At 42.9% G+C, this 71297-nt stretch overlaps 3 protein-coding genes across 5 annotated transcripts; all 3 read left to right on the forward strand.

Moving 5' to 3' along the window:
• Window positions 1-19712: 19712 nt before the first annotated feature.
• Window positions 19713-23142, forward strand: sfrp2 (secreted frizzled-related protein 2). Its single transcript, XM_076295845.1, has 3 exons — window positions 19713-20317; window positions 20644-20724; window positions 21421-23142. Exons 1-3 carry the CDS (start codon window positions 19816-19818, stop codon window positions 21723-21725), a joined length of 888 nt encoding a protein of 295 aa, XP_076151960.1. The 5' UTR covers window positions 19713-19815; the 3' UTR covers window positions 21726-23142.
• A 6676-nt stretch (window positions 23143-29818) lies between these two features.
• On the forward strand, window positions 29819-42380 carry ncapd3 (non-SMC condensin II complex, subunit D3). The gene is made up of 35 exons (XM_076294170.1): window positions 29819-29889; window positions 30137-30291; window positions 30440-30602; window positions 30819-30997; window positions 31283-31456; window positions 31555-31616; window positions 31784-31868; window positions 31981-32117; window positions 32515-32587; window positions 32825-32950; window positions 33214-33481; window positions 33675-33719; window positions 34449-34526; window positions 34900-34988; window positions 35080-35214; window positions 35517-35731; window positions 35906-36097; window positions 36435-36532; window positions 36701-36801; window positions 37236-37358; window positions 37502-37616; window positions 37822-37917; window positions 38082-38320; window positions 38456-38535; window positions 38665-38802; window positions 38917-39050; window positions 39139-39323; window positions 39921-40031; window positions 40280-40453; window positions 40879-40988; window positions 41128-41189; window positions 41307-41348; window positions 41816-41872; window positions 41997-42054; window positions 42206-42380. The coding sequence occupies exons 1-35, from the start codon at window positions 29841-29843 to the stop codon at window positions 42258-42260; spliced, it is 4203 nt and encodes a 1400-aa protein (XP_076150285.1). The 5' UTR covers window positions 29819-29840; the 3' UTR covers window positions 42261-42380.
• A 933-nt stretch (window positions 42381-43313) lies between these two features.
• On the forward strand, window positions 43314-60470 carry arfip1 (ADP-ribosylation factor interacting protein 1 (arfaptin 1)). 3 transcript variants are annotated; one of them, XM_076294171.1, is made up of 10 exons: window positions 43315-43770; window positions 46147-46478; window positions 51238-51336; window positions 52483-52594; window positions 53338-53439; window positions 54350-54462; window positions 55044-55265; window positions 57198-57355; window positions 57562-57736; window positions 58038-60470. In XM_076294171.1, exons 2-10 carry the CDS (start codon window positions 46149-46151, stop codon window positions 58191-58193), a joined length of 1467 nt encoding a protein of 488 aa, XP_076150286.1. In that variant the 5' UTR covers window positions 43315-43770; window positions 46147-46148; the 3' UTR covers window positions 58194-60470. The 3 variants fall into 3 exon arrangements, with proteins under 3 accessions (XP_076150288.1, XP_076150286.1, XP_076150287.1); XM_076294173.1 differs by lacking the exon at window positions 46147-46478 and having other exon boundaries at window positions 43314-43770; XM_076294172.1 differs by lacking the exon at window positions 53338-53439 and having other exon boundaries at window positions 43318-43770.
• Window positions 60471-71297: the final 10827 nt, after the last annotated feature.

A 71297-nucleotide genomic window follows, 5' to 3' on the forward strand; every position in this document is an offset into this window, starting at 1 on the left:
TAGCCACATGGATCTCAATACAAATGTCAAGTTTTTGCCTGAAATTGCACTGTGCCTATTTACAAGGGCATTGTTCCCACCTCTTTTGGGGTCTACCATCAAATGTTGGACCTCTATAGAAAGCTGAGAACCTGTAGGAAACAGTCAAAATAACTGTGTGATGTACTCGCACAGAAGTTACAGAGGCTAGAATATAGTTTTTTCTTTCTGCCGGATTTACAAGCATCTCTGAACTGACCACATTTCAGCCCTCTAGGTCACTTGATATCCCTTAGAAACACAACTAAGCCCTAGCACCAGGTCTTGTGAAGCTGTGTGCAAAAGCAGATCAATATAGAATGAAAATATATGTGCTTAGACCATTATTTGCCAAGGTATGCTCATGTGTTTTGTAAAACTCCCCATAGGACTTTTTGTTATCCAAAATGCATACTGACAATCAAATGCTTACTGCACATGAACCCCTTTGTGTAGAAGCATAATCCTGGTCTCAAATGAAAGGTAAAGATGGCCATAAAAAGTGGAGTTGTTCAGTTCAGGACAGGTCAGAAGGTTTCATGATAAGCGCTTTTGTTCAAGTGACATGCACATTAAGTAAGGCTCCATTCCGTCTGGTGTTAATCCAGGAGAGGAGGTGCTCTTGTCTCTTATTAGATCTCCTTATTTAGGATGCTAACGTTTGGCTATTCATTATCATGCTCAACCAGATAGAGATGTCCTTTTGCTAAACCAGCCAATACATCTCAACAGGCTTGTGTGTGCTGTGTGTAGTATATATGCACATAGATAGTGTAGATGGGCTTGGCCAGCTCCCACTGTTCAGAGATTATTGGTTTTGGTCTGAGGAGAGGGATGAAAGGATGATTCAAATCTCACAAGTCTCACAGGATAAAACATAATTTACCCACCTCAACTCTTCTGGGATATTCAGACATCTATTTCAGTTTGGGAACGTGTGCACATCCAAATTAAGGTGCAGAAGCCAAAAGTCCAAGATCCAACGTAACAGAGAGGTCAAGTCACACTTGCTCTCCGTTGTTTTTTTTATTTTTTTATTTTTTAATGTATACATTTATACGTCATGTGTGTTGGGGACTGAAATCAAATATTCAGACATCTAAACATCTGCATTGTTACCTGTTAAAAAGACATTTTTAAAAAATCTATTAGGACAGGAATATATCAGGCCAATACCTAATGCATAAGAAGAGAGACAGTTCTGAAGAAAGAGCATGAATGGAGATGATCGATGTTTGATGAAAGGAGAATGATATTTATTTGTCCAAACCTTTTTCCAAATTCATAGGCAGACACATCTCTTTTCATCCCAAAAAGGGCTTCCCCTGCCGCACTACTGCTCTCATTACCGCTCATCTCTGGCTCATTCTCTTCATTACCACTCATCTCTGGCTCAATCTCTTCATTACCACTCATCTCTGGCTCAATCTCTTCATTACCGCTCATCTCTGGCTCATTCTCTTCATTACCGCTCATCTCTGGCTCATTCTCTTCATTGCCCTCCCAGTGTGCCCATTCTCAGGCACAGTGACGCTGTATACAGTGTTAGCCTTCTCTTTCACAGCCTCCCTCCATTCCTCCTAGCAGCGTCTTCCTCCTCCTCTCCTCCTAGCAGCGTCTTCCTCCTCCTCTCCTCCTAGCAGTGTCTTCCTCCTCCTCTCCAACTAGCAGCGTCTTCCTCCTCCTCTCCTCCTAGCTGCTCTTTCTCTGGTGGGGTTAGTCCCTACAGTCTCAGCTGAGACACAGACCTTGGCATGGGGGAGCCTCTAAGAGTGTCCCGGTCCGCCTAGTTTCCTCACAGTTTGTGCTGATTAATGTTTTGTGCATGTGGGGAGTTTTGTGTGTAACATGCCAATTTGTGCTGATTAATGTTTTGTGCATGTGGGGAGTTTTGTGTGTAACATGCCTTATGAGCACAATCTTTCTCATTTCAGAAATGGTGTCATCTTACATTGTGTATTTTCAGTGCAGAGCTAGAAAGAAAAGTAAATGTTGCCTTTTGTGGGAATGTTATTAAAAAAAACATCATCCTTTATTTTGGGAAAGATATGTCACCATATCCAGAAACTGTAATTTAATTTAAATCAATTTACATTCTATATTTTACCAGATAAGGCCACGAGTGATTAAAAGTGCCTTATCTCACTATACTAGACTGGCAAGGAACCATTGTCATGGCAGTCACAAGGGAGGATACAGAGAAACACTTTAATGAGAAAATATGACTTCCACTGGGCTAACACATGGACTGTCTGGAGTGTTGCCTTAAACAAAATGGCATTTCATTCCCATGGGACATATTTCTGTCATATTTCTATTTTGTCTACAGTAGTATTACTTTTAGCCAGGCCTGTCTGTTTTCTGTCTTGGAGGTCTTGGACTATTATGTGTGTGTGTTAGAGATGCGCGGTTCGCGGTTACAACCGCGGATCGGGCGGATGACGTGAAGAAATATAATATTTTAATTAAATTCGGGCGGGTGGCGGTTGAACCAATCAACTGAAAAAAATATAGCCTATACATTGTTAAATTGTGTTACCTACATCCGAAAAAAACGAGCACACTTTGAAATAGTCAAATTTTCATCAGGCAGTTTGGCCTAGTTGCTTCTATGCATGCTATGTTTATCTATCAGAGACGGTGTTGCGGAATTGGTGTATTCCGATGTTTCACTGAGCAACCCCTCACGCACGCACACACACACACACTCACACACACACTCACACACACACTAAAGGTAACAAAGTTTAAATTAAGTAGCCTATCGTAGCCTACCAGCATGTTTTCCTCTCCAGTGTGCAATAAGAAAGTAGAATAGGCTACAGTGCAAGATGACCGATGATTCATCTCCCATGTCGCGTCTCGTTGTAGAGCCTTGGTAGGCCACTAAGCAAAACTGCAACCTATGAGCCCAGCTGCCAGTATTGGAGGAGGCCTAAACATCTCGTAGATGAGACTGACTGGGTTATTTTGTTTCGATATTATATATAAAACACATAGTCATTGTAAGATTATGGAGTGATATGACTCAGAACTGACATCGGGCAATGGCAGTGCGAGATGTTCAGAACGTAAGAGCTAAAACTTCTACAAGCTCAGTAACATCCACAGCGGAAAAAAGAAGGTAAGAAAAATAGTCGGAAAACTTAGATGTGTAAGGCAAGCAAGCAAGTTTGGCGGTTGTTACTAAAAATGTGAACATGCACGTTGCACTGCTGTGCGGTGGGTTAGCCTACAGTGCGTAAAGTAGCATATAATGTGAATGACTTGTTATTTTATTAAGGTTTTGAAAATTGGTCAAAAAACGTTGGTGCGGATGGATGATAAGTTTTGCTATGCGGTTACGGTTGAAATAATAGCCCATCCGCGCATCTCTAGTGTGTGTGTATGTGGGTGTGTGTGAGAGAGAGAGATAGAGAGAGAGAGAGAGAGAGAGAGAGAGAGAGAGAGATGACTCAAGGTTAAAGGGTGAGTCAGTCACTGTAAAAATGTCCTTGAAAAGCCAGCAGGACAAGGGGAGAAATGTTATATGTATCTGGGGAGACACCCACCCTCACAGCTGCACACAAACATCCATCCAGATGGACATTTAGATTAAAACATTAAATCCTTGTATTGTAGAAAATCGAGACGACTGAATGGAATAGATGTTACCATCCATTACAAAGTATTAGAAGGAAGTATAAAAACAACAGATGTGTCTGAAATACTTCAGGTTTCCAAAAGCATTATACAGTATATACCCTACAGTACTGTACAGTATGTAGTGTAGTATTTATTCTGTCCAGGGATGAAAGCTGTTTTAGACCCCTCTAGTATGTAGTGTAGTATTTATTCTGTCCAGGGATGAAAGCTGTTTTAGACCCCTCTTGTCAGTGTCAGCCAAGCGTTCAGTTGGATATCTTCAATGGCAGAGAACCTGTAATGTAAAGATGTTTTTGCTGGGTGCTGGACGTTCCTAAGAGGTGTCTTGCAGAACTGGAGAGCTCTAGAGCTGCATATGCGTATTATTTATTCTCAGATCCTCACAATTGTCTATCCATTATCTACTTACACATCTTTCATTTTGTAAAGCAAAGCATCCTTTTTACCAAACTATGCACAGAATGACCAAGAAACCAAAAATTGAATTTGGTCTAATTGTATAAGCCCGTGCTCAGGTTGGTTTTGGTTTAGAGTATCATTTAAATCGAAACTGTTCGAAGGTTACCTGGAGTTTAAGAGCAAATAAACAAGTACAAACAAAACAACTTGGAAGTAAAAAACAAACTGTATTTCAAGGCATATATTGTAGCAACTCACCTCCCAGTAAGGCATGTTTATTACCCTTTCACTCTAAGCGAATGTTGTAAAATAATTCCCAAAGTGTGAGTTCATCCACTAGCTCGTTAAAGAGATTGGCCCAATTAATTTTTTGGGCGGCACATAGGGGTTGGCCTGTCTTCAGTGAGAGATCTATGGGTGGCATGAGTGTCAGTCTTATGTCATGATTTGAAAAATAAATATGCCCAAACATGAACATTACAGACCACATAAAATAAACAGTAACAGCACAGGCTTCTTGCAAAGGGTTTTGTTTTGTTTTGTTTTGTGAATACTGTAGACTAGTCTGAGTGCTCCATGAGAGCCTGCCAGAACATGAGAAAATGTTTAAGAAAGCTCTGCTCAGCCATCCTTCCACGATATGCATTACCCTCTCGCATTTGGGATAAGACTAAAATTATCCAAATTTCATTACACACTAGAAACCATGCACAATGAGAAGAAATACAGTCTAACCACGCCAGTGTAGCGGATGATGAGTGCTGGGAGGTCCACAGACCTGAACCCAGTGTTTTTAAAGAGCAGAGAGCTTAGCTTGGGAGAAGGTAGAACAATGGACCACGGAAGGAAGGCCCTCGCTCTCAACAAATGTCACATCTGTGTTCCATTTCAAAGTGGTCAAAGGCATTAAAGGCAGATAAATGACAGAGCTTCTCTAGATTTCACTGCTTGGGCAGTAATCTGTCCTCTGTCTCTCAGCGCTACTGGACAAAGCTAAATAAATGTTGGCAACCCTTCCATAAATCACCTCTCTTGAAGCCTCACTCAGGGGCCTTTAACATATGGGCGGTGAGTCGGGATGTTTTCCTCAAGGCTTTGTGTGTTCTCTTGGAGTTTCGTCCAGGCCTTGCGTTTGGCAGGTCCAGTGTGCTTGAAAGCAGACCTAGAAGACTTTCATATGTGGCATGAGTAGCAATCATGGGCTGACTGTGGAATAAAATCGGACGGAAACTCTAACCTGCTTTCTATGGTGATGCTGTAGTTTTAGGGGGAAATTAATTTTGAAATGAAGATGAGATTTTGCCCAAAATATTTAACACATTAAATGCAACCTTTTGTAGACTTAACTTGGACAGTCAATCCAGTGGGCTGCTCTCTAAATCTCCCAAATCTAATTAGTCACTTAGAGTGGTGCTAGTATGCAGGCCATTTTTTGACAAAGGAACAGTTTATCCGTGTTCGTAACCAACTATACCCTTGGCGCAGCTTTACAAAGTATTTTTCTGTAAAAGTAATGATGGAAAATCATGCTGCTTGCCGCATGGTGAATGTATTGAATCTCAACACATTTCCATTGTAAGCATTAAATTGGTGTACAGTACATGAGGCCGTAAACGTTGTGTGTGTGGGTGTGTGTGGGGTGCGCACTCTGTAAATCTGTGTTAGTGGTTACATGGAACGCTACTTCAAACAGCACAGGCAGTGCACTTCCCTCCAAGACTGCAGTTGGAATCAGGGACCTTATCAAAACCATGTGGAACATCCTTTCTATGATTTTCAGATGTTGAGCAAGCGTTCTCGGAAACTTGGGTCGAGCACGCCGTGAATGCCTGGGCCTTATCACAGAAAATAGACTCTGCTGAGCCCCAACTGCTTTAAGTTTGAAACCGCTTAAACAGTTTGATCATTAAATACAATGGAAAATGAGTACGGCTCTCTTCTTCAGTACATCTGCTGGTCTGTTTCCACTATTTACAGATGATGCCACAATCTGTGAAACCTTGAAATATCAGTTTGTGGCTAGTCAAAATAGCCGTGATAACACAGTGCCCAGCTTAATAAGGCAGTATAGTGTTTCTTTGTTGTGATGAGGCATCAGGTGTTGAGCACAACATAGACATTGATGATGGATTTCTTTTTGGTTTTCATCTGCACACTGACATAGAATGGTGGTTATTTTATTCTAACTGCTGGACTACGTTCTGCGATGAACTCAGTGTATCCCAATACCAGCTGCTCCACGCAAGGGTAAAATTGTTATTTCTTGTGGGTTTTCAATATAGCATGTAAGAGTCTTCTTGTTGGACTTACATCCATCTCCAAGACCACAAAACAGATTTTGCCCAAAACCAGCAGGACAGTGGGGAGCATATCTGGACAGGGGGGGCAGTGAGGCAACGGGCCTGTATGGATGTTTGGAAAAGCCTGAAGCATCATTTTTAGTGCTAACATACCACTTACAGTATGTGTTTGTTGGCCGTGTATGTAAAACAAAAGCACAAACAGACAAAGAAGTCTTACAAAGTATGGAACAATGGAGCATCTCTACTACAATTCCAAATAGTGAAATAAAGACATTCTGCTCTCATGCTGTTTCAGATGAACTGTATGTTTTCCTTTTCATTTTTGTTGTATCATTCAGTGTACAGTATGTGCATACGTTCCTTTAGATCAAGCTGTCAAGGAGTCAAGGAGTACTGTGGTGTGCCTGGGGTTGTAGCGTTTCTGTGTGCTGATGTAAGTGCCCAGGCTGTTAATAATGGCCCCAGAATGTTTGGGTCACAGCACTCGGTAGTGCTATTGTTCTGGATGAATGACATTCTGCCTTTCCAGCCTTATTCTGTGTCTGTTCAGAGGTCCCTGCCATTTAACTAGAGATAATTGTACCTAGTTGACTGTATGTTTGTGCCTTTAAAGTGTTATTAGCAGCATGAACAGATAGCTCACCCTGTGTTACTTGAGATACTCTTCTACATACAGTGGTTTTTCCTCCTCCTTAGGACCTCAGACCTCCTGGTACAGGCTGGGCTAATGGATTGACTGTGGCCCCTCTCAAACACCCTTCTTTAAGAAGACATGTTGTGGTAGGAGTTCTCATACTAACCTCTGCACTATCATCCTCTTGGAATTTGGATACCCCAGAGGTGAGGGGTATGGGGTAGTTGTCATCTGGAAGGCCTCCAGGCTCAGTGCTGGTTGTTTCCTATGACTGATGGGCCTAGGCAGGATTGTTAGGCCAACGCATGTGATGGATCTCCCAGCAGGACACGTGTCATCCTGTGGAGATACATGTCAAGACCAAGTGATTTACACTCAACCAGGTTAAATGGCTTCCCTTGACGTCCATGTGTGTGGGGAGGGGGGTGTTGCCCTGGCAGAAGAGGGTGCACAGGTCCTTAGGTCCACTCCCTGAAAAAGACCAAAGTATTTGTCCATCCATTCTGCTAGCAGTGACTCCTGAAGGTCATTGATATCATGTGACTCAGGTCAAGTTGTTCCGTCTACTCTCTTTTTCCCTCCGAAAATAGGTAGCCTCCAGCCATGAACATGACAGCTGTTACATATAATTTGATTGGTTGAAAGAAATATCCTTCATACACATGTTTTTGTTTGGGGGAGGGGGGTTATGTTTGAATTTGAGTGGTTAGTAGTTATAGAGAGCTGTTTTTTGTACAGTAGATGTTACATTACACTCAGACAGTGGTATTCATTGTGTAACTTCACACTCTATAGTGTTTTAAAAGGAAGACTGTAGCTCAAGCTAGCAGTAGGATGGAGTCCAGTGAGCCCAGGTGCTACCTTTGAGCTGAGACCAAGCACAGCGAAGCAGAGAGACCCTTCGCATAGCAACCGCTAATAGGCTCCACAAGCCCTCCAGGGCCCTTTGATGGCCCTATTAGACCCCAGCTTCACTGAGGGGGGGGGGGGGGGTTCTTTCAAGCCTGGGGGGGAGGGGTAGGAAAGCACAGAGGGCCTTGGTCATCCAGGCACAGAGGGTGGGCATGTGCCACCACTCTTCCTGAGCACTAATGTGGCCCAAGAGCAGGTTTTATCCTCCCGGGCATCTGGAAGCACAGCGGCACATCTGGCCTGGATTCATTACTGATGCGAGTGTGCCACGGCCCTCCACGGAGGCCTCAAGTGCCCACTGCTCTGGGTGGCACGGGGAGAGAGCTGCTGCTGCTGCTGCTGCTGCTGCTGCTGCTGCTGGGTGGGGCGCTACTGTTAGCATGCCTGTTTCCCTGAAGCGCCCGCCCGGGACGTTTGCATTTGGACAAGGCTCAGTATGGCCATTTAGAGAGCTCAACATTTAGCTCAGGGTTTAGCAGTGAAAACGGGGATTGATTGCAACCATGCAACCAACTCGATTCGTAGATATTGTACAGATGCGTCATAACTGTCTGACCTCCTTGTTCACACTCTGCCCTGTTACTCAGGAAACTGCTGATGCTTTTTTGTTTTTGAAGGCATTGAGCGTCTTGTATCTATGACATTACTGTCCTTTTATGGTCATAGACATACAGACATTTTACAATGCACATCAGAAGATGCATTTTTTTAAAATGTGTAAATGACACTTGAATAAATACCAAGTGTATTGCATGAACTTCAGGTCAAATTGGACAACTTAGGAAAGCCACTTTATGAGGCAGACTATTGAGAGCAGATGCTAGCTTTAGTAATTGCCATACTAATAACTTTGGACAGTAAACAAAGGTAACTAAATATACTTCATTTTCCATTTACAAAAGGAAAGAATCCCAGATTGGAATAAGTTGAAATCATATAATTTGACACTACAGCCTTGTTAAAAATATAGTGATTTATTGATACAGAGACGTATGCCCTTTAAATGACCTTTTGCACATGTTCATGATATTTCTTTCAATTTCTGTCAACCATGAATTGTTGAAATCTTGTCATGTAAAGCAGGTTGTGTCTGGAATCAATAAAGCCAACAAGTTCTGGCTTTTTCTCCCTTCTTATGCTTGGGCAAGGTCCCTGAACGGAACTGTTAAGATTTTCTTTTTGCCATACCTATCTAGAGCTTTAACTTCTAAAAAATACTGAGCCGTCTCCAACCTCAGTCTCAGGTTTCTTGTGCACTGTGCTCAAGCACTTTAATACTTTGTTTATGAACTGAGGCACCGCTTCCCTTTAAGTGGCAAGAAAGACCTGGTTTGTTTAACAGATTGTCGCATTCTCTCAGGAATATGAAATCCAATGCATTACCTTGATGCTTACTGAGTTTGTCAATTATATTTGAGTTCCATACAGAAATCCCTGTGAGCTTGTTGCAGAATCATGACCTACAGTATCTGAGTCACATTCTGGAGTGTTGCGAGTGTGGTGATGCCTGGTGTACGGAGAAAGACTTTCCTTCATTTAACCTCCTTACAACTTCACTCATTTGTATTTGTGTGGTGAAGACTAAACAGCCCACTAAGAAGACTCACTGCCTGCCAAGTGCACTATTTATTGTGCCCCCCCCCCCTCTCTGTCTCCTTTCAGATGTCATTCTGAGAGGCGAGTGACCCCAGATTCTGTAGGACTGAGGGGTTACTAATTGAGCATTAAATGAAATTAATTGATTTGACTCACCATTTCCTAAACAATATGTACATTACACAAGCGTCTGCACGGAGAGAATGAGAGAAAGTGTGTGTGTGTGTGTGTGTGGGGGGGGGGGGGGTACATGCCCAAGACAAACATGCCCTGCATGCTTCATACAGTAATGAAAGCAATGAGTGATGTTCCACATGCTGCCAAACTGTGAGTCCCGCTCCTCCCTTGCAGCCAGGCGTCAGAGGGAAAACTAATTTGGAGCAATTCTCTGTTGAAAATGAGGGGGTCCTGTTTATTCAGAGTGCGGTTTCTGAAGAGAGACAGACAGGTACCGTACATAATACTCAGTGTGCCAGAGTTCCCCCTTGTAAAACATAATTGTCTAATGATTAATGGAATGGATATGGCTACTTGCACTATGATGATAGACATGCTTATATAAGCTATTTTGCAATTGTAACAATAAATATATTTTGTTGTTAATACTTTGCTGACATTTTTTCTCAATATGCCTTTAATATCCATTTAATTATGCCCTCAATTTCTCTGACTATGTAATTGCAATCATGTAACCATAGTCAGTAAATTAAAGCCAACAATATAACCCCCCTTCAGTAAAATGGTCACATTACAACATAAACGATGCAAAGGGAGAACATATTTTCTAAATATATTTTAAAATAGTTTGGAAGCTTACAAAGATGCTAAATAAACAGTTGCCAAACAAGTAGAGACAGAGTGGTTTTGTTACTTGTGTGTTGTGTACCTGGAGACAAACAGTATATAATTAAACCTAATTTCACCTTGTCACATCATGATGCATGGTGTGCTATGCCTCTTCATAAACCTTTAATCCTGTTCTGTTTTTTCTTCAGTTTTAAAGGCTGAATTCATTTATCACCTGTCTCCCTGGGAAGCTCAGATGTATGCAAGTGTTGCTGTTGCTGTTGCTGTTGTAGACGTGTACATGTTAGGTGTTTGGCTCTTTAACGGTACTAGTGTTCTTCTGCGCTACCCTTTGGCATGCCCCATAGCTGTCGTGTAGGCCAGCTCTCTGTGTGAAAGTGTGGCTTGGTGGGAGTTGTCTCCTGTAGAATTAAAGAAGTTCATGTTGGACCCAGCCTGTCCTCCAGCTTGGCACACGACTCAGCAGGCATAATGGGCTCTGCCTAGGGCAAGTTCCATCCAGCCTATGTGGTGTGCCATTACATACACACACACATAGTAACCTGCACATGATAACCCCACATGTGTAACCATATTTATCACTACAATAATGAACTTTGCTGCCACTATCTTGAGTGAACTTGTCCTCGATGAGCACAATTAGGCTTCTGGAATATGCATTTATGCATTCACTTTAGCCGGAGGGCCGCTCTCTCTATAATAACTTACCCACTGACTCAGTCCAATGTGTTAAAACCCTGATTCATTTTCACAGACAGCATTAAAAAGGGTGTTTGGCAGACTCGCAGAGGCTTTTAAAACTCTCCCTCCTTTTCAAGCCCAATCCACCATCCTGTCTTTTGGCTGCAGGTATGCCACTCTGTCTGGATCTATTGAAAAGAAAAAGTGTTAACTTGGATGAAGCAATGTAATAAACATTCTAGTCCCTCCGTGGCTTTGACCAAAGGAATGTTACACTGTATGTTGTGAGCTGCATGTGGAAAGCTGTTTGCAGGTCGTGGTTTCTTATAGACATGCTAGAGCAGATAAATACCCCTCTCCCGCTGAGGAACATCTTTCACTGTGGAGACAGTGCTGTTTCTGGTAAGGAAAGCGCAAGTAATTCTCAGTGAACCTTTTCATTTTTTCCTTTTTTGTAATGCAGAGGGGTACATAAAACACCTTGGCATCAAACTGTGCAAAGGCAACCCTCCAAGTCTGAGGCCAGACAGTGAGCTCATGAGCAGCCTATACACGGTTTGCACACAGACGGAGAGAGAGAGAGAGATTCTGTACACTATAAATGTACACGTTAGCTATTGCTGCTGTGTTTTCCCAGTCTGGCCCGATCAGGTGCAGCGCATGGGCCTGTTGGCCACATCGGGTCAATGCCTCTCCTGAGGAGCCGCAGCAAAGGGCAGTAACTGCAGCACATGCAGCTGCTGTGGCGTGCCGAGGGAATTACCCCCCTGCCTGTCTACGTGTACACGCTGGCGTGCCCACTCCCAGCAGCCAATGAATCATCCATCAAACATTGTCAAAGCAATCAGACAGGCTGTTTCACTGAAACACTTCAACATGCTGCAGCTTGGGCACAGGCTCAGGGAGTCTCAGAGCGCAGTGAAACATGCCATACACACAGATGTCCACTGCACCAGGCTGTGAGCCCTTTATTGTTAACGCTACTCAGAGGTCCTCAGATTGGACAGGGAGATTTTGAGTTCAAGATAGACATTCTAAATCTGAGATGGTCCCTGACCTCGGGCCAGTTGTGGGCAGCCACTGCTCTGCCCTGACAGGGGGACCTGGATCTCCTGGGTCACACTTGGGACGTGCTTGCCACATGCTCCTGCCAGTCCGGCTAACTCTGGGGTAAGAGCCCAACCTTTCCTATGCTGTGGGAGAGAGAGAGAGAGAGTGAGAATGGGAGAGTTTAGCAGTATTCCTGCTGCCAGGAAGTGCAGAAAATGGTTATTTCCATCAGAAACAGCCATAATCAGAATTGTTTCTATAGCAGGCTTTTAAACAAATGCCAAGTTCCCTGCCCACAAGCCATTCTACATTTTTTTTTCCTTTTGCTTTGTTTTCTTTTTGTCCAGAGGAATGGAAATATCTCAGCCTGCCCAGAAAAATAGTTTCTCTCCCACCCCTCAAATCAATACCTAAATAATATACCATAACGTGAGATATTACAGAAAGGGCAAATTCTAAATAATTTGCCGTAGTGTTTTTGGCACTCGTTTGTCAGAGGCTTGAATTAGGTCCTATTTACATTGTGTAGTCAGAGGTGGTTCCATGTGTGCTGTTTAGATAACCATCTCACCTCCTGCCTCTGCATGCATACAATTAAAGCCAGTGCTATTTAGACTAAATTATCTCACATTAAATCATCAACGTCAACGCACTGATTGATACCCAGTTTCTGAACAATTATGTCTCTGCTCACCTCAGATAAACATAATTTACAAAACTCAACTATAACACAAATCAATGTCAGGGATCATGAGTAATTGGCTATTAAAAAATGATTGGGTTTTACAAGCCTGTATTTGTAATCATATTTTCATAGTAATTGTATGGTCATTTTTAGAGTGCATCTGTATTGTGGTATCAACCCACATGTGTGACAGTGTTTTTGAAATATGGTTCAGGAAGGACAAGGCAATCTGTGTAATCTCAAGTTACATAGAGTTCTCTCTGTTGATGACTGAGACCCATACCCCCCAAACCACCCCCGCACCCTATCCCCGAGAGAATCCCTGTAGATGCCTGGCTTTATATACCCACAACCCCCATGTCAGACACTCCCAAGGTCACCTTGGGTTCCCCCCTTGTTTATGCCATTTCTACTCTTGTTCTGTTATAGGCAGGTTCCATGCGGTAGGGACTGGCCGTCACACAGGACTGTGACACTGGCGTTCTGTGCTGCCGTTTTGTCTCCCACCTCTCTGCCATTTTACTGACAAGGTCCATGTCACAGCTCTCTAAACTTAGATAGGGAAAAATTAGATGGTGGAATGGGACCACAGGGCTCGGGATCAGACACATGCACAAATCCCCCATTTACACACACACACACACACACACACACACACACACACACCCATCCCCCATTTACACACACACACACACACACACACACATCCCCTATTTACACACACACACACACCCATCCCCCATTTACACACACACACACACACACACACACACACACACACACATCCCCCATTTACACACACACACACACACACACACACACATCCCCCATTTACACACACACACACACACACACACACACATCCCCAATTTACACACCCACACACACACGCACACAAACACACACACGCACACGCACACGCACACGCACACACACACACACACACACACACACACAAGCCATTCTCCATACGAGCAGGGGTCAGGCCAACACAGCGACACATACGCACACGTGCACAGACGTCTGTAACAGCATGGTACCCACACTTTGGTCTGGGTCATAAAGGTCTAAAGCTTCCTCAGCATGGAGCCTTCACCCCTGTCTGGCCTCAGACGCTGCGAGACGCAAGGGGTGAAAGGTCACGGTCATTGGGAAACACCCACAGGCTGCAGACAGGCGGCTGCTCTGCATTTTGGCCCGAGTTCTTAGCACCATGACTTCACGCCTGTGAGACACGTTTGGGTCTTTAACTGCACTCCAGCTGAACGTTGTACACTCACCCCACAGCCAAACTTTGAAGAGGACAGAGGAAGTTGGCAGAGCATTAAGGTCTCCAAGTCTAACAGCACTTACTAGGGAGAATAGATTGGGCTTGTGTGGACATTGGTTGATACCAACAACAGCTATATTGAGTCGGTTGATCATATAGTACTAAAAAAATGAAAATTTCAGAGCATTCATTCTAGCTCTCATCTTTGCATACAAATATTATACTCCTGGTGTCATATTCTATACTTTAGAGTCCTGCCCCTAGGACTACAATTGCAAAATCGCAAAAACTGCAAAATGTTTATTATAAGAAGCTGTTTTGGTTATTTGCTTTTATCATTTGAATTATAGGGTAATCTTTCAACTCAGATATTTCTATTTGTTTGTTTGTTTATATTCTGAAAGTTTAGATATGCCTCGGTCACTGGTGGGACTGATTAAAGATCCCTACAATGGCAGGACAGCACATCTAATAAGGGTGTGTGTGTGTGTGTGTGTGTGTGTGTGTGTGTGTGTGTGTGTGTGTGTGTGTGTGTGTGTGTGTGTGTGTGTGTGTGTGTGTGTGTGTTCGTTCGTGTGTCCACATGTGGTCAATGCCCTAATCCACTAATGTTTGACTAATTTGACTTTGCACTATTGCCATGCACTAACTGGCCTAGCCACACCAGATGCTGCTATTAGTCCATTATACAAGAGACAGTTCATATTTTACACAACATATGTCTAATCTATGCGGCTCTTAAGCTTTAATCACCTTGATAAAGTTTGCAGTACAACTACATTTCTCAGGCAAAATGTCAAAGAGCTGAGGCAGGAATTGAGTCTAACAAGCTCATTAGCGGAAGTAGTTCTTGCGCTGTTCGCTGTGCTCTCTGAAGGGAACACTTTGGTTCTCTGTGGGAGGGCAGAGGCCCTACCATGGTGACTGCAGCCCTGAATAGACGTGGGCTTTACTGATCTCAGTAAACATCAGCTTAATTGAAACAAATCAATTTGTCTCCACAGTGAGGCATCAATCAACTGGGCCGTTTTAATGACTCCAAATGAATCATCTCACAGCACCTGCAGCACAGTTTTGTAAGTCACCATACACTCGCTCTGTGTCTTCTTGCTTTCTGTGCATAACACCACATAAAACACATGAATTAGAAAACAAAGGGCCAGTCACACTGCCTCTGTGGTCAGGCCTCTGTTAAAGTCTCAAATCACTTGATCCCTCCTCTGTCATCACTGCGTTCACAGTCGTGTGGAGGCCACACTGACGAGAGGTGTTATCTGCCCACACGTCTACACCAGTGGCATTCATAATCTTCTGTAAAAACCAGTTTTTTTCCATGACGGCATTTGCTGTTCCCCACACTTCCCACACACCCCCATGTTTTGCATATGTTCCAGGAGAAATTATTTGAATGTGTTCTCTCTGATGAGCTGCAGGGCCTAATCTATCATTTCAAAGCACTGCGCTGTAAACAGCAACATAGCTAATGACGGAGTGACATTGTAATCGCTCACACAGCTCACAAGCCTACCCTCATTTAGCTCTAAAGAAAAAGAATAGCACTTTGATGTAAGGAGCATAAAATCCTGGCCCTGCTTTTTCCTTACCAGCTCAGCGAGCAGAACGAGAGAGCCCTTGCCCACAGCACGGGCAGCTTTACTGACGCTCGAGGAGCTGGACTTCTCAAAGGCTTCCCGTGGGGTTTGCGTTTCACCCCCAGCCGAAGGAAATATGCCTCCTCTAACCGACTGTGACAGCGCTCTGACCTGTGATTCTCAATAAAAAATGTGAAAGTGGAGGGGAGCGCGGGACTCAGGCGAGTGGGAGAGGACGAGAGGGAGATGCAGGGGCAGAGGCTGCAAGCTGTGCCTCATTCTCTAGCAGGGGGAGTAATGAGAACCTGGTGTACTGCCGTTCTGCTATTCAGCAACATAGATGTGCTGCGGAGCAGACTGTGCAGCCATGCAAGATAACCTTCTTCTTACTTGATGTGCAGTCTGTTGCTGGACACTTCGTGCCTTTGACCATTATGTAGACACACATCAGGAGAACTCAGGGATTGTCAAGTTGAGGTGTTTGTGTTGCAACAAAAGAAAAACTGGCTTCACAATGAGCGATGCCCGTTTCTGGTTTGAATTTGCGGAGCCATTCCATGACATCAGATGTTTTGATTTCCTCTTCTGAGTCTCTGCTCTCTTGCACAGCTCTGCAAGCAACTTTAAGCTCCACCTGCCAAGCGCTCTGTATAGTGGATCTCCAAACATCCACTGAAGCCCTAGAGTGCGGAGAAAGTGATGAGTAACAGTAGTCATAACTTTACACTGTCTGAGGCCAACAAAGTCATTGTGTTGATTTGAGAAAAATTATGCCACTGTCTGTGTATAGTTTGCTATTACTAAATGTGATAACCATCACTGTGTAAGTAAAGTAATGGGACAAATCAACATCTATCACCAGAAAGGATTCCTCTTTCTAATCTTACAGACTCACAGAAATTCACTGATTGAAATTGGATACATTGTTTTTATTTTTTCAGCAGTGTAATTTCCTGCTGCAGGTATGATTCAGATCTGACACAGCAGTCATTTCTCGTGCTTGAGAGGAACAAGATGATGGATGGCCTGTACACAGACCACCACTGACCTAAAAAAAAAAAATGCACTGGTCTGACCGAGCAAGCAGCCAGCAGTCCTGGGAAGCCTCGGTAGACACCTAGGTAATGTGAGCTAGGCTGGGAGGGGGGGGGGGGGCAGACCACGAGGTTAGAGAGTGCACGGGACCAAACCGGCTCAGGAGTCATTCACCTCCTGTATGCATCTGCAGAAATGCATAGCAACTGTGGCATTTATTTACTGCAGGAAAGCCCATAAGAGCCTGCACGGGGGGGTGTGCAGCGGCTGACCTGAGGTTAATGAGGGCCTAGCACTCGCTGGGGTTTCCTAAGTTAGCAGCCTCAATAGAATGCTGTATGGGTACTAGAATTTGGTCTTTCTTCTTGAAACTTTACTTTGTTGCACTGTCAATTGTAGTAAAAAAGAAAACATCATTTGACTACATGGTCCTGGATCAGATGATTAGACATTAACTAAACAAATCAATTTCTACATGATAGCATACAATTGAAATACCAAATTAGAGATTAGCCGTATACTTTATTTGAATGGACTCATCACATCACATCACTCATAATGTGAAACAGTCTAAGCATGCACATTACAAGTATAGTTTTTGTAAACATTTAAGAACCACATTCCAAACTCTTCTGAACATGATGTCCCAAAAAGCCTTCTTCTTAGATATTATTGACTGCAATGAACGATTTCATTTGATATGTGGACAGGCGATTATTCCTTCATATCTCCAATGCCTTGGGCATAAGGAAGCAGAGTTAGAGAAGCAAATTGTACAATCGAATAAATGAATAAATAGTCAACCAAACAAATGAATGAATACGTAGAATTGTCTTAGGGTGGCGGGGGTCAGGGTCTGATCTCACCATGTTAGAAAAACAGAATCACGCAATAAAGCTCAATGGCAAGTTTAATTATTTTGGTAATAAAATCCTCCTTTCTTCAACTGAATTACTCTCCCATCTCCTGATTTATTTGAACAACGCAGCTGAGCCAGGTGGCCTGTGCGCTCAGCAGGATGGAGGTTAGAGGAGAGGAAGAGAGAGCGGAATATGAGATGGCATCGCCACAGGAAGACACTGCCAGCACTTCCTCCGCAGGACAGCAGCGCCGGAGAGCAATGGGATCACGTTTGTCTTTTTTTTTTTTTGTCATGAGAAAGCAGGGCATGTTTCACCCTGAGTTTGTTTTTGTTGGCTGGTTGATGGCTAAAACTTTATGGACTCTGTAAAATTCTTGATATTCTGTGAATAAGGGAGTGGGGGTGGGCCTTGGAAGAGATGGGTTTCTCAGAGAGGTGTTGAAGTAAGTCTTTATCATGACCATGATTTGTCTACCTTGTTACTGTGTGTGGTGGTTTTCTACTATGTTCTTGTTTTTTGTGAAATACCAAAAGAACCATTCTCCTGTGCCTACGGCACATACTTAACAACAGTGACTATGCACTAATGTAAACGTGTGTCTTACAATACAGGTTTTTGCCATTTTAAGTGTGAGACTTCAGTTTCAAACTTTTTCATGTAAACAACATTGCTATTTGAAAAGCAACAGTAAGTCGACCATAATGAATGACAGATGTCACCTCATCTCTGTCTTTCAAAAGAAAAGGCAATGGCTTCACTGGACTTTTAGAGACACTTCTATTGTGATCCTGTAAGCCAGTGCTGCCACAATAGCCTAATAGCTTCAGCTTATGAGCCATGTTGCACACACAAGCCACCAGCATCTCCCCACAACACAGGTCAGATTTAGTTTGCTGACCCAGAATTAAGCAGACATTGTGAGCATGAGTGATGTCAACTAAACTAATTCTACAGAATACTCTCTGTGACCTCCATTCCTTGTTGGAAAAAAGAGGCTGATTGTCAGTCCTGACAAGAACCACTCTGCAGATGGTAGGCCTGAACGGGAACCTACACAAGGTGATGAATAGGACAGGAACCAGCCCCGCAGCACAAGGAGAGGATTGAGTTTCACTATGCGCTGCCCTTAGTCTCTCTCTCTTATACACGTGAATACACACACACACACACACACACACACTGACCTGCACACAAAAACTTCAACATGCAGGACAAACTGCTTGAGAAACATTGAAATGTACCCTAATGATGACAAATGAGATCTTTCAAAGTTGGGAGTGAGTGACATTTATTAAAATGACAAAACATATATATGACTGTGGCATTTGCAGATTGGGTCTAGGTGGAGATTTGCAGATTTTGGCTGAGAAATACAGTTTTTTGATCAAGAAGGTGTAAGACATAGAGCAGATATGACTAAATGTGGAAAAGTTTAAATAACTCCCTCTCTGTGTTTATTTTTAACAGAATTGTGTGCAATACAACATTATAATCAGCCTAGTGTTTTTCCAACACATTTAAAGCTGTCAACATAAAGTTATAAATTGGTATGTGTTTGTTAATATGGTATGGCTCCAAGCAATTTTATATAAATAATTGTAATGGTAAAGTATGGTGTTAAGGTTATAGCATTTGAAGTCCCCAACAAGGTTCCTTTAAAAATGTTTTATTTTTAGCATTTATAGACTGTCCTCTATTGTCTGCAAAGTCACACTGAAACATAAAAGTCAAATCAATGTTTGCCCATCAAAACTTAACAACTATAGACTCCCTTAAAATATATTGCAAAACTGTAGTTATGGGATGATTATATTGCAGTTTTTTTTTTTTTCTGGGTGCAGTAGAGTAATAGTTTCATGTCCAAAATATTGCAGTTGCAAATTTTATTGCAGTAAAGTTAAAGTACGATGAAATAGGCTGTGCAATGCCGTTTTTCATGTCCAAAACATTGCATTTCCAGCACATGAACTGCAATAATACTCAGAAAACAGTCTTTTGTAAGGGCTGAGTTTGAGGTAGGCTACTTGACCTTATTTGCAATTAAACAAAGTAGGCTGGAACTGGCAATTATTCTAGTATTATTAGATATTTAACTAAATAGTTCTGAAGTTGGGTTTACCTGATACCTCGGGATGAAACCAGACCCAACTTGACCAATGATGTGGTTCTCTCTCGACTCCGCCCTGATTCTCCTTAGAGAAAACCACAGGTTAAGAACTCAAACAATCCATTCTCAATGAGTCGGACTGTTCATCTAACAATAAAACAAGGACAACTTGGGGTTTTAAATTCGAGGGCTTGTATAATTGATAATAACCTTTAACAATGAAGAACATAATGCTGCCATTGATCTGGGCTTTGACATTACCCGCCTATATGGAAGCAATTCACGGGATATATGCTTTCGGTCAGCCCGAGCTGTTTCAAAAGAAGAGCAACTGCAAACCCATACCTGCGAACCTGCTACTGTGCCATGACATTGAGTACACGGAGATGCGGCTCCCGAATCTTCTGGGACACGAAACCATGAATGAGGTCCTGCAACAAGCAGGCTCTTGGATTCCCCTAGTACAAAAGCAGTGCCATCCGGATACGAGGAAGTTTCTTTGCTCTCTGTTCGCTCCAGTGTGTTTGGATGATTTGGACGAGCCCATTCAACCATGCAAGTCATTGTGCGAGAGCGTGAAACAGGGCTGCGCTCCGGTAATGGCTGCTTTCGGGTTCCCATGGCCAGACATGCTAGACTGCGAGCGCTTCCCTCTCGATAACGATCTGTGCATACCTCCAGCAAGTGCAGATAATTTGATGACGGCAGTCACTCAAGAAGGTAGACTACATACTCTCTTAATGTTAATTATAGCATTGGCCTCATGAAAAGCAGTAATTCACAGGCCACATAACCAATGTGAAGTAGGCTGCAATGTTATCCAAATCTTATCCAAACGACCAGGTAGGCTACTTATTTCTTTTAGCACGAGATCAGATGTAAGGTCCATCTATACTATGATCTCATCAGAGGTGCTCTATTCTTTGAAGTTGGAAACATGAGTTTACCATAGAATGTGAAATGATGCCAAAACATCTAACAATATGTTGTCCACCTGTTCAACTAAACTATGGTGTAATGTATTTAACACTGTTCTGCTGTTTCAGTGCCTAGAGTCTGTGATGCCTGCAAAGAGAAATCAGAGAATGATAACGAAATCGTTGACAACCTTTGCAAGAATGACTTTGGTAAGTTTTGAGTTTTGACATAGGCTAATATAGATAGATAAATGCCATAAAGCAATGTGTCAACAGCATTCAAGCAAGGCTTTGGCCTTTGAAGAAGAGCTTCAAATCAAGCTGTCTGAAATGTTTTTCCAGTAAATTATATTGATATTTCCTTAACAATGGAAAGGTACATGAGGGATGGAAGGGTGTCACTCAAGGAGATAAAACATATTTGTCAGGTAAAATTAAGGGCCCAGATCAACTGGGGGTCCTTGTCATTAGGTTGAATATTTGCCCCTAGAGTCCCCTGCTTCAGTAAGATGAAGGCTGCAGGATTAGCATTTAAGGCCCAAAGATTTGAAACAAATCAACACATTGTGGCCATAATAAGAGTGGTTTTCAGGGCTTTGCTTAGGTATTATGAAGATGAGAGCTTGAAAATACTTAAAACATTTCTCTCAAACACCATGATTCAGGACAGGCTGTTTTTTTATTATTCTGTGCTATGAAGTGCTTCAGCTTGTCAACCCCTGCAAAAGTTCTGACACAGGTAGATGATGAAAAGACAATCATTCTGATCATTCCGAAATAGTAAGACCTATCTTTGCCTGCTCAATTGTTCCTTGCGCTGTGTAGCATGTGATTGTGCCCCATTCAGTTATTTTCACCGTTTGCCACAACAATAACATGAATTCTCACCTGTTTTCCTCATTGTAGCCTTGAAGATCAAGGTCAAAGAGATCTCATACATGAATGGTGACACCAAAATTGTGCCAGAGACCAAAAGCAAGACCATCTACAAGATGAATGGTGTGACGGAGCGCGATCTGAAGAAGACGGTCTTGTGGCTGAAGGATGGCCTGCAATGTATCTGCAACGAGATGAGCGACATCAACGCTGCATACCTGGTCATGGGGCAGAAGCTGGACGGCAACCTGGTCATCACCTCGCTCAAGCGCTGGCAGCGCGGTCAGCGTGAGTTCAAGAGGATCTCGCGCAGCATTCGCAAGCTGCAGTGTTAGGGGTCAGTCACCCTCCCACACCCCCCCTCAACCCCACACCATCCCCAGTGACCTCTGGGCTGCTGTAAAACAGCCACCGCTCCCAGTTCAGCTCTCCAGTAGACACCCTAGAGTAAGGCTCTAATCTTTCAGGGAAATAACACAATTCTTGCTGGTCATTCTCTGTGACCACTGTCAGCATTCAGTGCTGTTATATATACATGTCTTTTATAGAGGAAGCAGCATGTCCTCTCTGTGGTAACTCCCTCCCAGTGTGACCAAGTATTGCATAAATGCCACATTTCCTAAATGGTGATTAGAATTGTGCTCTGCGACTCTCTGGTACAACTTTATCTGTACTGCTCTCAGACCTCTAAAGCTTAGCTAGGTAGCCTATTCACAAAGCACAACTAAAGTAGCACTCAACTTATCTCCAACACATTCTGTTAAGGGTTGGTATCCAGCACATCAATATTTCCATTGACAAGGCCCTCACATTACTTGATAGGGAAATTGATATTAACATAAATGCACATGGTTTAAAATGTATTCATCGGACATTCTTGTCCATGGTAAAGAAAATAGTAAAGAACATTTTTACAAATAATTTTTACAACACAATGAGAGATAGCTGGCTATATTCTCAGTCTTCTAAAATATCTGTAATTTTCCCCAAGTTCATAGAACTTTGATCTAAGTGCTGTGTGATGTTTTAGCCCCTGCCCTGACTAGGCCTAGTGTCCTGTGTGATTTGGGTGTAAATGCATGAATCAGTTGCGTTTTTGTATGTCCTGTTTTTGCCTGTTTTCTGTGATTGTTTTGCCTTCTGTATACTTGAGCCTCAGAACTGCACTGCAACAGTATTATTTCTTTAAACTGTAATCTGATGTTTGTCTGTCATCTTGACCATTAAGGTTCCCTACACAACTGATGCAGTTTGGTGTTGGGATGTTGGAAGTATGTTGTTATGGCTATTTTATGGGTCCATTACTTCCCATCAATTCGGCATCACAGAATTTATGTCCAAGTTACTCATTCATCCATTCATCCAGAAAAATGTTGTCTGTGTCATGCAAACAGTGGTAAAGGTTAAGTTTCGTGACTGTGCATTTGGCTCATTGTAATGTTGGTCACTGCCAAACTGCTGCATATTTGTGGTATGCTATTTTCTAATAATATGTCCTACTCTGTAAATATTTAGATAAAGCAGTTTATTCTTGTACATAGTTTTCAGAGACAGCAAATCGAAAGTCCAAAAATATTTGCGTGCCACCATAATGCCTAGAACTTGTTGTTCAAGCTGGTGAGTCATTGCTTTGTATGTGGTATATTACTTTTTTATTATTATTAAAATAATGTTAAAGCAATACATTTATTTTCTTGCATTAGTGACATATTTAAAACCATTTAAGTTTAAAATGAAACTATCAACACATCATATAAGCATTAAAGATGCAATAGAAATAATATGTTTGAATATGTTTGAAAATATTTTCATAACAATACAAAATAATTAAAACTTTCTAAATACCTTGTCAACAGGAGTTACTTGATGTGTAGAATATCCTGTATGTGTGATATATTGAGTCTAATGGAGTGTGTTAAAGTTGCATTAGTCATGAAAAGCAGCTACAGCAGCTATATTTCCACTATATTTGCTTATCTGCCCACTTCCAATGCCTTCATAAGCATTTAGCTTTTTTGGGATGGACCTCATAGCAAAGTATGCCGTCAGCCACCCTAAAGCCCAAGACCTGTAGCATGAATCTCCATGTTATATCATGTGTGTGCATGTAACACCTCACTCTCACTGGTCATACAGTTGGCACACTGCTATGTGCTGTTAGTTCCACAGTGTTGCCTTGTGCTATGCTGAGTTAACAACACAGAGGGGATACCAAACCCACTGCTCCATTCATATGCTTGCCCTGATTTGTTTCCTCAGGTCCATATTGGGCTAACGATATGTGCGTGTCCTTAAGAACAAAACATGCAATGTTGTTTCTATCCTTGAGCTATTTGCCCATTTAATCCGTACCATAGGGAGAGACCCTTTGTAAAGTGGGACCAGAGTTTTTGAGAAATGGCTTGGCCAGCAGACAGCTATGAACTGGATTTCCCAATATGCCTAACTAACCGGTCTTTCCACCCTCACTTTTTTTACAAGGTCCCAGTTCTTCCAGGAATTGTTTATTTACACATGTGCAATGTCCTGGTTCGAAATATGAATAAGAACATAAAGTAAAGAATTAGGCAGAAGGATATTATTACTGATGAAGAATGAAATATATATATGTAAAAACGAGATCAAACATAAAAGGCAGGTTCTGTTAATCAGGGGGAAAAAACTAAACTAAAATAAAAGTCCTTGCCAATACGATCAAGATTGGCTGAAAATAGACATTCCAGTGTAATGGCCAAGAGCATTTCTGAAATTTATGAAACAGAATATAATAAAATAACCAAGCACAATAAAATGTTCTGCACTGGCTGTCTAAATCATATTCAAATTATGCCTTGAACTAAAGTCAGCCATCTTCACATAAAAAGCACAAAACGGTAATAGTCTGTGGCAGTTCTGGAGTTGGTCCAAAATGTGTTTCACTCGTATTGTACAGTTACAGTGCCCAAAATATAGAATTCCATGGGATCCCTGGTCTTATCTTGGGCCCAATCTTTTTCTGTCTATGATGTGGCGCTTTGACCCATGACCAAACTGGGTTGTACTGTAAACCATTTACAAAAATATACAGCGTAAAGAAAATGGGACTCAATACAAGGCGGTCAGGATTTCTAAGTCCAGTGTAAGGGGGTCTCAGTTATTTACTGGCATTCCGACCACAATGTGGTGTCTACTTATAAATATAAAATGCCTTCCCTTGTCCAGATGTCAAGATTAAGAACGCGTCTAATTTTTAGTTTGGGTGTAAACAGATCGGTTGTTATGCAGTATTCACGACATATCCACATAAAAGGACATATTGGAAGGACAACTAGTCCAGTGACAAAAGATGCCAAGACAAATAATAAGGCATATCATTGTTACGACTACTACATTTTGGTCATTAAATCAGTTTATATGAAATCAAAATCATGACACAGAGATCCATACTAATTAATTTAACTACATTGAAGAAAATGAATACCATACATTTTAGACAGAGTGACAAACAGTCAGATGATCAGAAGATCAGAAGAAAAGAGGACAAAATAGTGAATATGAAAGCTAACACAAGACATATATGACGCTGTCGATATCAATTTATGAAGCGAGTTCTTGTGCTGGACAGAATATTCAAATGCCTCAGGGTCCTGCAGAAACCAGAACAGGGGCCAAGGACATTACCTCAAGACACCAAGCAACAGTATACACGCCAGTGTAAAAATGTGTGTCTCCCTGAAAGGACAGCAAAATCAAGGCAATTGTCCATATTAAACTAATTCACTCAAGTCTTAAAACTCCTTGCTGTTACTCACATTATTTTCATGTGAGAAAAAATAATTTATTTTGATCTTGCTAGGCCTGGTGGCATGGACACATCCTCAAAACATCAAGTTCTCAATGCTTAACCACTACGCAGAAAAGAGATACCATCAGGAGACTACTGGAGTGAGGACAGGCAGAAAAATTATTTCCTTCTAAGAAAGAGAAGGACAGGAAAGACTGACACACAAAGAGGGAGAGAGAATGATGTTCTTTGACTGTCTCTGTGCAGAAATGAGAAACAGAAACAGTGCCATTCAATACAAATTTAGATAATTTTGCCTTAAAACAGCCCATTGACAATGACTTACATGTGTGTATGTCAACCTCACCTGTTGAAACTCATGAGTCACCGGACAGCTGTGCATCACTGGTCTCTACCGTCAGAACACCTGCAAGGACACACACTCATATGGGTCCAGATAGAACCAAAGCATCTACAGTTTTCTGACAGTTTTTTGAATGCCACCAACACAAAAGTACAATCAATCAAGTACAAAAATACATCTGAAAACAGCAAGGCAGACAGACAGATTCTGTAATGATTCTGAGGATATAGCATTTCTCTGCTCCTGTTAAAGGTCTATTCTGATTAGATGAACAGGTGCTAAGGTACCTTGGTGGAGCAATGGGGTTGATGCTGGATGGAACAGAAGCAGGAGTGAGACCAGGAGTGAAGCCTTGAACAGACGGTGCTGAGGCATGTGGGCCACGATGACTTTTACAGCAGGAGACAGGAGAGGACAGAAACGGGTGCGCACATCCAAAATATGTTTTAACAGGTGCCAGACAAAACGTGTCAGAGAGAGAGAAGGAGACTGCAGATGCCAAACACATCCGGCAGCAACGCGGCACTAGCTTCGTCGAGGGGCCACGTCTGGTCCACAAAACCAACTAGAGAATAACATGGGGGTTCAGGAATGAATGTGAAATGTACCAGTGTGTGCGTGCATTATTGTTATCCTGGACCATGGGACACAAGAAAAATGTAAGCAATGTGATAATTTGTGTTGCAATGAACCATGAGTGTACCAATATCATATCAAAACTAAGACCCCGTTCATACTGCAAGTCTTAATGCTCAATTCGGATATTTTGCTCAGATCCGTGGCTTATATCAGATTCCAGTGTGAACTGTTTGCAGTTTCGAACTGATCCGCATGCGCAAAAGAACAATAACAAGTGTCCCAGAATGTCCCACAAAAACAATCATGATCTTGAGGTCCCTGGACACTTTGTCCCCCACTGCACAGGTTATGTTCAGTTCTGGTGGAGAAAAGAACACACATATATATGCAGACAGGCATTCATACACCATGGCCACAGCTCTGGCCTAAGGTAACAACCGCATGAGCACACACTGAAGATGGTATGGGTGTCAGTTTGAACTGAGACAGAGGCTGACTACCAGGCAGCTCTGCAGAGCCCTCTGCTGGGGGAAATGGAAATCACCACATGGGTCAGCCCATAGACACGTTTTTCAGTTAGACAACTGCACAGTGTGCAGCCTCAAACCCAGCCTGGATGTAGAGGAGTTTGGTGTTGAGGATAATGATAGCTGGTACATAGCTGTGCAGTATACGTTAGGTAAACCCCCCTCCTGCTGCCTTAAAGGAAAACTCCGACAGAGGTTTTTCACATAGATCTCTGTTTCTCAAAGTCACTGATTACTGTTGATGGACAGCAGAGGGCTGTGAGAGTGTCAGTTATTCTCATGATGACTCATGATTTTTGGCATGATTTTAAAGATACCATACCAAATCTGCAAAACGACTCATTGTCAGTACTTGACTAATTTCCCAAAACACAACACACAACTCTCTACCTAGCACAAATATATAATAGGAAGGTACTTGATTTCCTTTTTCAATCATTTTCACAATTTTCACAATTTTCAAACTGATCAAAATGTCACACTTATTCATAAGCTTTACTGCGACAGAGGCTGACTACCTGACAGCTCTGCAGAGCCCTCTGCTGGGGAAAATGGAAATCACAACAACATCTTATTTAAAGGTGCCATGTGTAAGAAGTAATTTTATTTGTGTTGAGGTAAAAATATCCAAAAAATTTGCTACACGCATCAAAAGAATGAGAAGAAATAAGGGCGATGATGTCATTAAAAAAATGACAAGGTATAGTGCTGCAGAGATATCAACCTGAATTAGCATGCTAAATTACTAGCCACAGCCCGACAGGTGTCATAATACCAGTTTCGGCCATGGGAGGCGGTATGCATGACATTTGTATTGAGATCCATGTGGTTAATTGGGAAATAAGGAAAATCAGTCTATTCAGATGTGTTTTGTTCTGTGAAGCAATGTTCTTAAATCCCAAAGAAACCCCAGTTAACAAAGTCCTGCTTGACTCACACGTTGGATAGAAAGTGTAGTTACAGATAACAAGTGCTTAATCATGAGAGCCTCTTGATTCATTTGTCTTTTCCACGCTGAGGTGCAAACATGTAACATAAACAACTCGGAGCACATGATTGCATTCAACACCATAATACCACAACAACTCATCTGCAAACTTGACAAACTGGGACTCAGTATCTACCTCTGCAACTGGCTACTGGACTTCCTCTGTCAGATGCCTCACGTGTTGGCAACAATATCTCAAGCAGCATCACACTGAGCACGGGGGCCCCCCAAGGTCAGTCCGCTGCTCTTCACCCTGCTGACGCATGACTGCACTGCAACCTACAGCAACAATCACATAGTGAAATTTGCTGACGACACAACTCTGGTGGGTCTCATCACCAAGGGCGACGAGACAGGGACAACAACCTCCTGCTGAACGTCAGCAAGACCAAGGAGATTGTTGTTGACTTCCGGAGAGGTCACACCCAACACCTGCCACTGACCATTGACGGTGCTGTGGTGGAGAGAGTGAGCAGCACCAAATTCCTGGGGGTGCACATCAGTGAAGACCTCTCCTGGACCACCAACACTGCATTACTGGCGAAGAAAGCTCAGCGCCACCTCTACTTCCTGCGGAAACTCAGGTGAGCAACTGCTCCACCAGCCATCATGACCACATTCTACCGAGGCACCATTGAGAGCATCCTCTCTAGCTGTATCGCTGTGTGGGGCGGAAGCTGCACTGAATACAACAGGAAAGCCCTGCAGCGCATAGTGAACACAGCTGGGAGGATTATTGGTGCTTCACTCCCCTCCCTGAAAGACATTTACACCACCCACCTCACCCGCAAGGCGACCACAATTGTGAGTGATGCAAGTCACCCCGCTCACAATTTGTTTGATCTACTGCCCTCTGGGAAGAGGTACAGAAGCCTGCGCTCCCGCACCACCAGACTCACCAACAGCTTCATACACCAGGCTGTTAGGATGCTGAACTCTCTCCCCCCTCCACCCTCAGCTACATAACATCCTGGACTTTGGACCCACAATGGCTGCCTTGCACTACTCCACTTGCACTACTCCACTTGTACACTTGCACACTTTGCAACTTGTTGTTGTTGTCCTGTTGTCCAGAAAACACAACACTCTTACATAACTTGCACCACTATGCCACTTGCTTACTTAGGTCAAACAGAACTACCTCAGCCATTTATTGGCCTGACTTTGCATTATATTGACTGTCTATGCACAATTGCACAATTTCAACCCAATTTTGCTGCTCTTATTCCTTCATTGTATGTGCCTTCTTATTTACTTGTTATTGTTTACTTGAATGTTATGTTTGTTTTCAATTTTAAATTTGCTTTAAATGCTTACATTTAAATGCTTACAAAATAAGTAAACACTAGTGATTGCAGTCTGACACTGAAGCTTCAATACATGCTTCAAACCAGTAACTACAATTCCATTTGAACCACTGCTCCGAAGGTTGCTTTGCTACGGAAAAATCACGTCACATATGACGTCTGAAGCAGAAACTGCTTCATTCTCTGAAATAATCGCCTGAGTGGTTCGTAGCGCCACCGCCTCGTGAACCAATCGTGTTGCCACTGCAACTGGCGGCCTCTTTCTTCTGAATTGTAGCGCGCTCAAAGCATAAACACTTTAGGCTAATGCAAAACATTGCGTTTGGTTCATAGCCTCTACTGTGACAAGCATAGTTTGTTCATATTGCTTTATTTTTATTACAATGTAAGAGATACGTGGGAAAACGTTATTCTGATGGCTCCTGATCAATCTTTATTTGTATAAAGAATGATATCCCATTCTTATTCATGTGCACTACGTATGTGTGGAGGTGGGGTGGTTAGGTGCGTGCACTAAATGTATTTCACTAGTAAAGCTTCCTGTCCACTATCTAGCCGGGATAATTTAGATGCACTCTTGGCTTTTCAGCAGGAGAGGTCGCTGTTACTGAAGCTTCGAGTAATGAACCCATTTCAGTCAAAGTTCAGTGCTTCACCAAAGCTTCATTTGCCCATCACTAGTAAACACAATAGCAATTATAAGTAAACGGTTACGGACATTTGAAGTACTGAATAATCGTTTCAGGCTGATATAAAAACAAGACAGAATTGTTTTATGTTACACGACCATAGCACCACCCACGATACCAAAATGCTTTTCCTGTTCCCGTCATGCGGACCAATGACAGCAGGGCTTTTGATAGGGAACCCTCTGCCGTTTTGAAAGTTTTTATATACCACTGTTTGGCGCGTAGATTTGAAGATGGAGTTGGACGCCTTGGAGTTATTGAAATTAAGAGATGTTCCGAAAGGTTTGTTCATCCTCTTAAACTCAGTTGATTATCAACATAGAATTGGCGATCTGCGTGCTATTTAGGATGTCAAAATAGTTAAACATCCGCACGAAAATCGCCTTCTCAGAGTAACCTTTTTGCTTGGTCGTCCTCTGACCTAGCTAGCTAGCTAACGTCAACATTATACCGTGCCAGCGTTTTCAGTGTAACATAACTAGCAGGTTTAGAACTACTAGACTGACTACAATAAAACTCTTTTGTGCAGCTTGGGTGGACGCAGTATGGGAAGCGGAATTCTGTGACGCTGAAAAACTGGACTCTGTTATTGAGGAAAAAATAACAGAGGGAGGAATACATGTCTTCAAAACTGTACAGACTCAACTGCTTCCGTTTTCAAATGACATCACAGAAAATACACAGGTAGGTTGTCTCTAAAAATAGATACATTTTCTGTTGATAAACTTTGGTTTGTGTCGGGTCATGTAGAGGATTAATATCAAAACAATAGGTTAACAAAATATGTTTCCCCTTTTGACACAATCGCCACTTGCGCCTGTTCATTTTGCAGAATGTCTGGGTCTTGATGAAAGAAAATGAAATCTCTGTCAAAGCTCTTGTTGCAGTAATTTCCCATTTCATCTTTGAGGGAAAGTCAAAAACCTCTAATGTAGAAGAGAGGCTTCATGCGTTGCAAGCAGCCTCACTTTATCTGCTGCTTTTGAGGATTCCTGGTAAGATTCTTCTATCTGAAAATAAGTCGAATGAGCTTTCTTGATTTAGATTTGCCCTCCTAATTGATACATATTTACAATGTGCTTTTGTAAATGGTAAGATTCTTTCCCCCTAGAATTATTTATATACCAAATAACAGAGGAAAAAATAAGATTGTATTGGTCTTCCTTGAGCTATGTTGTTACACATATTGAGTCTATGTGTTATGTCCTCAGGTAGTGTAGCCAATCAAGTTTTTCACCAAATTCTGTTTGAGAGCTCCCTTGGACTCATCCAGAAGTGTTGGCCAAAGGACTCCTCTGGAAAGAAGCGCAAGAAAGACCCCCCAAGTAACTCCCAAGGCAAATCAAAGGGACGGAAACGTGCCAAGTCTCAAACAAAGAACCAAAATGAGGTACTAATGCACATTCATACGTGTGTCTGTGTACCACATGTCTACAATATGATTTAAATAGTATAGATAGATTTCCTAGTGTATGTGTTTTTTATTTTCTTACAGTGTGTGCTGTTAAAGCTAAATGTGTCCAGTGGTTTCTGAATACCTGATGGCTTTGCTGTAAAATTGCACATATAAGATGATCATGAATTTAAGAGGAAGGTCACAATTATTCTTTTTCAGCTCCATCTCTGGGAGCAAATTCTGTTTTGTGCTGTAACCCTCAATGTCTGACCTTGGCAGATGGATGATGAGGACGAAGAGAATGATGATGATATGGACATGGAAACCTCATTTTCTGCTCGAGAGCTGTTGCAAATACGAAACGAAATTGAATCTCTGGTGAAAACTTTGCTTCACCTCCTGAAGAATGGTTCTCTTCAGTGCAGGCCCGAGTGTGTCACTGAGTGTGTGCAGGTGAGCTTATTGTTTTCAACAATCCATAATGTTAACAGATGTCAAGGATTTGGTAAATAATATTTTTAATGATCATTTATTGTTTGTTTTGTATTCAGATTTTGACTGAGCTCACTCATTTTGAGGCAGCTGTTGAAGAGATCTCATTTTCAGATTCAGTGTAAGTTTAACATGACCCACCAGGTAATTCTGTCCCTGTATATGGGAGATGTTGAGGGCAGAGAGTGTGTGTGTGTGTCTGTGTGTGTGTGTGTGCCTGTGATGTGTGGTGTAAGGTAGTGCGAGACAAGCCTACATATAAATGTCCAATATCATGACTGTGTTTAGGGGAATCAACCGCATGAAGACCCTGCCGGAGCTGGCCTATCATGGACTGTGGATTCTCTGCTCCAGCCGTGCAGCTGGAGACACGGTGCTTATTTTTTTTAAATTAATTTATTTACTCATTTATTTTAAATATTCACTTAATTTCCCTTACATCCAAAGTCCAATATATGTGTGCTGATCTAGTGGTTTGTGTTCAGTGTCTGAGGTCAGTGTTCGGCCGGCTTCTCTACGTAATTCTCATGATGAGCAAAGATGACATGCGCTCCAAGCCGACCCTGCTTTTGCAATCGCAGGTGGTTCTTGCTGCCAGGGATCAGGCCCTCCGTTTTGTCAGGTGAGCATAACATGTTTGCTTGATATGTTTGTCACTGGTGCTTGTTTCTGACCATGACATTTGGTAACTTACTTTGTATGTATGTAGCCTATGTTTGTTTGTTTGTTTACAAGAGACAATGCACATTAATTAACATGTTCCCTTTAGGCAGCCTTGTAAATGTTCCAGATTTAGCCATGCATGCTAGTTTTCACCTGAAGTGCCTGGCAGGTTGATGTTACAAAAGAAAACATATAAATGAGGCCTGGGCTACACCAAGAATGTGGCATATTTATGGCAATTGTTTGTAGTATGCGACCATAGTGACTGACTGGACCCTAGGGTCACCTCAACAAGACCAGTGTATGTGTACTTTGCTGTATTTGAGGTGTATTAACAGTAGTATTGTGTTTTAAAGCCATGTTGTTGATGAGCTGAAGGATGCTGCCATGCCAGTGCTCTACATCTTGGCTCAGCACATTTGTGACAAGGTAATCTTCATGTTCCACTCAAAGTAAAGGTGTGCCTCAGACTGCCTTGGCTGAGAAGTTTAGGCCTTATGTTTTTATTTTATTTTCATGAAGCAAAACGTTTTTCAGTAAGACAAGCAGATCTCAGCCTTCATGTAAAACCCGTCCTGGGCATGGGTTTAGTGGAGTCGGTAGTCTCATCGGAGGAACAACAGTATATTAGAATATTTGACTCTGAATGTTCTCCGTTGGCTTCAGATGGTGGAGAAAGTGGACTACCGAACCAAAGGAGCCCAAGCTGTGGGGCAGCTGGTGGCTAAGATGCCTCCAGCCAAGCGTGCCAATTTCATCCAGTGGCTGTACAGCTACTCTCTGAAACCACAGGTGAGCCCTCAAAAATGAGTTAAAACCACAGGTGAACCCAAATCCAAAAATGAGTTAAAGGTCTGTAATGTCTTCTTTCCATTACAATTTTATTCCCTGCACTTTCTTCAACATTGTTACTTGTACAATTGAAAAGGTCCCCACAATACCAAAGGAACAAATGTGTAATAAATTGAACAACAGTAATGGGCAAAAAAGAACATTAAGTGTGACCTCCAATGTTCCTTAGCACCTGAGCACTCATTTTGCTCATTCTCCATCAGATCCCATATCGGCTGTTTGCGCTGGACGTTGTCATGGTGCTGCTGGAGGAGGTAGACGACGAGGAGGTGTCTGAGCAGGAGGAGGCGCCCCAGGAGGAGGGACGGTCGGAGTTCCTGACACGGCGCTTCCTGGTGCAGACGCTGGTGTTTGGCCGCAGCTGTGACGTGTCGCCCACCGTCCGGGCTCACGCTCTGCACTGTCTCTCCCGCTGCCTGGACATGCAGTCCCAGAACACCACCCGCTACGTACAGGAGCTCTTCCAAGCCAGTGAGTCTGCAAATCAGTTCCCACGTCCTGACCACTGCCTTGGTCCTCCAGCTGTTGTAGACGTGGGTTCCTAGAACACACTTTCTTTTATCAATCATCCTATGCTTTTCTTCTGCTTTTACAAATAATCGGCTAGGCTTTGGCTTTAAAATTGAATTGTAATCGGTTAAACGTGAATTGGTTCTGTTTTCAGCTGGTGTGGAGACCAGGAGCCTCTTGGAGATGGAGGGAAGTGAAGGTGAGCTGTGAAATGAGTCTGAATGATAATATGATGATGATCCAAAATCACACCAGTAGAATTCTAAATGACACCATATGTAGATTCATAGATTACAGGTTGTTAAATGGGGTTTGGCAGACTGTAGTGAGCAGCATAAAGGATTTATGGACAACAACACAACACATTGCGTTTATATAGCGCTTTATGAAGGCACCCAAAGCACTTTAGAGTGAAGAAGGAACCTCAATAACCACCACCAGTAATGTGTAGTGCCCACCTGGGTGAAGCACGGCAGCCAGAATGCTCAGAACCATGTGCCAGAATGAGAACAACACACCAGCTTGAGGTGGAGAGTGAGGAAATGAATGGTTGAGACAATTATACTGGGGGGCGATTAGAGCACCAGAGCTGAATAAAGCAGATTGGGAATTTAGCCAGGACACCAGTGAACCCCTATTCTTTGTGCCACGGGATGTTTTATGACCACAGTGAGTCGGGACCTCAGTTTAATGCCTCATCCAAGGAAGGCTGTCCGGATCAGTGCACTGACAGGGTTGATTGGGATTGATTTGTGGCCACAGACGAGGCTGCCATGTACTTGCTGCCCACCAACACTACATCCAGCAGCAGCAGGTCTCCCATCCAAGTAGTGACCAAGCTCACACCTGCTTAGCTTCAGCGTGGCCGTGTTTATAATACAATGTTTGAATATCAAATAACTAAGACGGTTTGTTTTTCCCTCCTCAGGCACTGTGAACACCCACTATGGCGTCTCCACCTTCAGGACAATTCAAAACACCAATGTCAACACGGCAATTGGCGATAGTAAGTTTTTTTTAAATTTAGGATTTAGGATGCCCCACCTACACAAGCCTCTCCAAAAAAGATCTATAAACTGCCCCAAAAAGTAGTTAGGGGCAGGGGTTGACCGTACTGTACGTGTGTGCCGCTCTGAAGTCCCGGTAGAACTCTTACAGACGATTGGCGAAACACGCTCTTGATTGCTTTTCTTTGTTTACCTTTGTCTGTGTGTTGGCATGTCATCATGCTCAATACAAATAGCACACTATACATTTCAAACTATCTCCAGAAAATGCCAACATTTTGTTTATGCCCGTAAGCAACTGTAATTTGAATGGAAAATCTGTACAAAGTATTTGTGATCTGACCGGCTGTTGACTTTAACGCTTTTTTAAAGGCTCTACTCCCATTGCTCGGGACACCTTGGATCTGTTAAAGCAGCGTGTGTCAGATGCCAAGACTAACGTCAGAAAAGCTGCTTTGGAGGTGAGTTCCTCACTGTCATCTACTTTTCTGTCGATCTTTTAAACAATATTTAGTAAGCTCATCTAAAGTGTGTTTCCTTGTGTGCTCCCAGGCCATTACAGGTTTGCTGAAGCACGGCGTGATCGCATGCAATAAGGAGCACCTGGCCCTGCTGTCTGAGCGTTGTAGAGACTCCTCCATCATGGTGAAGAAGAAGGCCATGCAGTCTCTGACTGACCTGCTCATTGTAAGTCTGCCATCGCCTTCCCATTAATGGCTCTCAGCCCCTCTTGTTTCCAGCCATTCATTCTTGTTCTCTGTTGTTATGTTGTCATGGTGATCATTAGCTTTTCAACATTGTCATACTTGGCCATTCACTTACCAGAGACTCCAGATGTAAATTAACCCATGGGCAATAGCCAGGTTTGTTCATACACTGTTGCATTGTCCCTGTGAGATAAACATTAAATGTTTATAAAAATCAAAATGACTTTGTGTCTGCATATGTGTATATGTTTTTTGCATGTCTATATATGTGTGTTTCTCCAGGCGTGTCCGGAGCGTAAGCTGGTGCTGGTGGCCTGGCTGCGTGGCGTGGTGGTGTCGGTGATGGACACGGAGACGTCTGTGCAGGACAAGGCCCTGGAGCTGCTGGACCTCATCATCCTGCAGCACATCAAGGAGCCGCGCCACTTCGCTGACACTGCCCAGAGGCTGGCCTGGGACCTGCTGAGTCTCATGTGTGACGAGTGTGCTGACCTCGGGTGGGTGTGACACACACACACACACACACACACTCACACACACCATAGTAAGAACAATAGCCATAGTAAGAACGATGTCCAACACCGCACAAACACTGAAATGTTGGAAAGTGTATACAGATATGCAAATATAGTCACTCCCTTCCCTCCTCCACCTTGTTCACCTTTCTCCAGATGTTACTTCCGCAAAGCCTTCCGCGTTTGGTCCCGACAGAACAAGTTCTCCTCTGGGTTTGTGAACACACTCATCAAGCACACGGAGACGGAGCACGCCTCTGTTGCCTGGATGCTGCTGTCCAAAGTGTCCGGCGGAGCCTCTGGCCTCCACTTGGAGACCATCCTGAACAAATGGGACGACATGCTTGCGTAAGATTCTCCACCCTCTCTGGGGTGCACTAAGCACGCACAATTGCTGACGTTGCACTGTGTCATCTCACAGTGCCTGTGTAACAGCTGACTGAAAGGAGAATGTTGTCCTGATCTGCTGATTACTGAAGCTGGGAAGACTATAATAGGAGATGTGATGGTGACCATAACAGATTTTATTCTGGGTGGAAGAATGATTTGCCCCCATGCATAGTTGTATTTGTTAACCACCATTCAGTATGTTTAAACGGTACTGTATGTGTTTCATTCAGTATGTTTAAACGTATATGTATCGTTCAGTATGTTTAAACGAATGAGGGCTTTTTTTTCCTCCCAGGAGTAAGGAGGTGAGGGGAGACACCACTTGCCACATCCTGACCGTGATTGGCCACATTGCTGAACACATTAATGATGTCACCAGGGAGAGGATTGTGGGTGAGTCACCCTGTTGTGTGTGATTATGTGTATGGAGGGGGGGGGGGGGGGGGTGGTAAAGGCATCTAAACATCTGATTGGACAGCAACAGTTGGGCGCACAAACCGTTGGAAACCACACTGACCTATGGCCATGTCTGTCTGTCATGTTGCGCTGTTTGTTCTCCAGAGGAGGTGAAAGCATTGCTGGGCAGCTGTGTGATGCCCACTGATGTCATTCATGCCGGGGTGGAGGCGCTGTGCAGGCTGGGCCGTGCTGAACATAAAGAGGTAGCTTTTGTGTTTGTGGACTCGGTGCACTACCTTGCTCTTCTTCAGGTCTTGATAATACAATGACTTCACAAACAGTCATTTTTATACCCTTTCTTTACAATTACTTTAGTACTTTAGTACTTTTTTTTGTCTGCAGAGACCTTCTCCGTAGTAGCATAGTTCTTGTTTAATTATTTTTTTAGTGTTAGGTAATGGCTTTAAAAAGGCAATTCATTTTGATGTACCGAAGTTGCCCCCAGAGGCTATGTTATATGCTGTTCAGTTATGCTTATTCTGGGTTTTACTCAAACTGGCACTGATTGATGACGTTTTGATCCCAAACTCTATCATCCACAAATAGACACTAAATTGTAAAGAAAGTCTCTCTTATTTACTAAAGACTCTCTCTCTCTCTCTCTCTCTCTCTCTCTCTCTCTCTCTCTCTCTCAAAGGTGCCTGCATTCCAGGCCTTTATGAATAAGCACTGTGGTGAGCTTGTAGCCATCTGTCAAAAGTATTTATCCAGCGTCGTTCTGAAAGTCAAAGCAGCAGAGAACATTGATACACATATTGTGGTAAGGTCATCATGTGTTTCTTTTGGTTTTCAGATCACTAGTTGCCATAACTGACCAGTCAAGCATCAGACTGATTTCCTTATTTACCCGTTAACACACAACTTCCTTGTTAAACATGTGACTGGATGCTATTGGCCCATCAGGTGAGGCACCTGTACACGCTGGGGATGGCGTCCCTGCACTGCCCTGAGCGAGTGGGGGAGCGGAACTTTGCTCTCGTGCTCTCCTTCCTCACCTCGGCGGTGGAGCTACAGCCAGGTGAGTCCAAACACCCCGCCACACACGGGTGGTCTGGTGCATGCAGTTGCTGGACAGTAGAGGCAGAGAGGTTTTAAAATATATATGGTTCTTTAATGATTAGTGTGAATGTTTTTGCCGTTTAAGTGTGCCTTTCCATTTCTCTCCTGTTGTTTAACTACAACTTAACAAGATTCCCCCCCCCCCCCCCCCCCCCCCCCAACAGATGGCGCTACAGAGCTGCCTGGTAGTCAGCCGCTGTCTCAGTTCAAACTGACCCCCATGCCGTCTGTTGTGCGAGCTCATGCGGTCATTACCTTAGGTAAGAACTGTGGCCATGATGTATGAAGGTGTGTTCTTTTCAGTGTTTTTGTGGCTCAGTCTCCGGCTGACACCCCTCTCTTGTGCGTGTGCGTGTGCGTGTGTGTGTGTGTGTGTGTGTGTGTGTGTGTGTGTGTGTGTGTGTGTGTGCGTGCGTGACTGTAGGCCAGCTGTGTCTCCAGCATGAGCAGCTGGCCCACCGCTGCCTGCCAGCCTTCGCCCGTGAGCTGGAGGTGGGCCAGCACATGACGGTCCGGAGCAACGTGGTGGTGGTGCTGTGTGACTTGTGTGTGCGCTACACCAACATGGCCACCCTCTACGTCCCCAACATCTCCGCCTGCCTTGCTGACCCCGTGTCTGAGGTCCGGGAAAAGACCCTCATCATGCTCACCAACCTGCTACAGGTAAACTCACACACACACACTTTTAAAGTCCTGTAAAAAATACTTTCTGAAATAAGCTCCAAGCTGTATTACAAAAATAAGCATTAGTCTGGGTTTGTGTGTCTATTTAATTACTTCTCCATGCACTTCCTGCAGGAAGAGTTTCTTAAGTGGAAGGACTCTCTCTTCTTCCGCTATGCATCGGTACTTGCTGATCCTGTCCATGAGATTGTGAGGTACTCCAGTACTTTTATTTCTATTGCTAAGGCAAAGCATTGTATTGTTATCCATAAAACAACATCTTCATCCTTCTCAACAGAGTACAAAAACATCCTTTTTGACTGATTCTCCTCCATTCTTTGCAGTCTCTGTGAGTACTGTTTGGTGGATCGGCTTCTGAAGAAAAACCCACAGATGTTCTATCAGCACTTTGTTGAGTGCATTGTCCACTTTAACTCCTATGACAAGCACAGCAAATACAACAAGTTCCCCCAGACTGAAAGGTAGCGTTGACTGTGTATGACATTTTTCAGCCAAAGTTATTTGACTGCTGTGTTGAGTCATGAAGAGCTGTCATCAGGTGAAAATGAATGCCGATATGTTCTCTTTTACTTAAGAGAGAAGGCCCTGTTCTCACTCAAGGGACAGTTGAAACGAGGCAAGCGATTCAGAATCTACAAGTTCCTGTTGAAGCACTTTACTGATGAACAGCGCTTCAACACCACAAACAGAATCAGCAAGGAGATTCTGGGTAACAACCTTAACGTATAAAACACACATACAAACAGAAACCCGTTTCTTGTTTATCCCTGAAGCCCAACTTTGTTTGTTTCTTTCAGCTGGTTTTGTGGACCAGACGTTGCCCCTAGATGAGGACGGTGCCGCGTTGCTGTCCGATTCTTTTGATGTTTTGAGTTTGAAGGAGCTGAAGCTGTCTGCCTCCACTGCAGCAGAGGGTGCTGATGAGCCTCAAGACGAGCAGGCCATGATAGTCAAGACCATGCAGAAGAAGCTCATCTCACATGTAAGGGCCACTTGACATACCTCAGCCCTCTGAATATAAGGACTAGGTCCACACTATCAGGCCAAATTTGATTCTTTTTCACTTAATGTGACGTATCTTAGTTGTTCAAATAGTATGAAAAGTGCAAGTCACATGAAATTCTAGTTTGGGCCACTTTCACGGCTGCCCCCTCTTAGCTGTGGCCTACTGCTTAGCGCTTTGGACTTGTAACCGAAGGGTTGCTGGTTCGAACCCGGACCAGTAGGCACGGCTGAAGTGCCCTTGAGCAAGGTACCTAACCTCTCACTGCTCCCCGAGCGCCGCTGTTGTTGCAGGCAGCTCACTGCGCCGGGATTAGTGTGTGCTTCACCTCACTGTGTGTTCACTGTGTGCTGAGTGTGTTTCACTAATTCACGGATTGGGATAAATGCAGAGACCATATATATATATATATATATATATATACTTATACTTATACTTATACTTTCATATATGGTCTAAATCCGATACAGGTCTGATGTTTTGCAGTGCTTCATGCAGTCTGAACAGTTATATTGGAATTCATGCTAATTAGAATAAATGAATGACCTTTTGGCCTCTCCTGTTTGTGATTTTCAGGCCCAGAAGAAGAACTTCATGGAGAACGTCATTCCCATTGTGCTGGGGCTTAAGAACTTGCTGGAGGAGAAGCGTTCACCCGTGCTGGGCAACCTAATGCGCTATCTACGGGTTAGAAAGACACCAACCATTTTTAAGTGCTACTGATTTGCCCCTGTTTATGAAGTGTTCATGAATCTGAACAAAGGAAGACATGACTTCCACTTCCAGGATAATATTGGATCATGAGTTCTCTGTTGATTTCCACCCCAGTCATTAGCTCAAATAGTTTTGAATTATGGGTGCAGTAATCCCGCTGCAGGGAGGCTCGTGTTTTATGGCCAGCATGTTGTTAGCTGACCTCAGTCGTGTGTTTGCAGGTGATCACAGAGGACTACCGGGCCGAGCTGAAGGAGCTGTTTGCAGCAGACGCGCAGCTTGCTGAGGAGCTGGAGTTCGGTCTGAAGCAGTACCAGAAGCAGCAGGAGGACAACGAGCTGGAGCAGCAGCTGCAGCGCCTCAACTTCAGCAGGAACACCCCGCAGCCTGCAAACGTACAGCCCCTCTTCCCCTAGTGCTTTAGTGGAGGCTCTTTGGGGATGCGTGTGTTGTGATTTGCTTTAGCCGTTAGAGCTACATGAGGGTGTAACGGCTTCCACACACAGTTGCGTTCCGTCAACGCATGCCAGTGGGTGTTCCTGACGGTAGCTATGCAATTGACTTAAGGTATAACCGTAATTTGATTGGCTGGTGCCGTCTGTTGTTCGCTTGTTCGTAATTTGATTGGCTGGTGCCGTCCGTCGGTGCAGCAAAAGTTGAACTTCTCAATGCGAGTGACGGGAGCAACGCGACGCAACGGACCCACAATTCAACGCACGCAACTGCGTGTGGGAGCCATAAGAAAGGGGAATGATCCACTGCACTGATGGCAGCGTCCTGACTGTTTTTCTGTGTTTTCGTTATCCTCTCTTTCCTGTAGAGTAAAAGTCATCGTGGCCCACGTGCCTCAGCACCGTCTGGTCAAGGCTTCACTCCTGATCGCACTCCTGCCTCTGTTCCATCCAGCATAAAACCCATTGCTCCACCAAGGTACCTTATCACCTGTTCATCTAATCAGAATAGACCTTTAACAGGAGCAGAGAAATGCTATATCCTCAGTATCATTACAGAATGCGATAAGTCTGTCTACCACATTATCTCTTATGATCCTGAGTGTGTGTCCCTGCAGGCGTTTTGAGGGTAGGGAGACCAGTGATGCACAGCTGTCAGCCAACACGTCTGTTTCAACAGGTGAGGGGGGAAGTCAATGGAGTGGTAGGTTAAATTAGCTATGGTCTAACAAATGTGTTAAATTAATTGTATTGAATCATGATTGTGTTTTGTTTCTCATTTCTGTATTCATCACAGTGGAGCACAGAGATGTTGGAAGAGCCATCAGCACTCCACAAGGTGAGCTGTCTGTCTGTCTGTCTGTCCCTTTCCTTACCTCTCTACAATACGTTAGGTGCTGTATCTGCAGCTATGATGAGCGCTGAAGCAATGTGAACATGCATGTTTCTCTTAATCACACAGTTCTCAGTTACTAAAATCTGTTCATTGACTGTAGTTAAAATATCACAAACACGCTTTGTGTGAAAAGACTGGTGACCTCCATTGGAGAATATCACACAAATGTCCTTATTGAATTGGCCCTTTTGTCTGGTTTGCTTAGCGATGACTTCACACAGCAGAGTTTCACACTTGGTTTCCCTTACAGCCAAAAACAGAACTCCAAATGCCAGTTGGTCAGTTGTACTTTGCTAGATAAGCAAAGCTGAAGGCTGATAGCTGACATCTCTCTCTTGTCTGTTCGTTGTGTGCGTTTTTTTCTGTCCGTATGTCCACACTCTAACAGACTTTATTTATTTTATCCTCAGTGGGCTTGCATGAGTTGACATTTGGTGGATGTGTCAGTGCCATCAGATATCGCAAAGGTAAAACACTTTGTCTTCTTTTTTTCCCCCATATACAAATAGTATGGGTAACAGAAAGGCGTTTTAAGACTTTTAGACCTCTGAGTGAAATAGTTAAATGTTTCTATCGGTTTTACTATCTTAGCTCCAGCGAGACACCAAGAAGAAGAGAGTGATGTCTTCCATGTGACTCTTGGGGAAGAGTAAGGACTGATCTGATTTCTTTCTCTCTCCAAACACACACACACACACACACACACATTCTCTGTCGTTTCTCAGCCATTTGTTACACGTGTAAACTGTTGTTGGGTGTCTGGTGGAAGGGATGTTTGACTTCTCTTTTGGTTTCTGCAGGACCCCAAAGCAATGGAATATCCAGTCACCTCTGCGGAAAACCCCCATTCGTTAAACTAAATAAACCCTGTCATCCTACAATGTCTTATATCCCTGGCTCTCAGATATAAATGTCTTGTTTTGTCTTCTATGTATTTTGATTGTACACTTTCATCTGAATAAACTATTTACTCTTTTAAAATCAAGGGTCATTTTCTTCAAAATATACAGTTTTAATTGACAATTTATAAATTGTCATTTATACAATTTCCATACAGTATGTAGTTTCAATAGACATGAAGCTTTGTGTTGGGGTGTTCACAACGGTCATTGGTTCTAACATTTGATTTCATATGATCGAAATACTGTTGTCATTAAGGAATAGTAAGCTATTCAAAGCAATGCATTTTTTAATATATAATATTATTTATCGCCCATTTCTATCCTGTATTGATGGGACAGGGAGAGAGATGGGTAGTGAAGTTGAGAAATGACCTCAGGTCAGACTTGAACTTGGGTCCTCGTGGGCACTGGACCTGTTTATGGTATGGGAATATTGCCTCTTGTGCAACAGCTCCCACTATTAAACCAATATTTTTTTTTTCCACATTCAGTATTCATTCATTCAATATCTCAAGATATAACATTAAATGCTATCGTGTGTCAGTATTTGTCCATGGAAGAAGTGCAAAGTGGTTAAATGTGGTAATAAGTTCATTTTCGAGAAAATGCTAAATGTGGATGCAGATGTGTCTTCAGTTGATAGGAGAGGGCATGGGACAAGTAAATAATTGTAAACATGTGTTAGTCAAAGAAATCTGATGTCTTAAGTGCTCCATAACTAATATGTGAGATTTTAGGGACTTTGCTTTGCGTCAAGACCAACAATGCCAACAGCTATTTAGCTATTCTAAAAGCACTGAATGTACAACCTCCGTGGGCTTATTACTCACCTCTAACGGATCTGATTTCATTGAATGACACTGGTGTTTACAATTATTCACCCATAATGAGTGGTGGGTGTGGGATTCCAGACACCACTGACTGTTGAGCCTTCTTTAAGTGTCGTGGGCCTACTTCAACATTCGAGACTTGTGGGCCTGAGTGAAGGAGACAGACCAGATAAAGAAATGTCAAAGATGTAGGCTAATACAAGGCACGAGAGAAAACATCTTCCATCAAATTTATTAAATTCTTTTCGCATCATCAACTTCCTGCACTTCTCTCATGCCCACGACAGGCTTCCAAAATTCCACTGGGGAGGAGTTCTCCGTTTACTTTTCAGAGTACGGCTATATCCATCATCTGTGATACAGGGAGAGCACACATGAACTATGACAAACGTCCACAAATGTTATCGGGCGTCCATTATCCATCTTATAGGGCATGCGCTCTTGGCACTGTCCAGTTGCATTGGCGATCTTCCCTGTCTCGTCTTGGGAGCCGTCCTCTTCCGGGTCTGTTTCAGCGACTTCCAATGGGCGCCGACCAACGCTTTGCTGTTGAATAAATTGGACAAACTAATCTACGAAATATAATTGCACATTGGAGCGGCTGCGATTTCGTGTCCTGGACACCAGCCACAGGTAAAATATACGAACGCTTTAATGCACAAGTCATGAATAATGTTGGTTTGAATAGTGCGATGGGTTTAGCGATAGCACCAACCAAGGTGGTGCGGCTGTTGCTGGGCTGGGTGACAACATGGGCAGCAGTAGCTTGACGAGAGCATGAAACTTAGCTAGCTTTTAAGGTTAGCCCTTCAAAATACATGTCACGTTTACATGTCACGTTTATCGTCGGTTTAAACGAGAGACCATCAAAGTGCGCCACTTGAACTGGATCTCGATATCCTTCCTTTGGTCGAAGTTTTGGCAGCATTGTTGTGTAACTTGTAGCTAGACAATTGCCACTCTGGACACTTTGTGACTGATCTGTTACTGATGTCGAATGTATCCACCTGCAACATAATTGCAACGTTGTTACCTCCGATAGTTTGAGTTTGTCTGGTCTGGGTCAAACTCCGCTATAGGTTTTCATAGCGATTCCAGTGACAATGACACAACTGTCAGCAGCATTGGGGTCGAAAACGGCAATGTATCGTTTTGAATTCCTGATCTCTTTTCCGCTATTATGTTTAATGTGGCAGTGGTTTATTTTCTACAGTTAGGGTAGTAGCCTAGCCTAGGGTGTATTGTTTACGTGTCTCTGAATTTTCGTCCAATATTTCCTGCTTTAGTCTTAAAGGTACCGCGTGACAGATCATTGTTGGAGGGTATGTGCTTCCGTGCCGGTTGAACACGACACGGAGGCAAGGTTAGCGAAATACGTATAGTGTAATGCTCGTATGCTCTTGCATGCCCTGCCATGACATATAAACTTTGAACGCTTTCATGCGAGAAGTGGCTTCTGGTTTCATCAAGGTCCAGTGTCTATCTTTCAACCATCCTTATCATGTTTTTCACTTCTTGACAAAACATAGCCTAGAGGAACCCTTCACAAGAGTTTGATTGGACAGGATCATTTATCCAACATACGGGGCCATCTGGTTTGGCCGAATAATGCCTCTTGTTAACAAACAAGTTCTGTTGCCCATTTCAGGCGTCTTTGCACATCAAGTAGGACTAGCCTATTTCCTTATAGTAGTCGTAGCCAGAAAAGGCTGCTTATTGGACATTTATTGCCCCTGCATGACCTACATTGTTCTTCCTGCCTGGCTGGGTAAAGGTAGGCTAGATCATTTAACCGCCACCCACAACCCCCAGCTTTACCCTCCAGTACATCAAGTTTTTCTAGAATTTTACCCTGTTTTTCTCCACGATTAACTTGTCTGTCCAATTTATTATGCGCCCTTTGAGAATGAGTTGTAGCCTACCATTATAATAACTTTTGAACAGCAATGCTTCAGAAATGATTTAGGCAGCAAATGGTCATCAGACTATTGTATGTCTGTCAGAGAGAAGTGAGTGAATGGGAAACAAGTGAAGTCTGCACTTATGTCTAAATGAGTCTACATTACTTAGCCTTTTTGTCCAGTGCAGAAACAATTAATGATAAAGTTAGCCTTTTCATGTTCAGAGAGGATGGCAATGTAACCTGCAATGTGTGTTTAATGCAAAATAATTGTCAGTGAAACAAGAAACAGGTTGTTGGTTATGGAAAATAATGATGCCTTTTAAATCACCAAGTGCAGGCATAATGACTGTATGAAGCTGTTTCTGTAATCTTAGGTGTCTATTCATGCTTTTGAATGGAAACTGTTACTTTTCACCGAGTTTATTTTTGTGTGTTTTTGTTTTTTTACATAGGCTAATTATTCCAATGTTACAGCAGTAGACTCTGTACCAGAGTTGCTGGAAAGCCTCTCAGTCAATGGATATTAAAGTATATTCTCATCCTTTAAACATTTAAATTGTTCTAGCAAAATGTATTTCACAGACCTATTTAGAAGAGGCATTACCGTATAGCCACTAATCTAAAGGGACCACAAAATTTGAGTGCCAGATGAATGGGCACATTCCCTAAAATGCACTAGACTACAGTAAGCTACATGCCTGTAGCCATACAAATGTGATTTAATAATGCAATCACCCCACCAGTACTTCACTAAAACATGGTCAAACAAGCAAATTAGTTTGATCAAATAGCAAGAATTTCAGTAGCATTTATATCAATAGCCACAGATGGCCATTGAAACAGCCATTTTTATTTTCAATCTGCTGTGCCATCCTCCCTGGATACTATGCCATTTCCACATGCCACCCATCCATCTACCCATCCTCCCTGGGTACTATGCCATTTCTACGTGCCACTCATCCATCTACCCATTCCTCCTGGGTATGCCACTTCCACGTGCCACCCACCCATCCCTCCTGTGTATTATGCCACTTCCACGTGCCAGCCGGGGGCCCTAACCCTGTAAGCTAAAGCTAATTCACACCATCATCCATGTTTACTTCCAGGGATGTCAGACGTTAGTGTTGAGACAGAGCCCAGCCAGGCTGCGGGCGCAGGGTCCCAGGTGGAGCATGAGTTGGGGGATCAGGGCCACTCTGAGGAGGTTCAGCGAGATCCTGAAGACGCTCAGGCCACGCATGACGAAGCCCTGCAGGGCACAGAGAGCCACGGGGCTGACACATATGATGATGTTGTGTATGATGTGGCTCTGAGTGACAGTGATGAGGATGCAGAGGGTGACACTTCTGTGAGCCCCAAGGGAGGGGCTCACCTGGACTCATCCCTAAAGGCCACTGCTCCCTCTGCTAATGACCCTTCGATGGATGCAAAGTTAAAGGTGACAATCGTCCTTCGCCAACCTCGCTGCAATCCTTCTCCTGTGCTCTAGCTGCTTCATGTTGCTTTGCTGCTTGTCGGGTAAAGGAAGCTTCCGAAAACCCTCTCTGTCTCTCTTCCAAAAACAGCTCTGTTTTGAAGTTCAAGCGATGTGTTCTCAGCAGTAAGCAACATGAATCAAGGTCTATGAAAATCCCTCCCATTTTAATCAGCGGGCTATCGTACAGTGTCTGTCCGTGGGGTGATCGTGTCTACTGGTGTGATAGTGGTGCAGATCCAAACTGTCTTGGTGCCTCTTATTAGAAGCAAGTGTCTCTGTCCTCTTCCAGTCTTCCCAGTGCCTTATTTTGTGAATGTGGGGCTCATGCTTTTCTTACACTGCTTTGGACTTCTTTTTCTCTCTTTTGCCTCTCTTGGAAATTGGAAATGAGTTCATTTGTGTTGAGTTACAATTCTTGTCTTTTCAATCGGTGAATCTGTGTTTTTGTCTGCTATCCTCCTAGCTTCTAACTGTTGTTATCTCATGTAAAATCTCTTGCGTCACCACAGGCCTTGGGCAGAGGTAACTGTGTAGTGGCCTGCTTTGTCAGTCTTCATGCACTCATAACATCATCCTTCTCTTTCAGTTGATACTGTGTGTATCTCCCACTGTGAACATGTTTGACACCGGGCCAGTCAACATCTGTTGACATGAGAGTTTAACATTACAGCAGTACTATTTCAACCCTTTCTTCCTATGTTACATTGAGTTCCTCTTAGCAAATTCATGATGGTTAGTTCTTCATTTGAATTAGAAGAACTGATTTGGTTAGGTTTGCCATGTACTTTGAGTTCTAGACTGTGTTGAATGCTCTTTTATGTACACAGGCTTTCTAGACAATCAACTGTTACTTAAAACTAGCCATAGAACAGCACAAACATCAGTTCCACTCTTCCTCTGGTGTCTCGTGTCCATTATTTAGCAAACCGTTTCCGTAAAGAACTGATAAGAGAATGAGAAGCAAACAGGAGACACTGGACATGCTGGTTTGGAGGGGGTGCAGTTATGCAGCGGCTCTGGCATTCTGCTCATTGTCCTGTTGTGTTGGTCTGGTAAGAGTGGACAGAGAAAGTAATGTTTCAGATCATGTGCTGTGAGTGGCCGGTCACATGGTGCTCTTCCACGCGGCTGCTTTGTGAGTGTGTAACCAGGGTAGTGGCCTAATCCCCAGGGCAACACACCGCTCCACCCATTGAACACACCCTGACTCTGAATCATAAAGCCTTGCTATAGATCGCCATTTTGCTAAGTTATTCTTCAGGTCACGTAAGTGTGGGTTGTTGGGCTTCAATATGACTGTGATGGTCATGAGGATTGACACACGGATGAGCATCATGGTCTACACGGGGAGGTGAATGGCCTCTGAGCGACAGATGTGCTGTCCTGAGCCCCTCGGTCTGTCCATTGTGTTATTTGACGGCCGAGGCACCTGTCTGTGTGCGGGCGTCCGGTGGCTTTAAAACATTTATGTTGTGTGTTATCGGATATCTGGTGCTGTTTTCACCCCAGACTGCCTCTGCAGACATAGCTCAGCAAGTCCAGTGTGTGAAAATGACTCCTATTAGTCATCTGCACACGTATGAACCCCTGTCAACAGGGGTTTGTTGTATGTGAAGTAATTTGTGTAAGAAACATGTATGAAGGCGTTTTCTGTGCACTAAATGTCATGTTAAATGCACTAAATGTTGCTCTTGCTGTGCTTTCTGAAGTTAATCCAATCACACAGTATGATAACCATTCCGATAACAATCTTACATTGCCCATTCTTGTTGACATATTCAATACATTTGGTGCAATAGGATATCAAATGGGGACCCCAGTAGAACAGAGGAGCTCTCATTGGAGTGCCATGTACCTGTGAAGAGAGATTTGCCATGCTGGGGATTAGAGGCACAGCTACACCTGCTTGCTGTCCCTTGACTCCTATTAGTAAAAGGTCGGTTTCTCTCCAGGGTGTGTGCCACCATTCTGGTGCTTTAGTCAGCTTGACCCTCATACCCTCTGGTGGCCACCTGGGGTTTCAGCTCTTCTCAGTATGAATTAAAACAACACAACATAAGTCCTTTTACTTAAAAAGTACACAGTACACTGTCTAACAATTAGGAAAATGGAGTCTGTAACATTGCAGATACAGGCCCAGTATGCCTGTTATTGCATTATGTAAAACTGTTGTGGGTAGGAGCGTGACCCTTTTTGTTGGTTTACGACTAATGGGTACCCCCTAAGCCCTAAATGGATCCAGTACGTTGAAAATTGATGAACGGGAGAATTCCTAGTGTTACTTTAACACAGTCCAGTAATCCACTCGCATAGAAGCACATAGTCTATCCGTAGTTACTGCTGTGATGGGAGTAGACTGCATGGTCAGTTTGGTGACCACAGTGCTCAGAGGCACAGGAGTCTAGAGAAGCAGCCCTCTATAATGCTGTCAAGATTATGAGCCATTACACACTTGGTTTTTGTCATTTTCGTGTTTGTATATTGCCAAACCATGCAAAGTTTTACATAGTGTGACATCACATATTCAGCTGTAATTGTGCACAAACTAAACAGTGCCTTTGTAAACTCTGTATGCAGTACTTAAGTTTTCCACAAAGACCTTTCATGAATTAGGCGTTTGGTTATTTGGCGTGTGCTTTGTGTGGTGTTATTTTTAGCCTCTGTAGGCAGTGCTTGTGGCTCATGGGGAAAGAGCGTATTATTTTGCCAGTGGCATTGCAGCCTTCAGTGCTGCCGTCAGATGATGTCCGTGGGCTCGGTGCACACTTACAGTGCCTGTTGCACATGTCAGGGCGGACTCTCACCTAGTAAGACTCCTGTGAGCTAGTGTGTTGGGACTCTCACCTAGTAAGACTCTCCTGTGAGCTAGTGTGTTGGGATTCACTAGTAAGACTCCTGTGAGCTAGTGTGTTGGGACTCTCACCTAGTAAGACTCCTGTGAGCTAGTGTGTTGGGACTCTCACCTAGTAAGACTCTCCTGTGAGCTAGTGTGTTGGGACTCTCACCTAGTAAGACTCTCCTGTGAGCTAGTGTGTTGGGATTCACTAGTAAGACTCCTGTGAGCTAGTGTGTTGGGACTCTCACCTAGTAAGACTCCTGTGAGCTAGTGTGTTGGGACTCACTAGTAACACTCCTCTGTGAGCTAGTGTGTTGGGACTCTCACCTAGCAAGACTCTCCTGTGAGCTAGTGTGTTGGGACTCTCACCTAGTAAGACTCTCCTGTGAGCTAGTGTGTTGGGACTCACTAGTAAGACTCTCCTGTGAGCTAGTGTGTTGGGACTCTTACCTAGTAAGACTCCTGTGAGCTAGTGTGTTTGGACTCTTACCTAGTAAGACTCTCCTGTGAGCTAGTGTGTTGGGACTCACTAGTAAGACTCTCCTGTGAGCTAGTGTGTTGGGACTCTTACCTAGTAAGACTCCTGTGAGCTAGTGTGTTTGGACTCTCACCTAAGACTCCTCTGTGAGCTAGTGTGTTTGGACTCTCACCTAAGACTCCTCTGTGAGCTAGTGTGTCGGCTCAGGTTTTCGTGTACCCCACTTGCACACCCTTCAGTGCAGCATTCTTACAGTCTTCTCTGAAAGCTGATTGTAACAGTCTCATTCATAAAGATAAGGAAAATTCTTCTTTTAGATTGGGTGATATTTGTAATGAGTTGTTTTGCTTAATAGGCTTGGATATGTTACCAGAGAGCATTTCCTGGTGTTGGCTTTTTTGAGTATGGATAGTATGATGTAATCCCTAAGAGGGCTGTTTTGGCAAACCGGATCGTCTTGAAGAAATCATTACTATGGAGACCAGGACTTAAGATGAGACATCTCCATGGTTATTCTAATAGCTGAGGTTATTTTATTTCAAATGTGTGTTTACAGGTCAAGTTAATCACACAGCAACTGAGATGATCTCAGTAGATGAAATATATTTTTGAAGTAGATATGGTTATTTTGGGGATGATCGTATTCTGTCTAAACAGCCATGTTTAAGAAAAGCTACCATAGCGTTTTGTTAGAATGTTCTCCCTGGGTATATTCTCCTAAGATTTGTGTTTGTCAGAAAATAAAACAAAGTAGCTCTTTCATTATGAAGTGCCTACTGTATGTGGCAGATTTGGATGTAATGTCACTGAAAAGATATCCAGTGTCACTTTGCATGGTTTCCACAAGCTTTTTTTAAGGGGGATTTCTCTGCTATAGTCTTGGCAGTAATGTTGCTCTATCTGCTCTGTCATTTAGAGTAGGCCAAGTAGCTATTGCGTACATGACTGACTGTCTGACGTAGCCTGGTCCTCTGTGAAGTCCAGCCACAACTTGTAGGGAATTCCTCTCCCTGATTGGCTGTCATGGTGCTGGGTAGCAAAGTGGTTTCTGCCCAGGAACAAATTGTGTGTAACAGATTAACACAAATTAGACAAATGGACCATTCAAAAGGACTGACCACAACATGGCAGCCTGCATACGTTTTTTGGATAGGGTACAATTGTGCTTCTCATCTTGACTGGATAGAAATGTGTACAAGTGTGTTTGTCCAGTGTGTACCACTAATGAACACAGTTAATGGGAGCTCTTTGATGTGTGGGTCATCTTTGACTTTCTTGTCCAGTGTGTTTGGAATAACCTGGAATAACCTGATATCCTGAGACTCAGAGTCCTGTGCGTGGGATGACTGGGCACCTCTCTGACCGTCTCTAACGCTCTACTGGTTGGTCGGTTTCCCTCTCTGCAGGAGACCATGGCAGAGGAGCCGCACAGAAGCTCAGCAGCTGAGATATCAGTGACCAGCAACGGAGAAGCCGATAGGAGCCATGATGATGTGTTTCAGAGGGTACGTCCCATGAATTTGCATGAACAACCTGATAATACAACACTGAAACTGAAATGGTGTTGAGACCTTCAATACTCTCAAAACTCAAATCTCACTCACCTGCCGTTTTGCATGTATTTTGCCATATGATTCATGATTTGTAAAATGTTTAAGCATTAAAATATAGTTCATTGGGTTTTAAAGTTTTATTTTGCAGCTCATAGGAATGCATTTTTATGTATCTCTAGTGAAGTTACACACACACACACACACGCACGCTTCCAGCTTCAGTATGGCACTGGAGGCTTTGGCACACTCTCCCAGGAAAATCTACTCTAATCTATTCAACTAGGTTGGAACATTTTCAAGGGCAATGAAAATCACTACCATTTCTAACAACAAAAACTGCCCACATATTCCATCATCTTCACTTAGGGAAATAGTCTGAATACTGTGTTTATCACATTTCCCTCTGTGGCCTAAGCTTGAGCTCTGTTGTGTATTTGCTTTGCATCCCAGTTCAAGCTTACACATTGTCATAGTCACTCAGCTGAGAGCAATATGGCAAAATGCGCAATATGGCAAAAAATATCTTTGTTGTTGTTGTTGTTTCAAAAATTGCCACACAGAAAGTTGTCCTGACAAATAATTCAGAAATATAACTATTGAGGTTTATATTCCACCAATACATCACATTTATGATGACTGAATTTGATATGTGAGCAGACAGGATTATGAGCCTGAATGTAGAATAGGAAAGCATGATATTAATCCAGCTATGGACAGATGGTGAGTAGTATCATTTGAGGAGCACTCCAGTTTTTATTTAAATCATGTTTCACCAGACAGTCACAGAAACTCTAGCCATTTCCCTGTCAAGGTTCAGAAACATATGACTCCTCTGGGTCATGGAGAAATACAAAAGACTTAAATATTTGATGCTGGTAACATGTGATGTGTAGTACTGATCATACTACATAACATGCATTCTGAGGTAGGATATTAATTTCTGTACATCGCACCACATTGTCTATGTCTATGAGGTACAAGTTTTATTTTTACTGTTCCTCAAACCAAACCATTAATTTCAATTTCAACCTGCTGCATTCAAATCAAATGTGTAATAATCGCATTGCATTGAGCCGGCTGTCCATTTTGCCCCTCTAGGACCCAGCCCATGGAATGACCAGTTTCTCAAGCATGGTGGCTCACACCCATGACACCTTGGACAGTTATGGCTCACCCGCAGAGGGAGTGGTTGAAGTGGGGCCTTATAAAGGTACTGCTCCTCTCATCCGGCTGTCCCCATACACACACACACAGTGCCATCATCCAGTGCTTTGTCTATAACACTCTCCTTTGTGATAAACCTAGAGCACGCCATTGTTTAGTGATAAATCAGATTGTGCTGATGTATTGTTGAAAACCAAGGCCATTGTGTGATGTATGTAAGCCCTCACTGACAAGGCTCACATTTTGTCTTTGTTCTCCTGTCTGCTCTGCTCAAGAGTTGCCAGCTCATCTCGACGTCCTTGCACTGTTGCACGTGGTCTTGGTTGCCATGAGAGTGAATTAAATGAGAGCCCAACATTTAAATTTGAAAAGAGGGGCACCAGGCTGTGCTCATTAAATCGCCTGTGATCTTCATTTGATTCCTATTCCTTTTTCATGTTCAGCCTCTTGATTTAGACGGAAAGGGCCAGGACATCCACATCATCCCACAATATGTAATATTTACATGCTGGTTTTCTTTTCTCAGGATACTAAAAGGATCTTGCTCACGAGATAATCTTCAAATGTATACCAGATAGATGTCAGTCTAATTAAGAGTTTCTATGACACTGTTGCTCCCAAGAGTCCCTGTCACAGGCTTTCCATGACTACACACCTATGCCTGTGCCTGTGCCTGTACACACTTCAGTCTGTCTCCAACACAATACTCAACCTTTTTGCTGTGTGCACTCACCAATCTAATTAAGCTGATCACCGAATATCTCCTTAATTAACACTGAATATTCCCAGGGTCAGCCAGCCAGCCTACGACCCCCACAGTGGCCCCAAGCGCTGTAGCGGCTGGGCGCCTGGCCCGTGGGGCCAGTGACAGTCAGGTGGAGCTGGAGAAAGGTACTGGCTATCAGGAACCGAACACCCAGGCCACGGCTCACAAACAAACTGTGGAACCATGCTTAAGCATCTCCGTCATAAATGTCCACCTCTATCATGGAACTATCATCTGTTACTATCTCTCCTGGCCTGGTAGCTAGTAGTAAGTTATCAAGCAACTATTCAGGCAAAGCAGTATGACCGACAGGATGTATGAAGATGCATGCCCCATCTCCAGTTTTTGAAATGTAATAATTTTCACCTAGTTTCACTTACTTTAAGTCAAAAATCTATGTAGCATTAACATATATACACAGGCCATAACAGATGCGTTCTGTTCCAGATAGCAGGCAAACATGGGCATTATGACGTGGATATACGTTAGGCTGTTATGCTACCAGACCTCTGCACCAGTGCTTAATCTTGACTCATGTCTCGATCAGTTTTCTACCCAGTCTTCCTTTGAAAATGGCACCTGTCCCCTGCTTCTTTCCCTTGACTTTCCTTTTCGTTTGGAGCTTCACTGTACGTAGCCCTCGGGGTAAGCGGCTTCTGGTACACGCTAAGTTGCAATGCTGATAACAGGCTTTGTAACGCACCTCTATGGCACACGAGATCAGCAAACTGCACTCTGCAATGTGAAGGTTCATGCTAACACAGCACTCAGGTTAGCACTGACGGTGAGGCCTTGTGAGTTTCGCGTGGGCGGCCATGTTCTTCTTGCAGCCCTGCTCCCTCTGGTCTCCCCCTTGCAGACGTTCTGTCCTTTGCCGTCTCTGGAATGCTGCGAACTCGTTTTCTAGCCCAGCTGAAATCTTGTCCTGAAATCCACGCTGACACAGTATTCCTTTCCTGTTACATCTTTTGCACTGCTCGTATCACTCTAAATACGACGGTCACCTTGTTTACTGGTGTTTTAAATATCCACCAGGTGCAGCCATAGGACAGCCAACGAGTGGGCCGGTGGTCCTTGCAGATGACCTGAAGAACCCAGCCATGGAGAAGCTAGACCTGGTGAGAAAGTGGAGCATCAACACCTACAAGGTGAGTTAAGGTCTCCTGTTGGTGGGTGAGTCACAGTCTTGACCTAATGTCCTCTTGTGAAATTCATACAAAGCTCCAAATGTCAGTCTTCAGTTCAATAGCAGATTTTCATTAATCAACCAGCTATACTGTATGTCGTTAATGCTTGTAGAGGTTGCTCATAAGTGAGGTTAGCTGAGTCTGTCAATAGTTTAGGTTTGTCTGGACTTATGTCCTTGTCAATAAATTGGACCTCCATCAAGTACACACTCTAATTAAGAATTCAGTGGGCTTTACTTTTGTTGTTGTTTGTTTTTAAAACTGATGTTTTAAAATATTGGATCACACACACTGAGGGAGCGAGAGAGAGAGACTCTTAAAATGAATGTGTTGTCCCTATCTGGACACAGAGATGTGTTAAAAAAAACAACGCAAGTTGTGTTGTTTTCAACACATTCGTTTTAAGAGTGTAGAATCATAAATTGGCTCAGGTGCAATGTTTTTTTGATGTTCTAACCCTCACTACTACTCACACTAACAGCACAGACTGCAGTAGAATGATCACATGATTCGCATATGTCCATTTCTCCTGCCTCCATCAGTGCACCAAACAGATCCTGTCCGAGAAGCTGGGCCGTGGCTCCCGGACGGTGGATCTGGAGCTGGAGTCACAGATTGACGTTCTCCGCGACAACAAGCGCAAATACGAGCAAGTAATCAAGCTAGCTCAGACACTGGTCAACCAGCTTGCTCAAATGATGCAGACACAAAGACAGTTGGGAGACGCCTTCGCTGACCTCAGTTTGAAATCACCTGAACTTCATGTGAGTCACAATTTCTTATGGCAAAGACAGTGTTTTTGTATGTTCCTAACTTTTCACAGTAGGTGGCAGTGTTTGTAAATAATTTCATGTTACAAAGAGGGACATCAGCAAAAAAATCCCTGATAGCAGCAGACTCAGAATATTCCTTCCTTTTCCTTAATATAAGAATTGCATGACAAATTATTGCACAGTTGTATTGTCAGTTTCAAATATTAATGGCATCTGAGAGTCCAAACCAACATATTTGATGCCACTGGCAGCTTTACATATCTTTCAGGAGTGATGGTCTCTTGGTTATAGTGAAATATACATATACATAGCCACAAATATTCTTGAAGAAAAAAAAGCACTAAAAAAGGACAATGTATGTACAATTTCTTGCTGCCTGTTAATATTAAAATTTATTCAAATTCAACAGTAAAGGGATCAATTTCCTCTTACTGCAGTTTACTTCAGTTTTTAAACTGACATAAGTCACAGAACAAATCTTGGCCTTCAGCAGAGAATTCTGCTTCTACCTCCCAGGCCATGAGTAAGAATGATGAACAGTAGTAACAGATGATTGTACAGATGTCAGGGATACCAAGCATACCATGCACAGATGCAGACATAAATATACACTATATTCCAAAAGTATTGGGTCACCTGCCTTGACTTGCATATGAACTTAAGTGACATCCCATTCTTAATCCATAGGGTTTAATATGACGTCGGTCCACCCTTTGCAGCTTCAACTTTTCTAGGAAGACTTTCCACAAGGTTTAAGAGTGTGTTTATAGGATTTTTTGACCATTCTCCCAGAAGCGCATTAGTGAGGTCACACACTGATGTTGGACAAGAAGGCCTGACTCTCAGTCTCCGCTCTAAATCATCCCAATAGGGTTGAGGTCAGGACTTTGTGCAGGCCAGTCGAGTTCATCCACACCAAACTCTGTTTCACTTTCATCAAGGGAATATATTGTTTTTGCATTGTGACCTATTCCCTTGTTTGTTTGAAATCTCTGAATGGCCACCTGTTTGCTCGAGGGGTTTGTGACGCCCTTCTCCAGCTGTTTTTAGCATTGGTGCGAACGGAATTATTTTTAAAAACAAAGGAGGGGAAATATCAGTTTTTCCGAGTAGCTTACCCTGCTACGTATTTCGTGGTCTTAGATTTTGGTATCAGGTGTTGTTCAAGATATTGACAGCGCAATAACTTTTAAAAAAAACAACCAGAAAACAATTTTAAGGCATTTGTGGAGAAGAAGGATGGGTTTGGGTGTTCTTCCTACAGCTCACGGTAAGCTATTTCGTTGCTCTGATTGGTTAGGTCTATCCAATTGAGTGCAGAGGCATTTTCCCCACTGTATCAGTTGAAACATGCCCCATAATCACGTCCCAATGGAGCAATATCAGACTCAAATTCTGACTAGAATTGAGCATGACGACGTCAGGCTAACAGATAGCCAAACACACAGACAAAAACAAACAAGACTAGGTAGAGGTACTGGGCTGAACTATCACAAGAGCAGTATTGGCCTGTAGTGTCCTCTCCAATCTCCAGTGTGTCTGTGGCATTGAAATGTTTTTTTTATTTTTTTATTTTTCCTTTATTTAACCAGGGTGGTCATATTGAGTGAAATGGTCCTTGGCCAAGAAAGCCAACACTTAAAAATGTAAATAAAAATGGATAAACCTCATCTACAAAAATACAAGCAGTGGACCAACATCAAACAGAACCATTACCTTAATGCTCATTAATAACCCACAACCAGGCTGTACTGTTGAAAACGGGATATACACTCTTGTGTGTACAGCTCCTCCTTGTCTTGTTTAAATAGAGATTTGTTCCACATATTCCTGTATTGTAGACTACTATAAATATGCCAAAACTACTGCTACTGTTTGGGTTTCAAAGGTGAGTAAATAATGAATATGAATTTGTTCTTTCAGGAGGAGTTCAGCTACAATGCTGACACCCAAAAACTCCTGTCCAAAAATGGCGAGACTCTCTTAGGAGCAATCAACTTCTTCATCTCTTCTGTGAAGACACTAGTGGACAAAACCATTGAGGATACCATGTTAAACATCAAACAATATGAAGCAGCCAGGTACAGTAGGAGTTTCTGTGCCCCATCTTGTACAGCATCGCCATTTTCTCCCAGTACTGTCAGCCTTATAGGATGTTGGGTGTATAGTAAGTCCTCAATGCAACTGTTTTTTTCTTTTAACCAGAAGTATGTGCTATTGTGTTCTGTCTTTCTCTGTATGTAATGGAAGCTTTGCTGAAGTTTGAGGGTGTTCTGTTGTGCTGCAGAGTTGAGTATGATGCTTACCGCACCGATCTGGAGGAGCTGAACCTGGGTCCCCGCGATGGCACCACGCTGCCCAAGATTGAACAGTCCCAACAGCAGTTCCAGCTCCACCGGGAGAAATACGAGCGGATGCGCAATGATGTGTCAGTCAAACTGAAGTTCCTGGAGGAGAATAAGGTATGAGTATGGCCACACTGTAAAAGCCAGGTAGGGTGCTCAAGCCCGAGTTGAACTCTGAAGTACTGTATGTTAGTATGCTACTCTTTAAAAACTGAGGTGCAAGGAGTAAAACGGTAGACAAGGATTTGGAAACTGGTGCTTTTTTTGGGTAAATCTGTACAAAATGGATTAATGTGGTTGTGTATTTGGAGGGCTGGTTTATGGACACAGGGGAATGTGTATTTGAATGAAAAGGATTAGCAAGGCCGTGTGGCATGAAATCAGGCTACTGCTTAACCAGTAACTTTTTCTCCCTCAGGTTAAAGTACTGCACAACCAGCTCCTTCTCTTCCACAATGCTATAGCGGCATACTATGCAGGCAATCAACAGCAACTAGAACAGACCCTTAAACAGTTCCACATCAAGTTGAAAATGCCCGGAGGGGACTCCCCCTCCTGGCTGGAAGAGCACTGATCCATGGGGTCGACCTGCTTGTAAACCCCAGAGCAAGACGGGCGTCAGTAGCTGAAGATGGGAAGTACCATGTGCACTCCTTCATAAGCGAACTGTCTTTCCCAAATATAGGGCAGTTTGCTAGTCCTTTTCTCCTCTGCCTACAGTAGGACCTTAAATCTATTGGGCAAAAAAAAAGAAAAAATGACACAAAAAAACAAAGCTAACAAGATTTATTTTTCCCCTCCTTGTCTCTCTCGCTGACTTTTCAAACTAAAGATTTTTATGGTGTTCTTGTATTCTCACATCTGAGAAGATGTCTTTTTACTCTGTAATGGAAAATCACTTGACTCAAGGGACATGCACTTTTGTGGTATGATGTGACAAATCTGATATGAAAAATACTGGGCATTGGGAATGTCCATTGACCCAGCTTGGTGAATGTAGGAACTAGAGAGTGGCCTGAAGTCTGAATCTACTCTGAAGGAATTTCCAGGCACGTGGCACACTTAAAAATCCTTCACCTTTAACCCCTGCTCAGTGCTCTCACACCAGCATGGACAGGTAACAGCAACCAGGACAATAGCAACATACCGGTAAACATAAATTATACAGACTAGAAACATAAACTATACAGACTAGAGGTCCGTGCAGTATCTCTCATCAGTCAGAAAGATCACAAGGACAGTTTTAGAATGTCACCATTACAGTAGGTGTTCCGTTAAGAACGTGAGGAGAGGTTGGATGTCCACACAGGACGATGAGAGGAGAAGGGTAGGGCAGGGGAGCGCTTTACTGTGCAGCTAGTGTGCACATTGGGTTTCTGTTAACAGAGCTTACTGGTATGAGCGCCGGGTAGGGGTGAAAGATTGATGTTCACAACTGAATACATGGATTATACAGATTTTGGTATTTTGATTAGGTATATAGTTACCTCTTAAAGAAGGAAGGGCCAGCCTTATTGCGTTACTTGACATGAAATTACTTGATGTGCCTTTTTAATGTTGCATGCCTGACCAGTTTGTGGTGATCTTATTAGAGATGAAAACACCCAGGATCCAACCACACTGCCTGGCTAGGGATCGCCTTTCAGGCTAAAACGTGCACACACACACATCCCTCCAACAACCAGCACAATCTCTTATTCTCTCTCCTTTAGCCTTCTAAAGACTATCATACAGATACTATGAATTCAACGCAGCTCTTCACCCATATACTGTTATTAAGGATAACACAACTCTTGAATATTTAAACCAAAAGACATCTGTCCTTTGTACATGGGAATGACCAGCACTGCCTCTGCTGATGAACCTTCTGTTTGTTTGAAATGATCCCTGTGCTTTTTGTTAGATGTTGTCCTTTACAAGGAACATTTGGTGTACAGCTGCTCTACCACAGAATGATTTGCTTGAACACTACAAGCACATTCATCAATGTCTGTCATAGTTTATCATTTAATTTCCTTTAGCTTTAGTTTGACTACTCTTTAACTGGACATACATCTACTTTTATTTAATATGCTACGCTACCAAGACCAGAGAAGAAATCACCTATCTAAAGCCACAAGGGCCTCTGAAGCATTTTTTTTTTTTTTTCAAGAAACTTTATTTTGAATTGTTCTTAGTTTTTCTTAAAACATGTTCTTCTGGCCCCAGCAGTGGCGCGACTGGCTGGGGCACCTGCACCATACACCGGCGACCCGGGTTTGATTCCCACCCTGTGGTCCTTTCCGGATCCCACCCCGACTCTCTCTCCCACTCACTTCCTGTCAGTCTCCACTGTCATATCTGAGTAAAGGCATAAAAAGCCCAAAAAATATACTTAAAAAAAAAAAACATGTTCTTCTGTCCAAAAATATAACTCCAAGTTGTTTGCAGTCGAGATGTTCCTGAACATGAGCATGGTCCCCAGGTGGCCAAGCAATGTCCTGCACTACCCAAAGCCCCTCAACTTTTGCATCTGTATTGTATTTCTATCCACCCATTAGAACGGCAGGGGTATACATGTACAATGGTTCTGTGTTTGCTAACACAAACATGTAGGCCTAAGCATAGGTAGATATACATATATATAAATATATATTTGTAAGTTTCTGTATTTTAATCTTGTATAAATGAACTCTTTTCATGGGCATTGTTCGGAAGACATCACTGTTTGGAGTATTCCTGAAGGTGGAGCATCAGTTGACACTGTTAATATGATGTATGTTCAGTGGTGGGCTTTCAAGTGTAAGAAACCCTCTCTATGTTGTGTAACATCTTTGGAGAATAAAAATAAACTATTTTTTTTCTTCTTAAACTTTTATTTTGTTTTTCTAAAAAATAGAAACAGAGAAACTGTTTCTATATAACATGGTTAAGGTGTCGAGCATCTTCGAGGTTTCCCTTGAACAATGAGTTCAGAGCATTGCCGAAACAAAGAAAATATTATCCAGCTTTACTCTGAGGCCTTACATGTTGGATTTTCATTGTGTGTCCCTAAATTACCTCAATATGCCTGAATGGTAAAATCGTGCAGCTCAGGAGAAAGCAGATCACTACAAGTGTTCTCAAGACCAGTTCCAGACAGTGACTTTAGGCCCACGCCACTCTGGCCTAATTGCATTGGCATACTTTGCTTACTTCCGCAAACGGGATTAAATCCCAGATCTAATCATCGTGCACCTTTCTCCCACATTTCATGCGCATATGCAAATGCATGAATGTGTGTAGGCTATCTATTACGCTATTTTTGTGGATTCATTTTATGCGTCTACACTGGCACGTGCGGGTGTTGAAGCCAATTTAGCACTGTACAAAAGCACGGCCACTCAACATTTATGGAGAACACTTAAAAGTGCTCTTGTGTCTAAACAAAACTGTAAGAGTTTAGGCCAATGATCTTTTTTAGCCTTATTAACTTAGCATTTTCCATAGAAGCCCACCTGAACAGTCTGTATAGGCTCTGCGCAAACTCCAGTTTTTAATAACCCTACTGTGAGGACCATGAACATAGTATTGTTTTTTAATAGTAGCCTAAGTAATCTTTATATCTCCAATGTAAACTGCTGTAGGCATGTTTGTTATCATGATACGTACTCATCATTCATATAGGCTACTGTAGCCTAGATAGGCTATTTAAAAACACCTGCGCAAAAGCCCGCTGTTTAAAAGAAAATAAAAGAGTAGACATGGGTTGTCTAGAAGCCCAATGATACAACGATACAATGTCAATGTGACGGGAATTGTTTTTTATTTCCATGCCTGTATGGTCTTGAACATGGATGGGCGGGAGAGTCCACTTCACCTGAGTAGCTTAAGTTCCTTCTCTGAATGCGCATGCGTCAAAGGCGATTGCTGCTAGTGCTGCTGCTGCGGCCGCCCTTTAAAGTATCCTGCAGGTCTCTGAGGAAACCGCAGACTACGGATGGAGGGTGATGTCCAGACTACCCTGAGGATGCAGACAAGCGCTTCCTTGAAACGCATTAGTTTGAAGTCTCAGTTTAGATTAAGCCAGAAGTGATTCCCAGTGGCCTCATATTTTTCACGGTGAGTAGATTTATTCAGTCGTACTTGTTGGTTTATCTAATGTGTCCGAGCAAATTACAATGTCACGGTACAAGTGTGAAATGACATCACGTCACATGCTGTTAACGGGGCTTTCTAGGCAGCCGCTCTCCGCCTCTTTCATTCTCTCCCTCTCTCTGTAGACTATTTCATTGCAATAAGTTTTTAATAAAGGCCTACATGTTGCATGCAGAATATTTTATATAAAACGTTTTAGGCTACAGGGGGGGGGGGGGCATGTGCATGTAGCCTGTTTAGTTTGAGTATACAGTCAAGTTAGATTGTTAAGTGGATGTAAAAATGACGGCCTGTGTGGAAATAATAATTAAAAAAAAAGCACCATGGTAGAATAGCCAACATTAGTCTGAGTCCTGATGTTCACTACGGGCATAGAGTTGGCCTGTTATTGATTTCAACTCATTAAATAGTGATCTTCGTAGGTCCCAAATAGGCTACTCAGCTTCTCCATGGAATCCTCGTGTTAAAAAGAATGTTGTTGTCTTCAGAACAATTAGGCTACTCTTCACATAAATCAGTAGGCTGCGATTTATACAACAGGTTAAATAATGACATTTTACACCAACCAGGCATACTGAGTATCAATTAGCATGATGCTTATGATATCAAAGGGACTGTCATGTGTATGCTGTTATGTGACTCAGAAGACTGGACCATCTCAGACTACAGTGAAGTCGTTCTTCTATTCATACAAATAAATGTCCTGTGTCTGCACAAGAGTGTAGAATTTCACTTGGATTATAGGGTTCAGCAGTGTCCATTATGACATGTTAGAAGTCCCTGTGACCCGAGGCAGTGAGCCCCCATGTCAAGCTTTTAACCCTGCCCGTCTTGGTTTGTTTTAATCCCACAAAGTCTGTTTCCTTGGCCTTTCAAGGCCATTTTTCATGCTGGGATGAATTAGAGGCAGTCCATTCACGTGTTGGGAACAAAGCCAGAAGGAAAGTTCCTCCTTGGTCTCGTCAAAAGGGGGAGGATGGTATCTGTGTTGCCACGGGAGCATGGTGAGAAACCCCATTTCAGTGACCCTCCCAAGTAATGGAGTTTCATTATGTCCCCAGAGCAAAGGGTCTCATATTGTACTGTAGATAATACCATTGGGTAAGATACCACACATCCTTTTCAACGTCTTAGTGTAGTGTTAATGTTTTATATAACAAGTGCTGAATTGTGGAGTTTCACAAGTTCACAATGATAATATGTCATCATATTTCAAGCATTAAACATAGGCCTACTTCCCTCACGGGATCAAAAGAGTAAATATACTTACTTACTTGAGAATGTCATAGCCTACTATGGTATGCTCCTTTTAAAAATCAGTATTCGCAGTCAGTCAGACATTTGATGCAGTCATGTGAGTGGCCATGTTTTTCGTCTTCATAAACAGGTGTTTCGAATCCCTTCTACTTCCTCTACACTGTCACTATGGTGATCAAACAGTGTCTCTCTAAGGCTTTACCCCAGGATTTGTTTATTTGCCTTGGGTGAGTGAGTGAGACTGATAATGATGCTATATAATGGCTCTGTTAAAATATTAATTTCCCCTGTTGTTTATTGCCCTTATTTTAGACATGTGCCTGGTCAGATTAATATTGGTAATAATTATTTTTTGTTTGCATAAATGACAGTTATGGGACAGTATATATATATTACAGTATATTTGAGGGAAGGCTGTTTCATTCACCATCTAATTTTTCAGGATTCCTATTACTGTACATATATTGCTTACTTTCTCTCTTTGTTTTCAGTTGGTAACTGTAATCTATTTGACAAAAGCCATCTCTCATTCTGGCACATGGAAACAACAATTGTCATGCATATTTTATTTCAACAATTATATAGCATACGCCATGAAACAGTTCAGTCTAGCTCTATCTAGGTTTTTACTGAATGGAGTGGTGGCCTGAATTGCTTTGGGTCAAAAAACTAGTGCTACTCATTTCCTTCCGTCCTGTCCTGTCCTGCATGTCCCCATTTGATGTGTCTGTTCACAAGTGGAGGGTGTTCCTTCTTGCGTTCTTCCAGGTAGGCAGCCTGGTCTGGTAGGTATCGTTGATGTTTAGCCTAGTCTGGCTACTATCGTTGTTGTTTGTTTGTTTCTTCTGTTTTGAGTCTTTGAATGATGTGGCTCATAATTCTCTCAGTCTAGACAATAATTCTTGGACTGCTTAGGAGTCATATGTAAATCTGCCCATGACCTGGCGACTGACAAGTGGCAACTCAGAAAAGAAACATGGTTCTATTGTTGGTTAATATCAGAGCTTTAGAAGTATATTATGTGCACTTTGTAACCTTAGTCTTTTGACTATAAAATTGTCAGATCAGGTGTCTTCCACTTATGTTTGTGTTCATGAAGGTCACTGTTAAACTGTAACACTGGCAAATATGACACATATATATTAACTATTAATTTCATTATTTACATTACAGGGGCAGCCGTGGCCTACTGGATGGCGCTTCGGACTTGTACCCGGAGGGTTGCCGGTTCGAACCCCAACCAGTAGGCACGGCTGAAGTGCCCTTGAGCAAGGCACCTTACCCCTCACTGCTCCCCGAGTGCCGCTGTTGTTGCAGGCAGCTCACTGTGCCGGGTTTAGTGTGTACTTCACCTCACTGTGTGTTCACTGTGTGCTGAGTGTGTTTCACTAATTCACTGATTGGGATAAATGCAGAGAACAATTTTCCCTCACGGGTATATATACTTATACTTATACTTATACTTATACTTATTTATAGCATTGTATTGATAGAGAGAAGAGAATGTATGCCAGCCATACCACATCTGTTGTATGTGTTCAGAACTATTGTCCTAAAGCTATGAAGACTTGAAGATTAAAGATGAGGCAAAGAGCCTATTCTGCCAAAGGGCATTAACAGGATTTATAATGCTGATGTAAATGACAGGGCCCACAAAGTGTTCAACCCAGTACAGTACAGACCTCAGTACAGTCGATAATGCATTTGCAATAACATGGTTTTTACCATCCAAGAGTGCTATTGTAATATATGTATAACTCCCAGTAATACAGAACGATCTTCATACTCATTATGTGATCCAAGGGTCTTCAGAACCATAATTACACGTCTTTAAAAGCCAGTTAACTGCCTTGTTGTTAATGGAAGCTTAATGTCATTATTGAAATGACAACTTTCATCCCGTCAGTCTAATTTACTAATATATGAATGAGCTGTGTTGTCTGTTTCACATTCTGTTACTTCAGACCAATAATGCCAGACCCAAAGACCAAGAACAACCAAGTAAGATCTAACCCAAAAGTCCAGTCTTGTTGTAACTGACCATATCTGGCCACACACGGCTGTGCCTGTTTGCAGGTCTCAGATTTACCCATCCTAATGATTGCAGGATCAGTGCTGAACACCGCGGCGGGATTAGGCATTGGCTGCTCTCCACTGTTTTTAGAATGCTGAATCAGGGGAAAAACACACTGCACCGTTCTCCGTCATAAGAACCCCTTAATGTTTGCCAACAGTCAAAAGATAAACAGGAACAAAGTGTTCTGGTTTGTAGATGCATAGGTGAGAACCTCAAATCCTACACATGCTGTTAACATTACTATATTGGTAACATAACAGTAACATTTATATCAGTTAGAAGTCCCTGATTGTACTTTGCACAAGCATTTACAGGCAGCACCTATCAGGTACTGTACAGATATATACGTCAAATGATCAGTGCTGCTCATTTCCTTCCGTCCTGTATTGTATGTCCCCATTTGATGTGTCTGTTCACAAGTGGAGGGTGTTCCTTCCTGCGTTCTTCCACACACTGCAAGTGTCCCTCTTTCCTGAGATTATTTGTCTTCTCCAACTCCTTCCCTTTCCTTTCCTCCCTTCCTCTGTTCATTTCCCCTATCTGCTAGTATGGGGTCTGTATGTAGGGCAGGCCTCTCTGGGCTTTGGATGTGTCCTCCAGCTAGAGACTGAATCAGGTTTGGATATCGTCAGTTACTATCTCCTGTGAAGGTAGCATGATATTGCAGACTGGTCTGCATTTGAATAATTCTATACAGAGATAGCCTATCTGTGGTTCAGTGTTGAATGAGAGTGTGGGAATAATAGAAAATAATGAAGGCCAAGATCCAATGCAAAAAGTGTATTAAAATATTCTAGGAAACAGGGCAATGCAAATTATACATGATGTTTGAGCTGGTGGTGGTTTTAAAAGAAAAAGAAATCATAGAACAAATAGCATTGAACAGATGTGTGGTGTTTGTTTTGCTCTAATCTTGTTTTTGCAAACTAGGCTGTTTTCCTTTGGGGTTAGACTCAAGTGAGAGGCCTCCATGTCGTCACTCCACGCTCTTGTATTTCCATACCCGTTGTTGCTCATTAACCTTTTGATGTTGTGAAGTATAGCTGTGTCATAGGTGCACCCATATGAGCACCTAAGAGCTGATTGTTTTAAGCACACCAATGCCAATTAGTGACTGCTTGGTTTCTCTTAGTGTGTATATCTCAATACTTCAGCATTGTTAAGATGATAACCCCCCCCCCCCCTCCCCATGTGTGAGATAATTCAATATATTCATATTGGATGAGATGTTTTACTGTAGTGTGTAGAATTACATTATGTGATGTCCAATTCTGTTCCCTACGGCTATTGTGAGAGTGCAGATTGTGTAGTATCTCTAGAGTTGATTCAATAAAATGTGCAAGTGGTCACCTAGAAGGAGTCTCTCATATAGCCTATAATACAGAACACCTAGAGGCAAGTATGCAGTTGGGTTACTGCTCCTACGGTATGATGCTTGGCTCCATACTAAAATTATATATCAGCATTCTGAACTTTCTGTTTGAAATACAGCTGTAGTTCTCTGTGCCGTTTGGTTTTTTTCCCTACAGACGTGTGAATCACTGACTGTGTGTGGTCTAAATTCAATCCTCAGTGGGCAAATTGTCTTCATTATGACCACCGTGCAAGCAATTTTGCATCAGTGATTCCCAAGACAAGACCGGGTTACATGAAACTTGATGGGCATGTAGCCCCACAAGGATGACATGGAACCAACGATTTTCGTTTTGATCCGTCGTCCCCCCGCTGCACTAGACCCCCGAAATTTGGGTCGGGCAGTCACACTTTTTTGTGAATATCTCGAGAACCATAGGGCCTAGGAGAACCAATTTTTTTTGTGTGTTTGTCTCAAGGGGCCATCTCAACCCATCCCATAACCACTCATTTGTGGTATAGCGCTACCTACAGTAGTTGAAAATGAAAAGGCAAAAATGAATTTATGTGTACATTTAGTGACTGTAGATGATGGAATTGAGCGAAGGGTTGCACACACCCACACTCACACAAACACACACAAACCCCCCCCCCCCACACACACACACACACACACACACACACCATGACCCCCAGACACACACACTCACAAGTGAACACACACACACAGAAGTACACAAAAGCAAACACACACATGCACACACTCATTTACATGCAAGAGTAGGAGATGGAGACAAACTGACAAGAGTGATTTATTTTTGCGGAGATAATGTGCAGGACAGGGCGGCGGTCATATTTTGTACCGCTCTGCGGTACATCTAATTTCTGTTGTTGTTGTTGTTGTTGTATTGCTGAGTACACAGGGCACAGCAATGGGGAGTTGATATGCTGGTGTTGGAGGGAAAGGGAATGGCGGGAGGCAGCGGGAGCTCTCTTGATAAGGGTCCCACATGACAGATGGCAGGCAAGAATAGACACACATGCAGCAATGTGTGAGCTCAGCAAAAGTCAGACCAGAGGAGATCTGGTCTCTAGAGGCATTTCAGAGCCTAGAGGATTTTCACCTACAGCATGGCCCGAGGGAAAGAGCAAGCGCATGTCAAATCAAATTCAGCCTGAGTATGCTCCTCTTATATCACTCAGTTAAGTTTCACTGCTGTAATAGGTTATGATGACTTGCTTTTCTCATTTAGGATCCATTTACCTGATTGAGAGCACAGCACTTTGAAGTCTCTCGGCAGGGACGGCGAAATCTGTCTTGATGATTAACTTATATCTGCTGGATCAAACTAAGATGTAGAAAGCCAAGCAACGCTTATTTGTGTGGTAATCAGCCTTACACTTTCATTAAAACTTAAATACTGGCATGTGGTATGATGTGCAGACTCACACGTTTTTGGTGGTTATAGAGCAGTGTTTCTCAAAGTGTGGTCCGGGGACCACTGGCAAGGTGCAAATACAATAAGCAAGGTGGTTCAGTGAATAGGCCTACTGTGTAATATACTGTTGAAGTAGGACTACTGTTTTTTTAGCTAGGTGGTCCGTGAGGTTGTTTTTATTGGTTTAAGTGGTCCTTGGTCTGAAAAAGTTTGAGAAACACTGTTCGAGAGTTCTGCACTATGTGATGAGTCCATTCGGTTGTTCTAGAGAGTTCTGCACTATGTGATGTGCCTTTGGGCCGCCTTTGGCCTTGCTTGTCCAGCTCTGTGAATTCAGCCGAAAGTGTTCTCACATTTGAAATGCAGATGGCCCTTCCTGGAAGATGCATATTCATAATTAATTCTCTGAACATTTTGCACTTGGCTCTTCAATATATCAGCAGGACAGAAGGTTATGCAAGAGGTGATGTGTCACTCTGCTGGACGTCCTTGGTGTCACTGCCTGAGACATTGTATTCATTTTTAATGTGTGTTTGGGTTGGAGTATGGATTTGGTACTGAAAGAATTTCAGACTCTTGTCATAGGCCTGCTTGAAAGCCAGCTGAATGGAACCCTTTTAGACATTAAAACCTGAATTTTTCAAAGTATTTGAATAAGCCTTATTTGTTTGCTACCCTGAATTTTATTATTTGGGTCTCCACCAAAAGGCTCTTTTGTTAGTGTTGCGAAAGTCTTTGTTTACGTCTGCCAGCTGGTCAGTGAAGCTGGCTGATTCCTGCCCGGTGCATGTACCCAGCAACTGGAAAAAATTTCCATCTAGACTCAAGACATTGTAGTACCCGCCATGCAGACTAAACAGTCCTGTTGTTAAATACAGAAACTATACAGTTAAAATGTGTAACTCAAATAAAACATGTTGGTCCAGCATTGTAATCTGGTCATGATATCACTCTGATTCTGTGCATGGAATCCGTCTGATCCGTGTGTCCTTTAGAATGTTTGGAGAACGTGCTCTCTGCATTGTTTGGCCTTCTGTTGCTCACGGCAACATCTGAGAAGTGCGTTGTACCACTGTGTGATTGTTTAAGGCCTTTGTGTGCACCTGTCTCAATGTATTGTTTTTCATGAAAGACATCCTTGCTTGGATGATCGATGTGTTTTTTGTTGCCACAACAACTAAGAGCTAAAATTGCACTGACAGTTAGACATCTAAATCCCTATATTTAAATGTCATTCCCCCCTATCAAGTAACTAGTTTCTCAATGTAGATGGACAGTTACGAGATTCATAACAATGTTCACAGGAGATGTATGAGGAGTAATTCAGGAGTATAACCTGATAAAATAAAATATGAGGAGCTCGTATAAGAATGCTGATGGAATATCCTCATGGAACCTTTTCTATTATTGATTTATCACCTTGGCTCTGTTACGCTTCCTGGTTTTCCCACAGTTTACATCTCCTTTATGGTGGGGTGTGTCTATCTCATTGACCCATTGTTCATTGAAGTTCTCTTTAAGAGAGGACGGGGGGAGCCTCTGGATCCAGAAGAACAGGGCAGAGGGCACCACCCGACACCCACATGACTACCTGCTCTTTGTCAGTGGTGGGACTGTTCATAGACAACCTGGCTGTTCTATGCAGACACCCTGAGGGCAGTAGGGAGATGGGCTGGGCTGTCCTATCAGTTAGAGTAATGGTGCGTAAGTCTACCCCTTCCAACAAATGGCCTTTTCACCACAAATCACACAAGTCCTGTCTGGTCCTCACTACAGCTTGATGGAGCACTATTCACTTCCTGTTCATATCATGAAGGAAACTGGTGTAATGTTTCTCTGTGGTTACCTATTATATCTCTATTGATCAGTGTTGAGTGTGTGTGTGTGTGTTTGCGTGTGTGCGCGCGCATGTGTGTGTGTGTGTGCGTGTGTGTGTGTCATTTTGTTGTGATTCAGTATGCACAGCCATGATCCCACATGCATGTGGATTGTATAGATGTATATGATGTACATTTTGCGTGTTGTTGTGTTTGTTACAGCACTCGTGTTTGCAGCACGGTGCAGAATCTGAAACGGTGACATTGCAGCAAAGACACCAGAGAGGGAGAGAGGGAGTGTTTAACTCTCTCCTCTCCACTGTGCCACATCATTACATAATGAACCCTTTTCTATTGAACAAGCTGTGTGTGTATGTGTGTGTGTGCATGCACGTGTGTTTGGTGTTTGCCTGTAATCTCTGTTTCTGGTATTAAAATAGTGACAACAAAATAACTAATGTGAGCATTCTGAAACCGAGTTGTGTTGTTATTTACGTGTTAGGAAGGAGAGAGCGGCATTACTGCCCCTGTCTGCCCCTGTGAGTGGACATCAGGCTCTTTATGCAGATGGGTCCTGTGGAGTTAACAGTGAGAATGTGAACGGATGAGAGACATATTGGTCAAGCAGTTATAGTGAACAGAGTTTGTCCAACTTTATCCATTACATCCTCCATTTGCAGTTAGGCTTGGTATTGATTGATATGATTCAGCTGTAAGTTAAGATTCCACTGGCCTGCGTGGATGATGAATTTAACATGAGGCTGACCCTAAGGGGGTCACGCAAGCTCAGTCTAATGCTGGCAGGAAACTGGAATCTTCCTGTGACGTCAGAAACATTAATAAATAAACAATTAGCAGGGATCGGGTTAGCCTGTTGCTAAGTGAAGCCAGTGCCCGTAGCAGCGCTGGACTCAACCAACAGGGCTCTCAGGTGTGCCAGTGCACTAGGATGTGTGCATATTTATTACGCCACCAAACCTATGAAGGACTCTCACCATCGGCCAGGAGTTGTTTACACTATTATAGACAAACGGAAACATCAACGTGTATTCTATTTCTAACCTCTAACTTGGTCAAACCTAAAATATATTTTCGATGTCTTTGTACTTGTACTCTGCACAATGACAATAACGTTGAATCTAATCTAATCTAATCTAATATATTTTGATTTCTAAAAAATATTACTAAATGCAATCAGTGGCAATGGTTTTGAATAGCCTGTTTGCTGTATGTTTGCTCAGTTTGTAATGTAGTATGTCCAAAAGGCCAGTAAATGTTGATACATCTCATAGTTTGCATTTCTACTGAAGCATCTCTTAGTTTGCTAGCTTAGATTTTTCCCAGGGTTCTCTTGGGCTGCTTTGTATATGGAAATGAGGGACAGTAGAGAGACTAAACTATTCATATTAAGCACATCTCTCAGGTGATGTCACACATGCCATCTGGTTTATGGGTCACTTGGACTCATTATGCAACATTTCCAGAATAGATAGTGTAGGTCAACAAACCAGAGGCTTTTCTCATGTTTTAAAAGTGATAATGATGTACTGATGATGGATGCAAAAGTTTGTTCGAACTAATTATGGTAGCTCCCAAACTACCACAATGGCCTCCTCCAT

Source organism: Alosa pseudoharengus, unplaced genomic scaffold (genome assembly GCF_046254945.1).
Source record: "Alosa pseudoharengus isolate Yale_2024_CS ecotype anadromous, Long Island Sound unplaced genomic scaffold, YU_APseudo_1.1 YU_APseudo_1.1_scf_2, whole genome shotgun sequence".
Classification (NCBI taxonomy): Eukaryota; Metazoa; Chordata; class Actinopteri; order Clupeiformes; family Clupeidae; genus Alosa; species Alosa pseudoharengus.

What these genes read in the sequence shown, in the direction of transcription:
- sfrp2 (XM_076295845.1), top strand. Translation starts at nt 19,816, where the DNA reads ATGAAGAACATAATGCTGCCATTGATCTGGGCTTTGACATTACCCGCC. An exon ending in GACGGCAGTCACTCAAGAAG is followed by an intron (nt 20,318 to 20,643) that starts GTAGACTACATA and finishes CTGCTGTTTCAG; the next exon opens with TGCCTAGAGTCTGTGATGCC. An exon ending in CCTTTGCAAGAATGACTTTG is followed by an intron (nt 20,725 to 21,420) that starts GTAAGTTTTGAG and finishes TCCTCATTGTAG; the next exon opens with CCTTGAAGATCAAGGTCAAA.
- ncapd3 (XM_076294170.1), top strand. Translation starts at nt 29,841, where the DNA reads ATGGAGTTGGACGCCTTGGAGTTATTGAAATTAAGAGATGTTCCGAAA. An exon ending in TCAGAAAAGCTGCTTTGGAG is followed by an intron (nt 34,989 to 35,079) that starts GTGAGTTCCTCA and finishes GTGTGCTCCCAG; the next exon opens with GCCATTACAGGTTTGCTGAA. An exon ending in AATCAGCAAGGAGATTCTGG is followed by an intron (nt 39,051 to 39,138) that starts GTAACAACCTTA and finishes TGTTTCTTTCAG; the next exon opens with CTGGTTTTGTGGACCAGACG.
- arfip1 (XM_076294171.1), top strand. Translation starts at nt 46,149, where the DNA reads ATGTCAGACGTTAGTGTTGAGACAGAGCCCAGCCAGGCTGCGGGCGCA. An exon ending in TGAAGTGGGGCCTTATAAAG is followed by an intron (nt 52,595 to 53,337) that starts GTACTGCTCCTC and finishes GAATATTCCCAG; the next exon opens with GGTCAGCCAGCCAGCCTACG. An exon ending in AAACAATATGAAGCAGCCAG is followed by an intron (nt 57,356 to 57,561) that starts GTACAGTAGGAG and finishes GTTGTGCTGCAG; the next exon opens with AGTTGAGTATGATGCTTACC.